The following is a 72,089-nucleotide window of genomic DNA, read 5'->3' on the forward strand; positions in this document are numbered from 1 at the left end:
GACTTACCTCCTGGCATCTAAACCAATTCTATGCACAAAGGTTTATGACCCCTCCTGCCGGTGGGTTCGTAGGTGGGTTGTTGGGGGTGGGGGGGGGGGTGCATAATAATGCTTTGGTGACTTTCCTGCTGTCTACCTGCCTGATCCTGACATGTCTGAGGTTTTATGGAGGGTATACAAGGCATAGAACAGCCAACTCACCCTCATCCCAACCAAGCCAATATCTGGCTACTTTAGGACCATTTCCTGCCTGGTCACAATTTTGAGGTCAATGGGAATAGGTCAAGAAATTTGTATGCTTGGCAGATAAGTCACACAGATTGTTTGGCAGCTTGCTGAGGCAGGAATTCCTCCCCACTGAGAGATGGAAGTCCTGCCTTCAGCTGATTAATGAAATGAAAATCGCTTATTGTCAAAAGTAGGCTTCAAATGAAGTTACTGTGAAAAGCTCCCTGTAGCCTAAAATGGCTGCTGAGGTGCTGACATTGGTGGGCAAGGTGCCCCACCATCTGAAAAGTCCTGCCGGTGCTTACACAATTTATCCTCTAATACTTCCCAATCTAGCTATCATCAGTGATATGGACATGCAAGTCCCGTAACAGTGAAACCACTCACAACCTCAGGGGAAAGGCCTCAGGATGCACAGTAAAGAGAAGAGAAGTAGTGCTGAGAAAACTGAAGAGGACAAACAACAGCAGAACAAAGAACAGGGTAGGAGAAGCAGGAATCATATGGAGATCAAAAACAAAGATGAGTGGCATTATACCAAAGGGCATGTGTGTTAATGCAAGCACTGTAACAAATAAGGTTGATGTGCTGCAAGCAGATGATGACATTGGAGCAATGATATAGTGGCTACATAAGAACATAAGAACTAGAAGCAGGAGTAGGCCATCTGGCCCATCCAGCATGCTCCACCATTCAATGAGATCATGGCTGATCTTTTCTGGACTCAGCTCCACTTTCCGGCCCGAACACCATAACCCTTAATCCCTTTACTCTTCAAAAAACTATCTATCTCTATCTTAAAAACATTTAATGAAGGAGCCTCGACTGCTTCACTGGGCAAGGAATTCCATAGATTCACAACCCTTTGGGTGAAGAAGTTCCTCCTAAACTCAGTCCTAAATCTACTTCCCCTCATTTTGAGGCTATGGCCCCTAGTTCTGCTTTTACCCGCCAGTGGAAACAACCTGCCCGCATCTATCCTATCTATTCCCTTCATAATTTTATATGTTTCTATAAGATCCCCCCTCATCCTTCTCAATTCCAATGAGTAAAGTCCCAGTCTAATCAACCTCTCCTCGTAATCCAACCCCTTCAGCTCTGGGATTAACATAGTGAATCTCCTCTGCACACACTCCAGCGTCAGTACGCCCTTTCTCGGGGAAGGAGACCAAAACTGAAGACAATACTCCAGGTGTGGCCTTACTAACACCTTATACAGTTGCAGCATAACCTCCCTAGTCTTAAACTCCATCCCTCTAACAATGAAGGACAAAATTCAATTTGCCTTCTTAATCACCTGTTGCACCTGTAAACCAACGTTTTGCGACTCATGCACTAGCACACCCAGGTCTCTTTGCACAGCCACATGTTTTAATATTTTATCATTTAAATAATAATCCCTTTTGCTGTTATTCCTACCAAAATGGATAACCTCACATTTGTCAACATTGTATTCCATCTGCCAGACCCTAGCCCATTCACTTAGCCTATCCAAATCCCTCTGCAGACTTCCAGTATCCTCTGCACTTTTTGCTTCACCACTTATCTTAGTGTCGTCTGCAAACTTGGACACATTGTCCTTGGTCCCCAACTCCAAATCATCTATGTAAATTGTGAACAGTTGTGGGCCCAACACTGATCCCTGAGGGACACCACTAGCTACTGATTGCCAACCAGAGAAACACCCATTAATCCCCACTCTTTGCTTTCTATTAATTAATCAATCCTCTATCCATGCTACTACTTTACCCTTAATGCCATGCATCTTTATCTTATGCAGCAACCTTTTGTGTGGCAACTTGTCAAAGGCTTCCTGGAAATCCAGATATACCACATCCATTGGCTCCCCGTTATCTACCGCACTGGTAATGTCCTCAAAGAATTCCACTAAATTAGTTAGGCACGACCTGCCCTTTATGAACCCATGCTGCGTCTGCCCAATGGGACAATTTCCATCCAGATGCCTCGCTATTTCTTCCTTGATGATAGATTCCAGCATCTTCCCTACTACCGAAGTTAAGCTCACTGGCCTAAAATTACCCGCTTTCTGCCTACCTCCTTTTTTTAAACAGTGGTGTCACGTTTGCTAATTTCCAATCCACCGGGACCACCCCAGAGTCTAGTGAATTTTGGTAAATTATCACTCGTGCATTTGCAATTTCCCTAGCCATCTCTTTTAGCACTCTGGGATGCATTCCATCAGGGCCAGGAGACTTGTCTACCTTTAGCCCCATTAGCTTGCCCATCACTACCTCCTTGGTGATAACAATCCTCTCAAGGTCCTCACCTGTCATAGCCTCATTTCCATCAGTCACTGGCATGTTATTTGTGTCTTCCACTGTGAAGACCGACCCAAAAAACTTGTTCAGTTCCTCAGCTATTTCCTCATCTCCCATTGTTAAATCTCCCTTCTCATCCTCTAAAGGACCAATATTTACCTTAGCCACTCTTTTTTGTTTTATATATTTGTACAAACTTTTACTATCTGTTTTTATATTCTGAGCAAGTTTACTCTCATAATCTATCTTACTCCTCTTTATTGCTTTTTTAGTAGCTTTCTGTTGCCCCATAAAGATTTCCCAGTCCTCTTGTCTCCCACTAATCTTTGCTACTTTGTATGCTTTTTCCTTCAATTTGATACTCTCCCTTATTTCCTTAGATATCCACGGTTGATTTTCCCTCTTTCTACCGTCCTTCCTTTTTGTTGGTCTAAACCTTTGCTGAGCACTGTGAAAAATCGCTTGGAATGTTCTCCACTGTTCCGCAACAGTTTCACCACAAAGTCTTTGCTCGCATTCTACCTTAGCTAGTTCTTCTCTCATCCCATTGTAATCTCCTTTGTTTAAGCACAAGACACTAGTGCTTGATTTTACCTTCTCACCCTCCATCTGTATTTTAAATTCCATCATATTGTGAATACTCCTTCCGAGAGGATCCCTAACTATGAGATCCTGAATCAATCCTGTCTCATTACATAGGACGAGATCTAGGATCTACGAGATCTTGTTCCCTCGTAGGTTCCATTACATACTGTTCTTGGAAACTATCGCGGATACATTCTATAAACTCCTCCTCAAGGCTGCCTTGACCGACCTGGTTAAACCAATCGACATGTAGATTAAAATCCCCCATGATAACTTCTGTACCATTTCTACATGCATCAGTTATTTCTTTGTTTCTTGCCTGCCCCACCATAATGTTACTATTTGGTGGCCTATAGATTACTCCTATCAGTGACTTTTTCGCCTTACTATTCCTGAGTTCCACCCAAATGGATTCAACCTTATCCTCCATAGCACCGATGTCATCCCTTACTATTGCCCGATGTCATCCTTAAATAACAGAGCTACACCACCTCCCTTACCATCCACTCTGTCCTTCCGAATAGTTTGATACCCTCGGATATTTATCTCCCAGTCGTGACCATCCTTTAACCATGTTTCAATAATGGCCACTAAATCATAGTCATTCACGATGATTTGCGCCATCAACTCATTTACCTTATTCCGAATACTACGAGCATTCAGGTAAAGTACACTTATGTTGGCTTTTTTTACCTCTGTTCTGAATCTTAAGACCTCGATCAGTAACCTCTCCTAAGTTATATTTCCTCTTAACCTTTCTCCTAATTTTCCTTGTCGTTGAACCCATATCTTCATGAAACAACCTGCCGTGTCGCTTACCATTAATGTTTTCACTTCCCGTTTTATACCTTTTAGTATTCCTGGTCCTATTCACTGAGCTCCCCTCAGTTACTGTACCTTGTACTGTCGCCCTTTTTGATTTTTGACTGTGGCTTCTCTGCCTTACACTTTCCCCCTTACTGCCATTTGTTTCTGTCCCTGTTTTACTACCTTCCAACTTCATGCATCGGTTCCCATCCCCTGCCACATTAGTTTAAACTTTTCCCAACAGCTCTAGCAAACACCCCACCCCTAGGACATTGGTTCCAGTCCTGCCCAGGTGCAGACCATCCAGTTTGTACTGGTCCCACCTCCCCCAGAACCGGTTCCAATGCCCCACAAATTTGAATCCCTCCCTCTTGCACCATCTCTCGAGCCACGCATTCATCCTATCTATCCTGACATTCCTACTCTGACTAGCTCGTGGCACTGGTAGCAATCCTGAGATTACTACCTTTGAGGTCCTACTTTTTAGTTTAACTCCTAACTCCCTGAATTCAGCTTGTAGGACCTCATCCCATTTTTTACCTATATCGTTGGTGCCTATGTGCACCACGACAGCTGGCTGTTCACCTTCCTCCCCCAGAATGGCCTGCAGCCGCTCCGAGACCCTTGCACCAGGGAGGCAACATACCATCCTGGAGTCTCGATTGCGTCTGCAGAACCACCTGTCTATTCCCCTTACAATTGAGTCACCTATCACTATAGCCCTGCCATTCCTCTTCCTGCCCAGCTGCGCAGCAGAGCCAGCCACGATGCCATGAACCTGGCTGCTGCTGCCTTCCCCTGGTGAGCCATCTCCCTCAACAGTATCCAAAGTGGTATATCTGTTTTGCAGGGAGATGACCGCAGAGGACACCTGCACTGCCTTCCTACTCTTGCTCTATCTTTTGGTCACCCATTTTCTATCTCCCTCAGTACCTTTCACCTGCGGTGTGACCAACTCGCTAAACATGCTATCCATGACGTCCTCAGCATCGCAGATGCTCCAAAGTGAGTCCACCTGCAGCTCCAGAGCCGTCAAGTGGTCTAACAGGAGCTGCAACTGGACACACTTCTTGCACATGAAGGAGCCAGGGACAGTGGACGTGTCCCTGAGCTCCCACATCGCACACGAGGAGCATGACGCGGGTCTGAGATCTCCTGCCATGTCTTAAACCTTCGGTTAACTTCAACAATTACAATTTCCCCAATAAATAAACAAACAACGAAGAAAAAAATAAAATATATACCAATGAAAAGAAAAAGAAAACAGAAACACTACTTACCAGTCACTTACCAGGGATAAAAAGCACCTCCTCCTCCCCCAAGCTTCGAATTCCCACTTAGATTCAAATTCCCAAACTCACTCTTAGCTGTGTCTCACTCTGGCTCTGTCTTCTCTGGCTCACTGAGAGAACTCACTGGGAGTGAGTTTACAAGTTGCTCTTTTTAAATTGTCCTGAATTGACTCCCCTCCCCCACCTGCTTTTAGATCAAGGTAGGTTTAAGTGACTGACACTTAACTGCCAACCAGTTATGTGAGTGGGTGGGGCAGCCCTTGTTAACCTACACTGCACAATTCTAGCTTAATTTAAATTAATTTAAACTCCTGAAATTTAAAAGGATCTGCCTTACTGATTTGATTCAATTCCCACCTAGATTCAAATTCCCAAACTCACTCTTAGCTGTGTCTCACCCTGGCTGTGTCTTCTCTGGCTCACTGGGAGAACTACAATGGAATGTTGGCTTAAACATGGACAGTAAAAGGAACTAAACATTCTGGCCTGCAATGTATTCAGGAGGAACGAGGAATAAAGCAAGCAGGAGGAGTGGTGGAGGTACTGATCAATTATAATGTTACAGTTCTGCACAGGATACACTAGAGGTTCAAATAGTTAAGGAACAGGAAAGGAAGTATTACATTTCTGACTGCTTACTGTAGACCCCCAAATATTGAAAAGGGGTTAAAGGAATAAATCTGTTGGCAAATGTCACAGAAATGTAAAGTTAACAGTGCAGTAACTGTACCCTAACATGGACTAAAAAAAAGTAAAGGGTAAAAGAGTGGAACCAGTAGAGTGCAGACTCATCCAGCTGGATGACAGTGGCGAAGAGTTGGAGGGAGACGGTATGGTCAACCGTGTCAAAGGCTGCAGACATCTCAAACCTGGAGGAGTGAAGTTTTACTTCTCTTATTGTCCTGTTGGGTGTCATTTGTAAATTTGGTAAGAGCTGTTTCAGTACTGTGGAGTTCAAATCTGTTTAGAGGGATATAAACATGACGTTCTGGGAAAGATGGGCACAGACCTGAGAGGTGACCATATGTTCAAGGATTTTAAGGACATAGAACATAGAACATTACAGCGTAGTACAGGCCCTTCGGCCCTCAATGTCGCGCCAACCTGTGAAACCACTCTAAAGCCCATCTACACTATTCCCTTATCGTCCATATGTTTATCCAATGATCATTGGCGAGTCCACTACTGTTGCAGGCAGGGCATTCCACACCCTTTCTACTCTCTGAGTAAAGTACCTACCTCTGACATCTGTCTTATATCTATCTCCCCTCAATTTAAAGCTGTGTCCCCTCATGCTAGACATCACCATCCGAGGAAAAAGGCTCTCACAGTCCACCATATCCAATCCTCTGATCATCTTGTATGCCTCAATTAAGTCACCTCTTAACCGTCTTCTCTCTAACGAAAACAGCCTCAAGTCCCTCAGCCTTTCCTCATAAGATCTTCCCTCCATACTAGGCAACATTCTGGTAAATCTCCTCTGCACCCTTTCCAATGCTTCCACATCCTTCCTATAATGCGGCGACCAGAATTGCACGCAATACTCCAAATGCGGCCGCACCAGAGTTTTGTACAGCTGCAACATGTACATAGGGATCTATGTACATGGACACCGAGATCTCTCTGCTCAACCACACTGCCAAGAATCTTACCATCAGCCCAGTACTCTGTCTTCCTGTTATTCCTTCCAAAATAAATCACCTCACACTTTTCTGCATTAAACTCCATTTGCCACCTCTCAGCCCAGCGCTGCAGCTTATCTATGTCCCTCTGTAACTTGTAACATCCTTCTGCACTGTCCACAACTCCACCGACTTTCGTGTCATCTGCAAATTTACTCACCCATCCTTCTACGTCCTCCTCCAGGTCATTTATAAAAATGCCAAACAGCAGTGGCCCCAAAACAGATCCTTGTGGTACACCACTAGTAACTGGACTCCAGTCTGAACACTCCCCATCAACCACCACCCTTTGTCTTCTTCCAGCTAGCCAATTTCTGATCCAAACTGCTAAATCTCCCTGAATCCCATGCTTCCCTATTTTCTGCAGTAGCCTACCGTGGGGAACCTTATCAAACTGAAATCCATAAACACCACATCAACTGCTTTACCCTCATCCACCTGTTTGGTCACCTTCTCAAAGAACTCAATAAGGTTTGTGAGGCACGACCTACCCTTCACGAAACCGTGTTGACGATGTCTAATCAAATTATTCCTTTCCAGATGATTATACATCCTATCTCTTTTAAACCTTTCCAAGATTTTGCCCACAACAGAAGTAAGGCTCACTGGTCTATAGTTACTGGGGTTGTCTCTACTCCCCTTCTTGGACAAGGGGACAACATTTGCTATCCTCCAGTCTTCTTGCACTATTCCTGTTGACAAAGATGACTTAAAGATCAAAGGCTCAGCAATCTCCTCCCTAGCTTCCCAGAGAATCCTAGGATAACTTTCATCCGGCCCAGGGGACTTATCTATTTTCACCCTTTCCAGAATTGTTAACACCTCCTCTTTATGAACCTCAAGCCCTTCTATTCTCGTAGCCTGAACCTCAGTATTCTCCTCGACAACATTGTCTTTTTCCTGTGTGAATACTGACGAAAAATATTCATTTAGCACCTCTCCTATCTCCTCGGACTCCAAACACAACTTCCCACTACATCCTTGATTGGCCCTACTCTTACCCTAGTCATTCTTTTATTCCTGACATATCTATAGAAAGCTTTAGGGTTATCCTTGATCCTACCTGCCAAAGACTTCTCATGTCCCCTCCTGGCTCTTCTTAGCTCTCTCTTTAGGTCCTTCCTAGCTCACTTGTAACTCTCGAGCGTCCTTACTGTACCTTCATGTCTCATCTTTACATAAGCCTCCTTCTTCCTCTTGACAAGTGTTTCGACTGCCTTAGTAAACCATGGTTCCCTTGCTCGACCACTTCCTCCCTGCCTGACAGGTACATACTTATCAAGGACACGCAGTAGCTGTTCCTTGAACAAGCTCCACATTTCCATTGTGCCCATCCCCTGCAGTTTTCCTCTCCATCTGATATATCCTAAGTCTTGCCTCATCGCATCATAATTGCCTTTCCCCCAGGTATAACTCTTGCCCTGCGGTATATACTTATCCCTTTCTATCACTAAAGTAAACGTAATCGAATTGTGGTCACTATCACCAAAGTGCTCACCTATCTCAAAATCTAACACCTGTCCTGGTTCATTACCCAGTACCAAATCCAATACAGCCTCGCCTCTCGTTGGCCTATCTACATACTGTGTCAGGAAACCCTCCTGCACACATTGGACAAAAACGGACCCGTCTAAAGTACTCGAACTATAGCGTTTCCAGTCAATATTTGAAAAGTTAAAGTCCCCCATAACAACTACCCTGATGCATTCGCTCCTATCCAGAATCATCTTTGCAACCCTTTCCTCTACATCTCTGGAGCTTTTTGGAGGCCTATAGAAAACCCCTAACAGGGTGACCTCTCCTTTCCTGTTTCTAACCTCAGCCCAAACTACCTCAATCGACGAGTCCTCATCAAACGTCCTTTCTGCTACCTTAATACTGTCCTTGACTAACAATGCCACCCCTCCCCCTCTTTTACCACCTTCACTGAGCTTACTGAAATATCTAAACCCCGGTACCTGCAACAACCATTCCTGTCCCTGCTCTATCCATGTCTCCGAAATGGCCACAACATCAAAGTCCCAGGTACCAACCCATGCCGCAAGTTCACCCACCTTATTCCGGATGCTCCTGGCATTGAAGAAGACACACTTTAAACCACCTTCCTGCCTGCCGGTACACTCCTGCAACTTTAAAACCTTACTCATGACCTCACTACTGTCAACCTCCTGTACACTGGAGCTACAATTCAGGTTCCCAAGCCCCTGCTGAACTAGTTTAAACCCTCCCGAAGAGCATTAGCAAATTTCCCCCCCAGTATATGGTACCCCTCTGGTCCAGGTGTAGATCATCCCGTTTGTAGAGATCCCACCGACCCCAGAATGAGCCCCAATTATCCAGAAATCTGAAACCCTCCCTCCTGTACCATCCCTGTAGCCACGCGTTCAACTCCTCTCTTTCCCTATTCCTCGTCTCGCTATCATGTGGCATGGGTAACAACCCAGAGATAATAACTGTTTGTCCTAGATCTAAGTTTCCACCCTAGCTCCCTGAATTCCTGCCTTGCATCCCTATCCCTTTTCCTACCTATGTCGTTGGTACCTATGTGGACCATGACTTGGGGCTGCTCCCCCTCCCCCTTAAGGATCCCGAAAACACGATCCGAGACATCACGCACCCTGGCACCTGGGAGGCAACACACCAACCGCGAGTCTCTCTCGTTCCCACAGAATCTCCTATCTATCCCCCTAACTATGGAGTCTCCAATGACTAATGCTCTACTCCTCTCCCCCCTTCCCTTCTGAGCAACAGGGACAGACTCTGTGCCAGAGACCTGCAGCCCATGGCTTACCCCTGGTAAGTCACCCCCACAACAGTATCCAAAGTGGTATACTTGTTACTAAGGGGAATGGCCACAGGGGATCCCTGTACTGACTGCTTCCTTCCAGCCCCTCTCACCATCACCCATCTATCTTTATTCTTCGGAGTAACTACATCCCTGAAGCTTCTATCTATGACCACCTCTTCCTCCTGAATGATCCGAAGTTCATCCAGCTCCAGCTCCAGTTCCCTAACGCGATTTCTGAGGAGCTGGAGATGGGTGCATTTCCCACAGATGAAATCAGCAGGGACACTATCGGCGTCCCTCACCTCAAATATTCTGCAGGAGGAACATTGCACTACCTTCCCTGCCATCCCCTCTAGATAAAAAAAAAGAAAGAGCTTACCTGTTATTCACTCACAGGAGGAAAGGAATGTTGAGAATGGAGTGGGAGTTTACAAAGATGGAGGGGTCAAGGGTTCTTTCTGAGAATTTCATTTGCAGCAAATTTGAATGAGAGGGAGACAGAATTTGAAGAGAGAAAACTTTTAACAGTATCATTTAGTACAGAAGACAGAAAGGGAAGTTGCGTGGTCAGCAGTCACCATGCAACCTGGTACTACTGCTTTCTGAGCATTCATACCCCACTATGTCTCTTCTTTTCACCAGGAGTGGAACCTTGTATACAATCTCTCGAATGTGCAGCCATTCTTAAAATATCACAGCACATATTCAGTTTTCAAATGGCCACCCAGAACTTCTTGTCGCCACAGTGCACCTGCCCTTTAGAAAACTGCCTTTAAGCAGCATTCACCACTATCGACATCATGTACTGATGCATGTGCCAATGGACAGTGGGAGGAGCTCTAGCTGCATACAGCAATCATGTAAAACTGCAGGCAACACTTAACGTGCTACTTGCATTGCAATGAACGAGTGTTGGTTAATCGTGTGCCTCAATTCTCAGGTCTGTTTTTGGGGGTGAGCCAATTTCTTGCCCAATATATCTAGCAGATTTGATAATGGCATTGTTTTAATAAGCAATTGTGGAGATTAACAACCTATAGATTCTTATCAATGGCCCAAGAAATGACTAATAGGAGCTAATGTTGATCATAATGCCCTTGCAAAATGATGCTGTTGTTCTTTTTTTTTTACAAAATATGAGTTTAAAACATGTGACCTGTTGGAAACTATGTACATATATTGTGTAGTATGTTAAAATGTGTTTCAAAAATGTATGAACATTACCTTGTTATCATCACCTTAATTTTATGCATTAGTTTTTTTTACATCTTCCAAGCAGGTTAATATGTTCACAAATAAATTAATGCAATTTAGTGATGTGGATAGAGGGTGAGAATGAAATGAAAATGCGTTGAAGCTTGAACTTTGCAGTTTATGGTCACTTCAAATCTGAAAAGGTTATTGGCAATTACTTGAGGAGATAATAGTGTCACAGATGTGACTTGATGCGGTAATGAGGCTTCAATAGGTTAACAGGCAGCCTTTGTATAACAAAGCATTTGAGCCACTTCACAGAACACCTCTGAAATACATTATTAAACCACCATACTATTGCATTGTATGTATTGTACAGATTTAAGAGCAGGAATTTTAGATATAGTTTGTGGAAGATGAAGTAAAATATCTTTAGGAATTGTAAGTTTGTGGGCATTATGCATCTCCTTCTGGAATGTGCCTTTTGATATGCACAATGAGGTAATGACGTATTTCCTTTTCATTCAATTTGTTCTTCTGCAATTCTTGCAGTTGTTGTTATAACTAGAGTCTTGCCTGGCCCAAATATTATCATTTCCTTCTATTTAAATTTTACTAAATTGTTCACTAGCAATCAGATCTGTCATGATATGCAGGCACACACACATAATGATATACAGACAAGCAGCTAATGGACAAAGAGAACAGGACATGACCAATAAGCAGGCATGACACTCAGGATTGAGGCACTCACACTCCGCCTCTTTCCACTGATAAACATCTAGAGAGTTAGTTAACGGTGTTGTTACAATCTCACACCTCCACCACGTGGCTAAGAGCTAGTCTGGTTCAGTCAGACAGAGTAACCACACTGAAGTTAGCAGAGAGTCAAACTCACAGAGAAGTGTGTTAACTGTGCTATTAGTTCAATAAACCTGATTGAACTAACTTCAAGGTCTGGACTATCTTTCTGATGTAAGCTGCATCCTGTTGCAGCCAGTGTTAGACCAGTATACCTAACACGACAAGACCCACATCCTGTGGCTAGCAGCGTCCTTTCCTGGGATCAAGGACTCTGGGACATTCTGACCCAAGAGATGCCAGTTAATCAGGGCAGAGTTTGGAATATGGTATGCTTCTCACCCTGCATCCTCTAGCCGCTTGAATCTCACCTTGGGGGAGGGCATTAACTTCCAACCGCAGATTCATTCCAGCACAAAGGGAGGTCACTCTGCCTCCTTGCCGGCTCTCTGGAGAACAATCCAGTCTATCCTTTTCCCACAGAATGTTAAGTCCCTATCTGGAGTACCGTGTAACATATTGATCATCATTGTCGGGATTCTCCGTCCGGCTGCACCAGGTTACTGGTGCGGAGCGCCCATGGGATTCTACATCTCGCCAGCTGGCCAATGGGGTTTCCCATTGTGGATAGCCCCACGCAGTCGAGAAATCCCCTGGCTGCCGGAGCAACGGAGAATCCCGGCAGCAGAGAATCCTGCCCCTTATTTAAGGAAGGATATCAATGCGTTGGAAGCAGATCAGAGAAGGCGTACCAGATTAATACATGGAAAGTGTGGGTTGATTTATGAGGAAAGTGTTAGGAAACTGGACCAGGCCCCAACATTTGTTAGGATACCGGATGAGAACCTCAAACAATTTTTTTGTTTGTTAATTGCAAGGAAAGGATATTTCACCCCAGGAGCGATGACTCTGACCACTAGGTATCTTGTATGTTAAAGCAAACTTTAATCTAAACACAGAATTAACTGCATTAACATTAAAGAAATAGCTTTACAATTATAGTTAAACAAATTCTTAAATTAAAGGAAGAATCTGAATTTGCTATCTACATCTGCCACTAATTCTAATGACGCAACACAATATTTTTAGAGAGTTCCTTTCAAGAACTGATCCAGTACACGTCTATCTTGTCAGACTCTAATCCTATGGCAAACTGCTATGAACTTAAAATATTCTCGCAGACGATAAAACAGCAGATATACCTGGCTCCTCCCATTATTTACATCATCTGTAACCCACCAAGTTCCATGACCTGCTTAGCTGGAACTAAACACCACTCCCTCATAAGCTATCTACACGCCAAGGAATCCCCAGCAATGAAAATACAATTCCATTAGCTGTTAGCAAGTAAATGGTTGGAATAAATCATCATCACACCTTTTAAGACTCTTTAATTACAGCTTTAGTAGACATGGATTGGATTGGATTGGATTTGTTTATTGTCACGTGTACCGAGGTACTGTGAAAAATATTTTTCTGCGAGCAGCTCAACAGATCATTAAGTACATGAAAAAAAAAGGAAATAAAAGAAAATACATAATAGGGCAACACAAGGTGCACAATGTAAAAGATTAGAATGATTATAAGATAAATAAAAAGAGGATCAGTTAGGGAGAGCTTGCAGAGAGTCGCCTCGCTCTGGCGCCATCTTGCTTTTTTCCCTGTATGTTGCCTGTATGTATATTAAATCAGGGTTTTTAATAGCATTATTGTCACTAATATGAAATATTAAACATATCAATTTCTATATTCATTACAAAGGTGTGGACAGGCCATCCACGGGAGTTTAAGAAGAGTAAAAGTGACTTGATTGAAATATGTAAGATCCAAGGGGGAAGAGGCACATTGTAACATCCCCATTTCTTTTTCAATATAGCATTCCCCTTCCTACGAAATATTTTACAACACATGTCCATGTTTTGTTGACATTACATGAGTGCATAGAACTGATATGTCTATGAGTTTCCATCGTGTAAAGGTAATCTGCTGGAATGCCCAGATCTTGTGATTGTAACCTTGCCTGGAGCTTTCTTTAATTTCTTAGTGATCTATAGGATTTTCATTATTGGATGTTGTTCCTGATTACATCTGGGATCCTGTCCTAGATACAAGAGGACTGTACGGTGGTCAAGGAGGTGGCATGGATCTGACGTGTTCTTGATCATGCCTCAAAATTGTGCCTTTGTGGCTAATGACATCATAGGACCTTGATTCTGAACAAATTCTTGTCACCTCATCAGGTTGCAATGTGCCTTTTGTAGAATCCTGGAGGTGTAAACTTGGCAATTCAGTACCTGTAATTTTATCATGCATGTTGGTCATCTTCTCTTGTAGTTTGAAAAGTTTTTCTCCAGTTACTGAAAGAGTAGAATGGGTAATAACGGGTAAATTGGTACACACTGGTCTGCCAAATGTGAGCTATGCCAGCGATGGAATAGTTATACTTAATGGCGTTGCTCTCCAATTTAACATTGCAATAGATATTGCTGGGTAAGTCTACATTTGATATTTAGGGATTTCACTGTGCATATCATTCATTCAGCTAGGCTATTAGATCTAGGGTATTGAGGAGAAGAAGCTGTGTGATCTATATTCCACTTCTCATACATATCCTGAAATGGTTTAACAATAGATTACCAACCACTGCCTGTAACAATCTCTCAAGACACACCAAATAAACTGAAAATAGCACTTAGAGTGTGTGCAACAATTGTTCTTGACATAGTGTGCAATTGTCAAATAATGGGGTACTTGGTAAAGTAATCGACGCTGGCAATGAAATCAGCATCATGGACATGAAAGAGTTCAGCTGCAATTTTGGATGAAGGATGGGTAGGAACTTCAGACAGAATCATGAGTACTTTGTGCTGAATTGGCATATGCTCTTGACATACCTCACACTTCTTGTTGACAACTTCAATGTCATTGTTCATACTCGGCCAATGGAGTGTCTCTCTTGTGAACGTTCTTGTTCAATCTGTATCATTTACTTATAAATCCACTTGACCAAAGGTTCATTGCATTTAACACTCAATTTCACCTCTCAATTCTCCCAGAGAAGCAGTCTCCATTCAACTTTCCCCAGCTTAATTAAATCGATTACACGCACAGAGATGCACAATCTTCTTTACATAATAACACCATATTCCCCCAAAATATTTTTCAAAAACATGCACTCACACAATATCATTCCTTCAATACATGTTGCTTGTATCAATAAGTGCAGATTATGTTCATGTTCTTCCCACAGCAGTTATATCATCTGTGATACAGGTGCATCCTGGCAGTGTGCATGTAATGCTGTCCCTGTGAGGTTGAAAGAGAGATCTTGGTTAACTGATAACGCAAAAGGAAATTATTGAAAACAATATCATCTGAATGCGATACAAATTACAGTAAGCTCTTGGAACTTCCGCTTGAAGAATATTGATCAGTAACCATGCTTAGCATCAAGCTTAAGAAGAATTTTGCACCTGTAAATCTTGAATCTCATATGGATTATTTTGTAAGGACAATGGGCGAGATTCTCCGACCCCCGAGCGGGTCGGAGAATGGCCATTGGCCGCCGTGAATTCCGCCCCTGCTACCCGCCGAAGTCTCCGAAGGGAGAAAAGTAGGCGGGGCGTCAATGGCGTCGCACACCTCAGAGAATGGCACGGGTGGGCGCAAGGCAATGGATTTTGGGGCTGCTGATATTCTCCCGTCCGGATGGGCCGAAGTCCCGCCAACGTGATGACGGGTCACGTCGGCGTAAATCAAACCACCTTTCAATCGGCGTCAACCAGTGCTCAAGGTTCACGCCGACCAGCGTGGAGGTGGGTGACGGCCTGGGGGGTTGGCCGCTGGAGAGGCGATGGCATGGCCGCAGTCTGAATGTGTGGGGGAGAGGTGTGTGTAGGGTTTTGTGTGTGTGTGTGTGCGGCGGGGGGGGTGGTTAGAGTGGGCTGGGCTCTGGGGGAGTGCCGGGAGGGGGGGTGAGTGCCGGGGAGGAGGATGGGGTCCGTGCCGGTTGGAGGATGGGGTCCGTGCCGAGGAGGGGGATGGGGTCCGTGCCGGGGATGGGGATGGGGTCCGTGCCGAGGAGGGGGATGGGGTCCGTGCCGGGGATGGGGATGGGGTCCGTGCCGGGGAGGAGGATGGGGTCCGTGCCGGGGAGGGGGATGGGGTCCGTGCCGGGGATGGGGATGGGGTCCATGCCGGGGAGGAGGATGGTGTCCGTGCCGGGGAGGGGGATGGGGTCCGTGCCGGGGAGGAGGATGGTGTCCGTGCCGGGGAGGGGGATGGGGTCCGTGCCGGGGAGGAGGATGGTGTCCGTGCCGGGGAGGGGGATGGGGTCCGTGCCGGGGAGGAGGATGGGGTCCGTGCCGGGGAGGGGGATGGGGTCCGTGCCGGGGAGGAGGATGGGGTCCGTGCCGGGGAGGGGATGGGGTCCGTGCCGGGGAGGGGGATGGGGTCCGTGCCGGGGAGGGGGATGGGGTCCGTGCCGGGGAGGAGGATGGTGTCCGTGCCGGGGAGGGGGACGGGGTCCGTGCCGGGGAGGGGGATGGGGTCCATGCCGGGGAGGAGGATGGTGTCCGTGCCGGGGAGGGGGATGGGGTCCGTGCCGGGGAGGAGGATGGTGTCCGTGCCGGGGAGGGGGATGGGGTCCGTGCCGGGGAGGAGGATGGGGTCCGTGCCGGGGAGGGGGATGGGGTCCGTGCCGGGGAGGAGGATGGGGTCCGTGCCGGGGAGGGGATGGGGTCCGTTCCGGGGAGGGGGATGGGGTCCGTGCCGGGGAGGGGGATGGGGTCCGTGCCGGGAAGGAGGATGGGGTCCGTGCCGGGGAGGGGGATGGGGTCCGTGCCGGGGAGGGGGATGGGGTCAGTGCCGGGGATGAGGATGGGGTCCGTGCCGGGGAGGGACGTGGGGGGGGGGGCAAGTGAGTTGGTCCACCTGGCCAGGTGCCAGCCTTCAACAGTCGGACCCATGCGGTCCATACCACCTGGCTGGGGGGAGGAGGGGGTATGGGCAATGATGACATGCCATCGTTCCCCCCCCCCCCCACCCCAGGCCGTAATGTTTTCCGATCAGCCAGCGATGTTGGCCGCCGTGGCGGCAGCCGCTAATGTCCATGTTGCCCTGGATGAGGAGGAGGAGGAGGAGGAGCGTGCCAGAGAGGCGGTGCAGGCTGCCGCAGAGGGGCAGGCGGCAGCCGACCAGGCTGGAGGGACACCTGACCGACAGGACGAGGAGGGGAGGAGGACGTCGCGGCCCCACGGCAACGGAGGCACCCGAGGGCACCCCGTGTGTACCGGCCCCGGCAGTCATACCAGGACCTCACGGACCGAGACTGCAGGAGGAGACTCCGGATGAGCCAGGAAACCGTGGCACACATCTGCCACCTGCTGGCGCACCTGTCACCGCGTGGCACTGGCGGGGGACACCCTCTTCCCGTGTCCGTCAAGGTTACGGTGGCCCTGAACCTTTATGCAACGGGGTCATTCCAGGCACCGAGTGGGGACCTGTCCGGCATATCGCAGACATCGGTGCACCGGTGCATCCGGGCAGTGACAGACGCCCTATATGCCATGGCGCACCGCTACATCCGCCTCCCTGTGGACCGGGCCAGCCAAGATGCCCGGGCCGTGGGCTTCTCTGCCGTGGCCGGGTTCCCCATGGTCCAGGGCGCGATTGATGGGATGCACGTCGCCGTGCGGCCACCTGCAGATAACAGGGCCGTGCTCACCAATAGGAAGGGGACCTATTCGATGAACATACAGGTGGTCTGCGACCACCGCATGATGATCCTGCACGTCTGCGCCCGTTACCCGGGCAGTGTACACGACTCATATGTGTTGTCGCGGTCATACATCACCGGCATGTACGAGGGACGCCATCCACGGCTGAGGGGCTGGTTGCTGGGCGACAGGGGCTACCCATTGCGATCGTGGCTGATGACGCCTATACGGAGGCCACGCAATGAGGCGGAGAACCGCTACAATGATGCCCATGTAGCGACAAGGGGAGTGATAGAGAGGTGCTTTGGCGTGCTGAAGATGCGTTTCAGGTGCCTGGACCTCTTTGGGGGTGCCCTCCAGTATCGGTCAGATAGGGTCGGCCGCATCATTGTGGTGTGCTGCGTCCTGCACAATGTAGCCCAGCAGAGAGGCGATGTGCCGCAGGCAGAGGAGGGCGGAGTGGAGGAGCAGCAGGAAGAGACGCAGTCCTCCCCAGATGAGGGGGATGGGGGAAATGGTCAGGGCAGACGGGCTAGACACGGGCGGGTGGCTGTCCACCGTTACCCGCTGGGCCAGCGGGCACGGGACAGGCTGATAGCCGCCTGCTTCACTGACTAGATGGGCGTGGGAATCGGGTAGTATGGCCACAGACCACACACCATGGCAACAGCCGACCACCCCCTCCATCCACCCACCCAGCACCCTCACCCCCCTCCCCAACCCCACCCACCCCACCCGCATGCACACCACCTCCCCATTGCCGATCCACCTGCGGCACAACAGCCGGGCTCACACAGTTGCCGGTGGACGCGTGTCTATTGCAGGCCATGGAGGATGATGACAACCCGCCCTGCGATGAGCTCCTGGCTCCACATCGTTGGACTATGTCTGACCCATGGCCACAGTATCACCATCCACCCGGACCATCCCTGCATGCGGCTGTGACACTGCAGCGCACGGTCCCGTCCTCTGCCCGGGGGGATGTTGATGGCGGCCCAGGGGGAAGGGGGAAGACTCACCTGGGGCTGAGGTAAGACCACCCCTCACGCACACACTTGCGCTCAACATACATGACACCCCCGCACGCTTTGGACAAAGCACAAAGGCAGCTTCTGTAGGTGTAACATTGACTTTAATAACGAAAGGAGTTCATGCACGTGCCCTAGCCCCTAAAACTCATCTGTGCCCTGCACCTGTGCCAACTTACTCAGTGTCTAATTGTTTGGCCTTACGGACCCTATGACTACGTCTACGTGGTTCCCCAGACGTACAGCAGAACTGGAGGTGGACTCCTGTGATTCCTGCCCTCTGACACTGGATCCCTTTGGCGGCCGTTTCCTGGGGCTTCCTGGCCTAGATGGGCCAGGCTACGGCCCGGGCGACTGGGATGGCGAGCTGCCAGCCTGTCCTGCCCATTGCCCACCCGATGCACCTGGGACGGAAGGGGGGGAGTCCGAGGTGTCGCGGTGTTCCGGGACCTCCCCTACAGGGGGACCCGGGACGGACCACAGCACCTCCTCTTCCCTCGGGGTGCCCGATGGCCCCCAGGCCTCTCCATGGGTGGGGGTGCGAACGGACTGGCCATCCGACGACCCCCCGACATCTGGCGCTGCCAGTCCTGGAGGCCCGTGCTGGTATCGACAGGAGTCTGCAGGTTTGCAGCCGTGGAGCTCAGGGGATTGGCAAACCCTTCTGTGACTGTGCGACGCCGGCTCGCACATGGGCAATGGCGCCGATGCCCTCAGCGATGGCCTGCAGAGACTGGGCCATGGACTGCAGAGACTGGGCCATGGCCTGCTGAGACTGGGCCATGGCGTTGAGCACCTCTGCCATCTGCCGCTGGCGCTGGCTCATGGCCTCCTGTGAGAGGGCAGCCATGTCCTGGGCCACAGACGCCGCCTGCACGGAAAGCCCCAGGCCTCGCAAACCGTTCCCCATGTCTGACACCGTCGCACCCATTCCCTCCACCATGGACGCCACCCGTGCGGTGTCGGCTTGGGTGGCACGCATGACCGGCACCACTCCCAGCTCCTGGACGCGGGTGGACTCCTCCACCTGCGACTGCAGCCGCCGCAAGCCGGCCGTCACCCTCTTCGCTCGTCTCTGGTTCAGTGGTTGCATCGGACCTATGGGTGGGTGTTGTAACTCCAGGAACCCGGGATTCATCTGGGCGGCAGATGTTCGCTTGGGCTGGGCTGCACTCTGACCGCCCGGCCCCTCTGCTGCTCCTACCTCCACCTGCTGTACCGGGACGGCTGTGTTGTGCGCACCAGTGAGTGTACCAGACGCCTCATCACTAAAGTGCCCAACCGAGGTAAGCGTCTCTGCGATGGTGGAGGGTGTTGGTGACAGCAGAGACATTGTGTCGTGCGCATCGTCCCACTCTGAGTCCATGGCACTTTGGGGCGGCAGATCGTCTCCGCCCATCCAATCTGTGTCACTGTCCTGTATTTCAGTTTCCTGGGTAGTGGTGTCCTGGGTAGAGGTGTCCTGGGTAGTGGTGTCCTGGGTAGTGGTGTCCTGGGTAGTGGTTTCGTGGCTCGGCTGTGACGGGGGCCTGTGGCTGCCCCTCTCATCGCTGTGTGGCACACGCCTGCGTCGTGGCACCCGCACAAGACGGGGACGTCGTCTCCCTGTTGCTCCAGGTCTCTCCATCTCCAGTGGTCTCCGAGGGACATCGTGCGGGCGTCGCATGCCAGAGGGTCTGGGTCTCTCCATCTCCAGTGGTCTCCGAGGGGCATCCTGAGGGCGTCGCATGCCAGAGGATCCGGGTCTCTCCGTCCCCCGTGGTCTCCGAGGGGCATCCTGCGGGCTTCGCATGCCAGAGGGTCCGGGTCTCTCCGTTCCCCGTGGTCTCCGAGGGGCATCCTGCGGGCGTCGCATGCCAGAGGGTCCGGGTCTCTCCGTCCCCCATGGTCTCTAAGGGGCATCATGCGGGCGGTCTGCATCTGCGGGGATGGGTGCCTCGACGTTTGCTCCTGCGATACACAATGAAGCATGCACCGTTAGACACGCAGGCAGTGATCAGGTGATATGGGGGAGGGGGATATAGGGGAGAGGGGATATGGAGGAGGGGGATATGGGGGAGGGGGGATATGGGGGAGGGGGGATATGGGGACGGGCTGTCGGTGGCTCACTTGCTGGTGGGCCCCCGACCTCTGCATCAGCAACCTCCCGGTCCTTAGGTCAGCCAGCCAGTTCCAGGGCTCTTCCCTCATGTTCGGTCAGTGGCCTCTCATCAGCGGGGCCTCCTCCAGTCCTCACATGCTCCCTGGTGTTGTGTGCGCGTTTCTCCTGTCGGGGGGGGGGGGGGGGCGGTGGCAGGGGTAAAAGGTGTTAGACAGGTATATGAATGCACGCCATTGGTTGCGCGTGTTAAGGTTAGGGCTGGATTCACTTGGGGAAATGGGGGAAGGCGGATATGGGGGAGGGCAGGAGATGGGGGTTATGGGGGAGGGTGGATATGGGGGATATGGGGGAGGGGGGATATGGGGAATATGGGGGAGGGGGGATATGGGGGAGGGGGATATGGGGGATATGGGGAGGGGGGATATGCGGGAGGTGGGGTATGGGGGATATGGGGGAGGGGGTATGGGGGATATGGGGATAGGGGGATATGGGGGAGTGGGGATATGGGGGGGATATGGGGGATATGGGGGAGGGGGGATATGGGGGAGGGGGGATATGGGGGATATGGGGAGGGGGGATATGGGGGATATGGGGGATATGGATATCGGGCAGGGGGGGAGGCTCACCCTGGCTGCTCTGACGAGGTCGCTCACCTTCTTGTGGCACTGGGTGCCTGTCCGTGGTGTCAGGGCCACAGCGGTGACGGCCTCTGCCATCTCCCTCCACAGACGCCGGCTGTGGCGTGGAGCAACTCTGCGGCCGTGCCCGGGATACAGGGCCTCCCTCCTCTGCTCCACTGCGTCCAGGAGCACCTCAATGTCACGAGACTGGAACCTCGGGGCTGAGCGGCGGGCGGCAATCCGGTTGGGTGTTCTGGTCGGGTGTGGGGAGCAGCGCGTCCATAATGAGCCGGAAGGGCTCGAGCGGTAGTGGTAATGGTCAGCAAAAGAGTACGCTTCCAGGTGGAGAAGGTGGTGGCAGATCAGGGGGGTAGATATGTGATTGTGACGGGGGCACTGGAGGGGAGGTTAGTGGTGCTGTTAAGGGTATACGACCCCAATTGGGATGATGTGGGATTCGCAAAGAATGTGCGGGATTCTCCTCCACCCGGCGGGGCGGGGGGTCCCGGCGGGACGGAGTGGCGTGAACCGGTGTCGGGCTGCCCCAAAGGTGCGGAATCCTCCACGCCTTCAGGGGCTAGGCCCGCCCCAGAGTGATTTGCGCCCCGCCGGCCGGCGGGAAAGGGGCTTGGCACCACGCCAACCAGCGCCGAAGGGTCTCATACACGCCGCACGGCGTGAACCACGTGAGCCAGCGCGGATAGCGTCACGCCACTGCAAGCCCATTCCGGGCCGGAGACTTTGCGACATTTTTGGCGGCGTGATGCAGGTGGGATTTGCGCCGTTTTTGCCGCCGGTCGGCGGACTTTGCGCCGATAACGGAGAATTTTGCCCAATGTTTCAAAGCTATGTTTAAACATTGTGGAGTGAGGCATATTCTCAATCCCATCCTTCAGGACACATGTGATTCTGCTATGATATTTGCAGTGCTCTTATATTCTTCGAATGGTTCCATCTTTCTCCATTTTATCTAACTCAACCTTCAACTTGTCTTGGAGGTGGATGCTACACTTACGTGGTGGATCAATTGATGGACTTGCATTTTCCTGCAAGTGTAATATTGCAGCTCCCTTGACACTGCTAATTGTGTCAAAACATTCTGGATTCTTGATGTTCGAGTCATGAACTGGCATTAAAGGAATCGTTTCTGAGATAGATCTGTCTTGTGAAGTCTGACTGATTCCATTTATTTTTATTAGTGTGAGGTCATGACATGGCAAGTGACTTGTATCACTCTGCCTTTACTTTCCATGATGTGGAGCATCATTGGCACAGTGGAGGATTGCTTATACTTGCAATCCAGGTTATGGATCCTGCACATTGAATTTAATTCATTGTCGAATGCTGCAAGTTTTACAGGGCAGCACGGTAGCACAAGTGGATAGCACTGTGGCTTCACAGCGCCAGAGTCCCAGGTTTGATTCCCCGCTGGATCATTGGCTGTGCGGAGTCTGCACGTTCTCCCCGTGTCTGCGTGGGTTTCCTCCGGGTGCTCCGGTTTCCTCCCACAGTCCAAAGACGTGCAGTTTAGGTGGATTGGCCATGCTAAATTGCCCTTAGTGACCAAAAAGGTTAGGATGGGTTATTGGGTTACGGGGATAGAGTGGAAGTGAGGTCTTAAGTGTGTCGATGGGCTGAATGGCCTCCTTCTGCACTGCATGTTCTATGTTCTAGTAGGTTTCACCATGGCTTTCCCCATCTGTGGATGCACATAATTTAGAATTCACTGAGGAAGTAAGTTAGCACTTGTGCATGGGTCAGTCTTGGCCAATAATGAAGAAATGTAAATGTTGCCACAGTCCCAGAGGACCGTGTGTGCTCTCCACTTTGAGAGCTGACTGGTGGTGATTTAACCTGAGGGTCACCACAGCTCAGATAAGGGAAAAGGTTGAGAAGATAGGATCTTCATGAATAACCTGAGTCGTTATGGGAATTGAACTCATGATTTTGGCATCACTTTGCATCAAGAACCAGCTGAGCTAATTGACTCCCTCAAGCATCTTTGATGCTTTACATTTTAGGCTTGTCCAGTAGTTCTTTCAGAAACGCTTCCATGGCAGTGGATGCAACCACCAAATTAACAATTCTGTATGTTAATTCCACATTTGAAAAGCAACAATACATATACCCTTTCTCTGCATCTGCTGATGAAGTGGTCTATGGATTCTGTAGGTTATTGTTGAAATTACATGAACTTGAGTTGATGATTTTGGAAGTTTAACCTAATTCTGAACTAGCGTTCCAATGTAGTCCATGGCTGGGATTCTCCGAGCCTGTGGCGGGTCGGAGAATCGCCGGTGACACGGGAAATTCCCGCCACGCTGCTCCGACATCGGGACATGATTCTCCGGTGATCGGAGAATCGGCACCAATCGACGTGGCAGAGGGCGGGGGCTGCTGAAAGAGGCCCCTGCGGCGATTCCCCGCAGTCGACCAGCCGAATTCTCGTCGAGTTGGCGAGTCCCGCCGGCGTGGTTCCAACCTGGTACCACCTGGCGGGAGCTCGGATCCGCGGCCGTGGTGGCCGTCCTGGAAGGGGGGCAGGGTGATCTGACTCCGGGGGGCCTCCACGGCATCCAGGCCCGCGATCGGAGGCTACCGATCGGCGGTCGCCACAATCTGGAGGGGGCCTACCTCCTTCAGCGGGGGCCCGCTGTCGGTCTCCGCCAGGTTGCTCGGCGCCAGCGCGGAGACAGCCACCATGCGCATGCACCTGCGTGGAGACGGCCGTCGCACGCATGCGCGGACCCGCGCCCGCCATGCAGGGCTGCCTTTCAGGGCTGGAGCAGTGCTGGCCCCCTGAGGACCGCTGAATCACTGGGCCAGAAGGCCCGTTGTCGCCGGTGTACACCACTCCAGTGTTTACGTCGGCGTCAACATTTGGCCGATATTTCGGAGAATCCCGGCCCGTATGTTTTGGAGGTCCTTTAATTCTCTATTAAGTCTCACATGTTCAGCCTGTGTAGATATTCATTCCCAATTGTTAGGCAAATGTTTATGACTTGTGTGTATGGTTTGGTCACACACGAATCAAGAAACTGTAGCTCTCTATGCTATCTAACCATTTGAATTCAGATAATAGGTCAGTTGCATTCCAATTCAAACTCGAGAATTTTGTGGACATTTTGACAATTCCCCTTTGACCTTACTTCTTCTGTAATCCCTGGGATAAGTGTCACTGTAGCTGCTTTCATGTGTTTTTCTGAAGCTTCGCCCACAAACATGTAATTGCATCTCTTCCATACCGCAACACCTCAAGGGTAGTGTCCAGAGTCGATGAGACCGATGAGTCTTATAGCCTCTGGACACTACCCTTGAGGTGCTGCGGTATGGAAGAGATGCAATTACATGTTTGTGGCAGAGAGGGGCTTTCTAAACACTAACTAAACTTGTGTGTTTGTAAGTTCTAATGATATTGGCCCAAATAGACGCTATTCTGCACCAGAGTAAATCCAAAACCTATTAATAATCTGGGGCCTCCTGTTAACCTCTGATGGGGCCTGGAAATTTGCTAATTGATTTATATAAGAATCACATTCAGCTATGCTTGTGGCTAAATTAGGAACTTCATGTTAGTTCAACACTTTTACATAGTCATTGATATCATGGAGCAGAATATCTGTTATGGTGGGCGGCATATGGCGCAGTGGATAGCACTGAGACAGTGGCGCTGAGAACCCGGGTTCGAATCCCGGCTCTGGGTCACTGTCCGTGTGGAGTTTGCACATTCTCCCCAGGCCTGCGTGGGTTTTGCCCCCACAACTCAAAGATGTGCAGGTTACGTGGATTGGCCACATTAAATTGCCCCTTAATTGGTAAAAGAATAATTGGGTACTCTAAATTTATTTTAAAAATAAAGAATATCGGCTATGAAAGCGCAAGATTATTTCTGCTGTTGATGTTGTGAAAATGTATCACTTTCTATTAATAACATAAATAATTTGAATTTGCGAGCCTACCTCGGGTATATCAACATTGTGTGTTGAAGGCAGGTTCAACTTCTGGATTAAGGTCTATTGAAGTGGCTGCAAACTTTCATCCAAACTCTTTAAACTGGTCTCGCATGTAAACAAGTTTAACACATGTTCATGATGTTCTTGCTCATAAAAAAGCAATTAAAGAGTCTTTTCCTAAATTCTCAGTGTTTACACCAAAGTTTTATTAATGCCAATTAGAGCTTGCACCTGGAATCTTGTCGAGGTGATGGCGGTCTCGGTTGCAAGCTGGAAAGCTGGCCAGAGCATAGTGTCATCTCTTTTTGGAAGCCTACTGCATTTTGTTCCATTCAGGAATTTTGCGGGTCCAAGGCAGGCCTTCCCCCAGTACCAAGGACCCTGGGGTCTGAAATCCCTTAATGGCAAGAGCTGCCAGCCAATAAGAGGAAAGTAGCTGTATTGGATGGCAGTGTTTCTGTGGAGGTGGTGGCTGCTGTCTGACCGACACCTACACGAGGCCCAGCGTAATAATTGGATCCGAGACCACAGTGATGGTGAGAAGGGGTTCATGACGTGGGGATGTGGGGGATGACGGGGAATTGGACTCAGCTGCAAGTGTATGGATCTGGCTTTCAGCCCCTCACCCCTGCTTAACGCTGGCTTCCTTGATCAGGCAATGAATGTCTTCGAAAAAGGGAGCCCCCCTGGAAGACCGTGAGCAATCCCACGCAGGTTTGATGCTCTGCTCCCCTCATGGGGAGCTTACCTGCTACTGGGTTAATAACAGTTACAGTGGGAAGAGGCTCTCAAGTGCTTATTCCTGCCATTACCTTAAATGGGGTGGAGGTGGGAAGGTGTTAGGTTCCCATCTGCTACCTTCCTGCCTGATAACATGCCCCTTCGTCACGAAACCCACCATGCATGATTACACTCATCATTACAGCTGAAGAAAGTTGGAATGTTGTATGAAGTGAGCTGCAAGAAGCAAATACAGCACAATGGGACAATGGAGAAGATAAACAGGCTGACAGCTTCAAAGAAAAGCTGCTAACAAATTTCAATAAAAAGAGCCAAATAAGCTGACAACTCAAAAAGCTCTGTGGAATTGGTCTAGCTTTGCATAAAACCAAGAAACAGCTTCAATGAATTGAAGTGGTTTAAAAACAGTTTTACTATATTGAATCTCCACGGCTCCTGAAAATTTCACACAGGTGCAAGATCTTCAAGCACCATAACAATTTTTTAGCAATTTTCAGATTAATCCGTGTCTGCATGGCTCTCATCCTCACAACCCAAAGATGTGCAGGGTAGGTGAATTGGCTATTCTAAATTGCCCCTTAATGGAAAAATAATGAATTGGATGCTTTAAATTACATTTTTTTAAAACATTCATTATTGGGATGTCGGCGTTGCTGGCTAAGCCAGCATTTATTACCCATCCCGAATTGCCCTAGAGAATGTGATGGTGTGCTGCCTTTTTGAATTGCTGCAGTTCATGTGGTGTAGGTACATTAACATGCTGTTAGGGAAGGAGTTCCACGATTTAGACCCAGGGACAGTGAAGGAACAGCAATATATTTCCAAGGCAGGGCGATGTGTGTCTGGGAAGGAAACAAGGTGGTGGGGCTCCCAGGTGTCTGCTGCCCTTGACCTTCTAGATGGTAGTGTTTGTGGGTTTGGAAGGTGCTGTCCAAGGAGGCTTGATGAGTTGCTGCAGTGCATCTTGCAGATGGTATTTGACCCATAGCCTTGTATGTCCTGGGATCGCAGGTGCACATCTAAATACTCCTTAAATGTTATGAGGGTCTCTGCCTCCACAACCCTTTCAGGCAGTGAATTCCAAACACCCACCACACTCTGGGTAAAAAAACTATACCTCACATTCCCTCTAAACCTCCTGCCCCTTACCTTAAATCTATGCCCCCTGGTCATTGACCCATCCACCAAGAGGAAACGTTTGTTCTTGTCTGCTCCATCTATGCCCCTCATAATTTTATACATGTCAATCATGTCCCGTCTCAGCTCCAAGGAAAACAAACCAAGTCTATCCAATCTCTCTTCATAACTAAGACTCTCCAACCAAGGCAACATCCAGGTAAATCTCCTCTGAACCCTTTCCAGTGGTGTCACATCCCTCCTATAATGTGGATTCCAGAACTGCACACAATACACCAGCTGTGGCCTAACCAACGTTATGCAGTCCAGAATAATCTCCCTTCTCTTAAACTCTATGCTTCGGCTAATAAAGGCAAGGATACCATAGGCTTTCTTAACTACTATATGCACCTGCTTTGCTACCTTAAGGGACCGGTGTATATCCCTCTGATCCTCGATACGTCCCGGGTCCTGCCGTTTATCATGTATTCCCGTCACCTAGTTTGTCCTGCCCAAATGCATCACCTCACATTTATCTGGATTGAATTCTATTTGCCAATGATCACCCCGTCTATATCCTTCTGTATCGAAGACTATCCTCCTCCCTATTTCCACCCCACCAATTTTCGTATCATTCGCAAAGTTACTGATCAACCCTCCTACATTCATATCTAAATCATTTATATAAACCACAAATAGCAAGGGCCCCAACACTGATCCCTGCGGGATCCCACTGGACACAAGCATCCAGTCAGAAATACACTCCTCAACCATCAGCCTCTGCTTCCTGCCACTCAGCCAATTCTGGGTCCAATTTGCCAAAATTCTTACCTTTGCTATCAATCTCCCATGTGGGACCTTATCAAAAGCCTTTCTGAAGTCCAAGTAGACTATGCCAAATGCATTTCCCTCACCTACACATCTCATCACCTCTTCGAAAAGTTCAATCAAGTCGGTCAGACATGACCTCCCCTTAACAAAACCATGCTGACTGTTCTTGATTAACCCCTGCCTCGCCAAATGCAGATTAATTCCGTCTCTCAGAATTGCTTCCAATAATTTCCCCACCACTGAGGTTAGACTGACTGGCCTGCTTTATCCCTTCCTCCCTTCTTGAATAATGGTATCACATTGGCTATCCTCCAATCCTCTGGCACCTCTCCTGTTGCCAGTGAGGAATTGAAAATTTTTGCCAGAGGCCCCTGCTATCTTCTCCCTTGCCTCACTCAGAGGCCTGGGATACACTTCATCTTGTCCTTCAGATTTGTCTACCTTTAAGCCTGCTAGACCACTCAGAACCTCCTCTCTGTCTTAGATGATGTCCAACTTCTTGAGTATTGTTGGAGCTGCACTCATCCAAGCAAGTGGGGAGCATTCTATCATTTTCCTGACTGTGCCTTGTAGGTGATGGGACAGTTTTGGGGATTTAGGAGGTGAGCCTCTTGCCACAGGATTCCTAGTCACTGATTTGCTCTTGTTGCCATGGTATTTGTATGACTAGTCCAGTTCAGTTTTGGGTCAATGGTAACCCCCAGATGTTTAATGCAAATAAATCCGTAATGTCTTGGCAATGTGAATTTAAAATGAGGATAATTTTTGTAATTCAAACAGAGAGAAAAAAAAAATCACAATATACTGTTAAGTGATTTAAAAAGTGGACTGACATTAACACTGGTGTGGAATATGTAATTTTCAGGTTCTTTTAAATATTTTAGCTTTCATATGTTATTACCACAATACTTGAGGACAAACTGTTCTATTAATTCTATCCTTATTGCTCGACCACAATACAGTGAATGACAGACAAATCCAGCCCATATAACAGAAATCATTTGAGGTCACTATTTACGACTGTTTCTCTCTTTGTTTTCAACCTATCCAACAAAGGGTGGGATTTTCTGATTTGGACTCAGCGAGAAAATCGGAGTGCATCCTGCCAGTGATGGGAGCGAGAAACGTAGCCATGTATTCAGCCTCTGTAAGAAAAATGCTTTTTTCACGAGTTTCATCCCATGCCCTTGGTGGCTTGCCTCTGATTCGCTCGCCCAGCTACAACTTAATCACTGCAACCAATGGGACACACCATTCAAACAACTCCTCAGCAGTGTTCCAATGTGGCATTCACTGCTGAGCTACCTCACAGTTGATCCAAAGCAGGCAGATGAAAGGACATCCCAGGAATTTGGCACTCGAAGGGATGCCGGTGCCGAGGACTATGCTGAGTCCCAGTACGATGATGTACTCCTGGGTTTGGTCAGCCCACAGCTGCTGATGCTACCAAGGCACAGTTGTGAGTATCAGGCAGGAATGACAGCATACCTCCTGAGACTGCAATGCCGACTGGACGAGACCCATCGTCTTCTGTCCGAAGAGATGCTCCGTCACTCCGAAGTAGCAAGGCCAATACTTAAAGGGTGATTTCTGCAGTGGAGACCTTGGTGCAGGACATGTACTCCATGGAGGGAGTTGTCCACTCCATGGCTGAGGGCATAAGCTCTGTAGCCATCTAAGATGGTCACCTGCAAAGGACCATGGGAATTATGGCCAACCCAGGACTCAGACAGATACAGAGCCTATGTGTATCTGAAACACAGGTAACCAGGCCTGATTGAAAACCCCGCTCGTTTGCATTTTAATGGCCCATTTTCCCAGGACAATAGAGCTCCAATCAAGAAACCGATACAGCCACAGACTGATCGGCGCCACTCCCCTTACTCAGAAAGCCCAACTGCCAAGGTCAATGACCGCTAGGGACCCGCCCAGCTACCAAGGCACCCGCCCCTTTATTGGCTGAAATCGAAGACAGTGATCAGAGCCCTGTCAAACTATTGAGTCCAAGGTTAAGGACCGCCCCAAAGAACGCGAAATCCCAGAGGGATTAAAGAGAGCACAGCCATGTGTTCTGTCTCTTTTGGATCCGGCCTGTGCCAACCCAATCGTAGCAGGAACAGCCAGCTAAGTTCAAAACCAACGATCGCTACCTGATGGATGAGCCCAGCAGAGACAGAGCCGCTTTCTTCGAACCAGCCAAGTGAAATCCAGATAAAGGCCTTATCCATTTGCACAGTGCCAGTCGCCCTGAAGTTAAGTGTAGGTTATTGTAGCTGATAGGTGTAGTTTAACTCGTAGTAGATATTGTGTTTGCATGTCGATGTAACTCTTGTGTATGTAAATAAACCATCTTTTGGACTAACTAAATTGTTGTGTTGTCATTTGATCGATATAAGGGAAGGCTTGTGGTTCATGATTATTATTAATAGAGCAACAGCTCTGTGGCGCAGGGCATCATTTGCCTGGCACAGGCAAGCTTTAGTGCCAGAGAACTGTGGGCTTCTGGCTTTCACTCAAGCTGCCCCCCTAACAAATGGAGAAGCTCAGGGGGCCCTGAGCACTCTAAGGGAAGAGGATGGATAGGTGCGTAGCCTGGGGCTTTCCAGTCCGGAGACCCTAGGGTTGCCCAGCCCATCTGAAACCCGCCCCATCCGCCACCTTGCTGTGAGTGACACACCTCCAGCCCCACACACCAAGAAGGATAGAACTACAACACCCGTGCAGCCCAAAAGCAGACCTGGAGTCTCAAGGCCCCGGCCGTCCAGAAGATGCTGCCAAGATCATCTCAAGGCGTCGAGATCAGCAGACCACCTCATCCCCAACTGTGGATCCTGGGGATAAACCTAGATCGGGTGGGAGGATGAGGAAGGGAAAACAAAGTGGGCATGGGTGAACGTAGGCACTCGTTGAGATAAGCCATCTGTGTAAGAACAAGCTTGTCTTAAAAGTCATGTTGTTCACCCATAAAGTACCTCCCTGCTCTCATGCTATTGTGGCATCTGCCAATCCTCACACAAAGTCAGCACAACCTCCTGCTCTGAGAGGATGGCAGCGCAATGGTTCTACCACCTCGCATACTGATGCTGCAGTAATGTTGCCAGCATCGTAGCATCGCCCCCTACCACCCCCCCCCCCCCCCCCCCCCCACACACACACCCTACCAACTTCCACACTGGGTAGGCTCATGCCCCCCCTTTTTCCCCCCTCTCTCAGAGCAATGCTCAGGCCTCTTATGCTTGCCGGTATTTATTAGTACTGAGGATGGTGAAAGCATGTGAGAGTCTGCCCACTTTGTCAGCAGGTGGAGAAACACACCGGCACTCTTGACCTTGGAGGAGGAAGTAGCAGCTGAGATGTGTCATTCAGCCTCTCAGCCCCCCCAGATTACCCTGTTCAGTGGCAGGTTGCACTTGGGTATCTTTCAGGCAGGAGTGAGACAGTTGCAGAGAGTCAGAGCAGCATTGTTCTGGCCTCACTGTAGGTCATCATCATTGTTCTGCAGCGTCCAGTCATATCACTTTTATGCTCTGCCCATGAAAGGTCTGACCATCACAAAGAGCCACAGGCAGGACATAAGTGAAACGCTGTCAGACCACATTGGAGAAGTCTTGTTGCCCGAGCCCTGGTTATCCCCAAACTGAGAGGCAATGAGGATGTCCCGAGCCCTGTGCCCCATTTTGACCATGGCCAATGCCTGAGGTCTTCCCTGTGGGTTGCCCTCGCCACCCTCCTCCATCTCCTCCTCATCCGAGGAGATGTGTCGGTTCTCCATGTCTGCCTCATCCAGCTGCTCACCCCGTTGTAGTGCCAGGTTTTGCAGAGTGCAGCACACCATTAGTGTCTCCTCTGAAGCTCATTCTTCTCTAGCTCTGCATCCATTAGATCAGCGAGCCCTGCCTCCCCTTCCTCTGCAGGGCACTGGTCCTGACCACATGCAGCCACCCGTTGATGTCACTGCTGTTGCTCTGCAGCAATCAATAGCACTTCCAGGTTGACTGGCTCCATGATTTTCTCAATCCCAAAACTGAAAGGAAGAGAACATAAATGTGAGCGATGAAGAATCCTGACATTGCCCTAACTCACAGCCCTCTCACAATTTGGGACACCCACTCGTGCACATCCCTTGATGTGAGCACCTTTCCAATGAGCCTCACTTCCTCCTCTCTCCCACATTGGCAATTCCCCACATTGCTCCTGGCTAATCCGCCTGACAGAACGCCTTGATGCTTGAAAGCCTCAGCGGGCTGCAAGACTAACCACACCCCCGCCCCAAAAGGGGGAGGACTGACACCAATTGAGTGCATTCTAACCACAAGGGGGAATGTGACTCTGCCAGCCATCATGTCCTGAATGGGGTGATTGATGAGCGCTGTTACCCCATCGCTTTGCACTGGGGGCAACATCGGTGTCACCTCTCTGTTGTGGAGAAGTGAGTGTAAGCCTTGGAGTTCAATGCTTGGGGGCTCAACTTCCACGGGTTAATCCCTGGGCACCAATCAGTGGCACACTCATGCAATGCAATACTGACTAAATTGGCATAATTGGCTTGTCAAGGAAGGATCAGGAAACTGGCAACCCTTATGGCAGCCGAGGCACAACTGATTCAAGTTAATTGTAATTTTCAGTTAGTTTCATCCTTAGCTGGCACCCTCATTCTCCTAGTCTTCATGGACTGCTGATTAAAATGAGCCTCCCAATTTGAACAATCAGCCATTTATAATTTAATCCCTGATAGCCTGGTTTCCATACCTTTGTATTTCCAGATAGCCCATGCCCTCTGGCTGCACTTTGCACTTGAAGGTCAGGGTTCACAAGACTATATTCATCCTCTACCCCTCTGTGAGGGTCTTCTGCCCTCATGTAGCGAGTAACCACCCCTTTTTAGAGCCCCTACTCTGTCCATACAGCCTGGTATTTCCCAGGACTCCACCCAGGGACCTCACTGTCGCTCCACTTGTGTAACCCTCTTACTTTACCATAAGGGAAATTCCTCAATAGAGATATTACCACAAGCACAGCAAGAGGGGCCCACCCCTGCCACCAGACCCTTTGAGACCTAAAGGCCCAATACAATGATGCACTGCTAAGGCCTTCCAGAGAGTTTATAATCTATAATCTTTTATCAGTGTCACAAATAGGTTTACTGTGAAAATCCCTTAGTTGCCACACTCCGGCACCTGTTCCGGTACATGGAGGGAGAATTCAACTAACAAGCACATCTTTCGGGACTTATGGGAGGAAACCGGAGCACCCGGAGGAAAAACACGCAGACACGGGGTGAACATACAAGACTCTGCACAGACAGTGACCCAAGCTGGGAGTTGAACCCAGGTCATTGCCGCCTTGAGCAACTATGCTAAACGTGCTGCCCACCTGAAGAGGAACCTGGGCAGTGCGTTCATCTTGATCGTCTGTACCCTCCTCGCCAGGGAGAGTGGGAGTGTATCTCATCCCTGTAGCTCCTTTTTTACTTCCTCCGCCGGACTGATCAGGTTCCACTTGTGGATCCATGTCCAGTCATGGGCAATCTGGATCCCCAGGTAGCGGAATTTGCTTTGGGTTAGTTTGAATGGTAGTCCTTCCAGCTCTGTCCCTTCCCCTCTCGGGTTCACATGGCATCCCTATCTTGTGTCTCTGCGCAGCTGCAAATATTCAGAACTGGTGGTGTTTGTCCGTACGCTAGCCTTTGGGTGTTGTACAGGAATTTCACCCATAATGTGAATCCTGTCCACAGCCCAAACTGCTGTCGTATCTCTATGAGGTACTTCTACTCGATTCTGCCAAAGGCCTTCTCTGCATCCAGGGAGACAATCACCTCTAGTTTTCTCTCCCCGGATAGGGGTCTTTATCATGTTCAACAGTCGTCTGATGTTCACTGTCAGCTATCTATCCTTAGCAAAGCCCGTCTGGTCCTCTGCGACCACCTCTGGTACGCAGTTCTCCAGCTGTGAGCATTTTTGCATCTACATTGAGCAGTGAAATGATCCGCATTCCATTGGGTCAGCGATATGGTGGCGTGTGTTAGCTTTGGAGGCAGGGTGCCCTTCGGTAGTGAGTCTTACGACATATTCTGCAAGTGTGGGCTAGTGCCCTCACAAATCTTTTGTATAAGTCCGCCGGGGACACGTTGGGTCCCAGCGCCTTCCCCGCCTGCATGGAGTTGGTGCTATCCATGACTTCTCCCAAGTCCTAGCATTGCTCCCATCTCCCTCTACCTATTGTCTCCAACAACTGAAATGTCCAGTTCAACGAGAGACTATTTCATTGCAGGGTGCCCGTCAAGGGCCTTGGAGGTGTATAACCCCCGGTTGAAGACCTCGAACACTTCTTTCGTTCGGCTACCAGTCCACTTCTGCTATCTTAGCTACCCTATTTCCCTCGTGGTTGTCTGCTTTCTCAGCTGATGAGGCAGCAGGAGGTTAGCCTTGTCTCCGTGTTCGTAGAAGATCCCCCTTGTCTAGTGGAGTTGGTTGCACTGTTTGCCTGGTGGATAACAGGCTAAAGTCCATTGTAGCTTTTTCCTGTCCACCAGAAACTCTATACTTGGGGCCTCGGAGTGTCTTCAGTCGATCTCCAGAATGGAGTTGATCAGTTTCTGCCTAGCCGCCCTCTCTTCCCTGCTCTGCATGCTCCTCTAATCATAGCCTTCAGTGCTTCCCAGAACGTGGAGTGTGAGACCTCCACGTTCCGGTTGTTCATAATATACTCGTCTATGGCAGAAGACCTTCTGGTAGAAGACCATGACAGCCAAAAAGGTCATGTCCTACCTTCATGGGGCCCATTTGGCACGGCCTGTCTCCAACTTCACATCCAGGCAGTGTGAAGCAGGGTAGGAGATTACAATCACGGAGTACTCCGCTCTTACTGCAAAGAAGCTGATGTGGGTATACATCTTCTATACTTGTGTGAAAAAAGAGAATTGCGTCTCATCTGGGTGCATGAATCACCATGGATCCACAGCCCCCATCTGTTCCAAAAATGTTCCCAGTTCCCTAGCCCTGCCTGCCATTTTCCAAATTCTGGAATTTGACTTGTCTGTCAGTGGGTCTTGTACACAGCCACATGGGTGGGCCCCTGCACTCTGGGGTTTCCCTTTGTTCAGGGAAGTGGCTACTTGCGGTGACATCTTGATCCATGTTTCTGAGAGTGACCTGCTGAATCCAGTCTAGAGTCCTTCTCCTCCCAGTCGTTTTGTTCCCCCCTTCATGCTGCTCCCCTAACACCCTGTCTCCCCCCTCCCGTAACCCTTCTTGTGTTTATCCCTCTGCTTTCCTCCCCCCTTGGTGCTGTGCCCCCACCCCTGCCAGATGCTTTCTCCCTGGTGGGGGATGCATCGCGGCCCCCTCTCTCTCATACCTCCTGGCACTAGTTTTCTCACTAGTGTTGTGGCCCCTCTCCTGGGGTCGATCTGACACCCTACAATGCCAGCTCTGCTGGTGTCCCTTCTATCTCCTTCTCACCTTCTCCTGCCCCCACATTGTCCATTGATTCTTTCCTTCCTCCTTTGTGTCGCCTTTATCGCTGTCTCCCTTGCTGTCTGCCTAAACTGATCTTTTGAATGAACCCGTCCACTTCTGCAGGGGCAGTAAAGTAGTGTACCTTGTCCTGGTATGTTACCCAGACCCTGGCTGGGTACAGCATTCTGAATTTAATTTTGTTTTTGTACAGGGCCAATTTTGCATTATTAAGTTCTGCCCTGAGCTTTGCCAAGCCCGCCCAATATCCTGGTAGATTCTGATTTTGTGTTCCTCCCAACAGCAAGTCTGTCTGGCCCAGCGAAGGATCCTTTCCCGGTCCTGGTATTTGTGCAGCTTGGCAATGACCGCTCTCGGCTGCTCTCCTGCCTTGGGCTTTAGTCGAAGCGACTTATGGGACCTGTCGATCTCAGGGGGCTCTCCCTACTAGTTTACCCACCCTTTGTCAGGCCCACTATTCTGATGTTCTGCCGCCACGACCAACATCTTAATTTTGGCCTCCAGGGCGACAATTTGGTCACTCTGGTTTGTCAAAGCTTTCTCTAGCTCCTTTATTGTACTTCCCCGGGCCTCCAATCTCTTTTCCATACTGTCGAGGGCCACCTGCATGATCGCCAGCGACTCTGCCATTGCCACCTTGACTGCCAGCTTTATTTCGGCCTCAATCTCATCCTTCATCTCCTTCAGTTCCCTGGTGAGGAACGTCTTCCATCCATCACCTGGTGGGGGTGGGGGAAGCGAGGGGGGCGGGGGGGGGGGGGGGGGTGGGGGGGGGGGGGGCTCACTTTTCAGGTCACCAGTCACCCTCTCTCGGGGGGGTGGCCAGGGACCCTTCACCTCATGGGTTTGCTGATCTCCTAGCTCGTCACTCCTGTCCCTTGCCACAGTTTCTGGTGTGCCTGCGGCCTCTTGAGTTGATGTTTCCTGGCATTCTTGCAGTATTTCATGTTGTTTAGGGTGAGGGGATCGTTTAGCCCGATTTTGTGGTTTAAATTTGGCTAAAGGTGCCTATTATCTCTTCTTTCAGAGGAGACCTGATGTACGACTATTCAGCACATCCCCCTCACCGGAAGTAATGACATTTACTAAAGATGCCTATATTCACCTTGCTATGAGTATAGATAGTATGACAGAATTTCCCCACTCACAGCTTTCAAATTTAGATGCCTGAGCATTGTGATGTTTCCAATTTGCAAAAGGATTCTTTCTGAACACTGCATGGAGAATCGTTACAGCCAATGTCGGTTCAGCAGCAATCCTCCACTTTGTCACTTTTCCATCGATTACAGTTCAAGTATCAGAAATAAACATGAGAGCTTGTAAGAGTTTTATAACATGACAAATATAACTGAATTACATTAGAAATAAAATGCAAGAACGTGCCGACAACTCATTGGTTAGAAATATAAAGGGCGGAATTCACCGTTCCCTGACGCCGATATCGTAATCACCGATTGGGTGGAGAATCCCTTCCGATGTTCAAATCAAGTTTGACGCCGCTTTTGTATCCTCACCCCCTCTGAAATGGCATCATCATGTTGTGCGCCGCATGCCATTGGAATGGCATTGGCATGTCACCCAAAGGTCACCCTGATGCTCAGCGTCCAAAGGGCCGAGTTCCCGACCGCGCGGAATACGTGTGGTCTCAACGATCGGTAACCTGGGGTGGGATTCTCCGACCCCCCGCCGGGTCGGAGAATCGCCGGTGGCGGGCGTGAATCCCGCCCCCGCCGGTTGCCGAATTCTCCGGCACCGGATATTCGGCGGGGGTAGGAATCGTGCCGCGCCGGTTGGCGGGCCCCCCCCCCGGCGATTCTCCGGCCCGCGATGGGCCGAAGTCCCGCTGCTGGAATGCCTGTCCCGCCGGCGAGATTCAAACCACCTCTCTTACCGGCGGGACAAGGCGGCGCGGGCGGGCTCCGGTGTCCTGGGGGGGGCACGGGGCGATCTGGCCCCGGAGGGTGCCCCCACGGTGGCCTGGCCCGCGATCGGGGCCCACCGATCCACGGGCGGGCCTGTGCCATGGGGGCACTCTTTTCCTTCCGCCTTCACCATGGTCTCCACTATGGCGGAGGCGGAAGAGACCCCCTCCACTGTGCATGCGCGGGGATGCTGTGAGCGGCCGCACATGCGCCGCACAGCAAAGTCAGTTTCGCGCCAGCTGGCGGGGCACCAAAGGCCTTTCCCGCCAGCTGGCGGGGCGGAAATCAGTCCGGCGTGGGCCTAGCCCCTCAAGGTTAGGGCTCGGCCCCTCAAGATGTGGAGGATTCGGCACCTTTGGGGCAGCGCGATGCCGGACTGATTTGCGCCGTTTTTGGCGCCGGTCGGCGGACATCGCGCCGATTGCGGAGAATCCCACCCCTGATGTGGAAGCTGTGGACTGTGTACAGGGCCGGCACAGTTGAGCGGGAGCCGTGCTACTGGGCGGGGGGGGGCTTTCGCGTGGGCTGGGGCAACTAGTTGGGGTGGCCAGGCGTAGGCGCACTATTTGGCAGGTTGGATCTGCGCATGGCCAGCGCCATGTTTTGCGGCGCGACCTCTGCACGTCGTCGCCATGTGCACATGCGACCACAGATCCAGCCATTCTACACCCATTTATATCGTGGGAGTCAGGAGTTATTTTGGCGCAGCTGCGAGCCCCTCACCGGTTGCAAAGTCGGCGAGGGTTCAGCGCCGATTTTACCGTTGTAAAATGCCACAGTTCCCACGCCGGCCTCGGCACATAGCCTCCAAAACAGTGAGTCCAGCCCAATACATTTCAATTAAATATGTTAGTTTAGACTTCTTTACAGATGTTGATGGATCTGTATTCCAGTATGTCTTCCCAACTGTCCCTGCTTTTTCTCAATTTCCAGGATTAGACATATTTTGTCCTTTGAACCATTTCCTAAGTCATTTGATGACATTTTCACAATAAATTCAGAGTACCAATTTATGTTTCCAATCAAGGGGCAATTTTAGTGTGGCCAATCCACCTACCCTGCACATCTTTGTGTTGTGGGGGGTGAGACCCACACAGACAATGGGAGAATGCGCAAACTCCCCACGACAGTGACCCAGGCCAGGATTGAACCCGGGTCCTTGGCACCATGAGGCAGCAGTGCTAACCACTTCACCGCCGTGCCACCCAACATTTTTCACTCTTCACATATCAGTTTGAAACAAGAAATCATCATATGATGCTGAGGTACTCATACTTAAACTGAATAAAATCGACAGAACTATCCAGGATAGTCAGGTATCTATCTTTTCCAAAATAAGTTTGAATTCTTTGTGCTGGTAAACCAAGGTCATCTCTGAAAATAATCACGTATGTTGGCTGTAGAGGGGAATATAAATGGGACCTCCCATCTGGTAAGAACCACTTGAGTATAAACTACAAAAACAATATGTTCAAGAGCTGTGTTGGAAGAATAAAACCAGCCTTGCAGCAGCATTTTAATTTTTCTCATTCGGACTCAGTTTTCTACTGTACTATGGGTCTGTCCTAGGTCCCTCCAGGAAAAAAACAGTTTATCCCCTTTTAAATGCTGTGTTAGTGGATAGTGATCTTCAGTTTCTTTGGGAGGCAGTGTCCACTGTGGTTCAAACTGAGGAGTGTTTCCAGTCCCATATGAGGCCGCCCTGCCCTCCGATCGGCCCACCCCCGACCGTTGCAGCCGCGGACTGTGTCCGCAGCCGCCACACGAGTATCCCGAATGGCAGGACCAAGATAGATCTACACCATCAGGATTTCAGCCAGTGAGTGATGAAGAATAGCAGGTAGGGGATACGCGGCGGTCTCCGAGTACGCCGCTCTTCGGGGGCTGGAAAATTGAGGAACCGGCGTTGGTCCTGATTCCATGCGCGGAAATGGATACTCCGCCCCGGTGCTGGACGCGATTTCCTCCATTGCTGGCCTCTTGTGCATTCCAAATCATTGTTCCATGGCTGTGCTTCCTGTTGCGTAAGCCTCAATCTCAGCAATACCCTGCCGACAGCTCTCTGCCCCTTTACCTCACTTTCCTCCTAAAAAACACTCCTTAAAACCTATTTGACCAAGCTGTTCATCATCTAATTGAATAGCTCATTTGTGGATTGGTGTCCTACATTGTTTTATAATGCTCCAGTAAAGTGCCTTGTGCTGTTTCATTCTGTTAATGGAGCTATATGAATATAAGCTGTTTTTGTTGTTGATCTAAAATGGATCAAAATTAATCACTTTTCTTAAGACTATAGGGCCAATTTTCATTTCAGGCAGACATTCGGTAGGTGGAGTAATGGCAACCGGGATGAACTAGAGACTCCAACAACTTCCAACATTGAGCCTCAATCTAATTTGATTGGTGAGCTACCTACACATTTCCAAAATCGGCAGGCAGGTTGCCAATTGAGGTGTTGGGGGAGGGGTAGAAATGTGATGATAGTTCCTCCAAGGAGGTGAGCCAGCAGTGTAGCCATCTAAAATGGCCACCTGCAAATGACCATGGGAATTGTGGTCAACATGGAAACAGACAAGTACACAACCTCTGTGTATTGTGCAAAGAAGCCAGACCTGACCGAAACTTGCACCCATTAAAAGTCAATCACCATTTCCCCCAGGACAATAGAGTTTGAATCAAGGAACTACAACAGGAACAGACTAACCGGCACCACTTCCCCTCATTTGGAAAGGCCTACGTGCCTGGAACAATGACAGCTAAGACCCGCCCAGCCACCAAGGTATTTGGCCAGGATCAATGAGGGTGATCGAAACCTATCAATCCATTGGAGCTGGAGTTAGGACCGTCCAAAAGGACGAGAAGAGAAAAAGGATAAGAAGCCCTGCGCACTAGGGATCGGCCTCTTTTGGACCGGCCTGTGTGCGACCAATTGCAGAATATCAACCAGCCAAGTTCAAGGACCCGCGATCGCTACCTGAAGGACGAGCCCAGCCAAGACGAACCTGAAGACTGCCAATCGACCCACGTGGACACAGATAAAGGCCTTATCTCCCACCCAGAGCCGGTCACCCTGAAGTTAAGTAAAGGTCATCTTAGTTATTAGGTCTAGTTTAGTGCGTAGCCACGTGAATCATTGAATAGAGAAGCAAGTGTATTTGTTAATAAACTGCCTTTTGGACTAATATACTGGTTGTGTGGTCATTCGGTCAATATAAGAAACAGCTTGTGGTTCACATAGAAATAAAGAAGTCAACATTTATTGGCGACTCTGCTGGGACCTCGATTAGAAGTGACTTTGTTACTCTGAGAGAGAATCCACAACTTTGAATTGAATTGGAGAAAAGAAAAACAAACCACAAGAGTAAGTTTCATATCGAACAAATAACCGCTTTTCGGAAGTGTGCACTAACTGCATGCGTAACTAACAGGGAAGGGTAAGGTAAACTCGTCAGACTTGCATGCAAATCTAGAGGGATTGTGAACCGGAATATAGCCGTAAGCCGTACTTGTTGTTCGATCGACTCCTTATTCCCCCTGTTGCAAATTACAAGTAGAGAAGAGTTGGCAGCGCAAATGTCAGAGAAAATGATGAATTCACAGCAGCAACCCGAAGTCGCAATAGTCGACAAATCAGAGCAGTGCCCCATATGGGAGGATGTATTGAGAAAGTATTTAAAGGGGAAAGGATGGCCCCTTTGGTCGCATTTTTGTGCAAATACTGAGTCAGGTCCAGGAAAGATAGGACAAACTTGGCGGGAGAATTTATGTGAAGTCTATAAGAAAAACGCAGTGAAGTTCAGAAAGCCAATGGCAATAGTGTGCTGCTCGGCACAGTTGCGAGGCACCGAGTAGGTCGTTGAGACGCTCCGCAGTCAGTTAGTAGAGAAGGAAGACCAGAATGAGGGAAACAGTAAGGAAAGCAAGAAAATGATTGAGGAACTCCGGGGAAGTTAGCCGCTAAAGACAGGGAAATCGCCGATGTTAAACGCCCCACCAGTCTTGCATAGTACACCTTAGCAGCTTCCAAACCGAGTACGACAAGGCCTATCAAGACACACAGTGTGCAGTCTTGGTAAGAGAGGAGACTGAACACCAGGTCACTCAGTTAACAAAATAATGCGCCGATTTACAGGCAGCTTTAAGAGCGCTCCACCAGTCCACTAAAGAACAAAGGCAGAGCGCCATTGACCACGTTAAATGCCAGCGAAAGATAGATAAGCTCCAGTCGTTACTTTCCGTTCAGAATGGTATTATGTGTACCTTCGGGACAGACGAGACAGATGAAGAAGAGATGGCAGATTGGGAAGAGTTAAATGAAAGCACGTACATGTATGTAAAGAGAACGGAGAGTCAAAAACAACTGCCATGCATCCCAAAAAGAAAGGCACCGGCAGCACCAGCTGCACAGGTCGCACCAAACCCCACAGCTGCCCCGACACACATGAATCCGGTCACCACAGAAAGAAGGATAAGAGATCAGGCAGGTTCAGATATCACCTACACCACCCCACTTTCGGTAACCCAGTAAAGGAACGCCTGCACTAAAATTACTCCATTTCAGCCCACCGCAGATCCACATCGCTTCTTTGAGGAGGTGCGCCAACAAAAGTTTATGTATGGATTAGATGAGAGGGAGGAAGTAAAATTGATCATAATGAGTCTCATTATTAGATATTAGACGGTATTGGATACAACAAAGGGGATCCGGTAGAGGATCTAAACAAATGCAGGCAAAAGAAAGGGGAACCGGTCGCCTCTGGATACATTTCAAGGCAGTATATGGAAACTTAAACTGCACTCACTTAGATGAGGAAGAAACCACTAAATGGTCCCGTACTTTACTTTCGCATGCCACTGAGGCAGGTAAAAAGGCTTGCGCAAATTATGACCCGGCAGATACCACACACAATGAGATTTGGGTACTCAAACGCCTATCTAGGGCATGGGAACAGTCCCTTCAGGATCAGATGGATCAGGACGGTGTAGAAGCCACAATGTACCCAGTCAGAACTAGCCAGGAACCCGCATGGACAAATGAGGGCAGAAGAGAGGAACACTACCTCCGAGAACAGCACCCCAGAGCACAAGGCCCAATTCACGCACCACGAGGTTCATGTTACACTTGTGGACAAGTAGGACATTTCACCTGCGATTGCAGACAGAACCCCCCACACAATCAACGACCCCAAAAGCCCAACCCCCCACCCAGAAACAATAGACCAGACCACGATCGCCAGCCACGACAGCTGGAAGGCAAAGTTCACCTCACGCATACTGTAAATGCCCACTCAGACAACCTCGCTTATAGCTCCTTGGATTGATGGTGTCCAGAGTCTCCAAAATGGGTCTGTGACACGCGCTGGGATAATGTTGGGTGACCGGTAGTCACAGGCACAGTCCGGGGACATGCAGTTGATTTTCTCTGGGACACAGGAGGGTCCTGAACCACACTAAACTCAAACCTGCTCCAAAAAACACCGTGGCCAACCACAGACACCATCACACTCAGTGGATTCACAGGCCACATGCAAGAGGGATACATCACAGCCCCCATACCCCTCCAGATAGGAAATGTAACCACTAAACACCCTATTGTTTTAGTCACCCTACCCCCAACCGCAGAACTTATCCTAAGGCATAGATTTCATGAACTCTCACAACCTCTCCTTTGACCACGTAATCAAGTGTGTCTGGCAGATGTCAAAACAGCCCGAGCCCCCGCGACGCTCTCAGTAGGAGATTACGAAAACTGGATTTGCTCAGTAGGTGACTATTGGTTTAACCCTTCGACAATTAGCACAGGCACCACCATTAAACAGATACTAGCCACACACAAATGTGCTTCTTCCCAGCACAAGCACGATTGTGGGCAGATTCCTGGCACAGTTATGATTTCAGGTCCCGACCCCAAACCGCAGAAACAGTATGGATTTCCACAGCAGGCTGAGAGCGAAATTTTAAAAGTCATTAACAGTCTGTTAAAACAAGGGGTGATTTGACCTGTAGCTTCCACTAATAATGCTCCAATTTGGCCTGTAAAGAAACCAGACGGTTCATGGCGACTCACAATTGACTACCGCGAATTAAATAAAGTTACTCCTTTAATAGCCCCACCGTTGCCACGAGTCCTGCGACCATGCTTAAGCAGGGAGTGCAAGCAAAGTATTTCACCGTGTTGGATGTTACCAATAGTTTTTGGTCCATTCCCCTAGATCGAGCTTGTCAATATAAATTCGCGTTCACTTTTCAAGGCCAACAGTACACATGGACGTGTCTTCCCCAAGGATTCCATAACTCCCCTTTCATTTTCCACAGACAGCTAGCTGCTGGTCTCTCTAAATTCTCCCGCCCCAAATGCCTCATTCAGTATGTAGACGACCTGCTCCTGCAAACCGATACCGAATAAGACCATGTGGCTCTGTTAGCCGAATTACTAACCCTGCTCCAGTCCATCGGATGTAAGGTAAACCCCAAAAAAGCACAGATACTGAGGGAAAGGGTACTCTACTTAGGGACCATTGTCACCCATGGTAAACGCGAGATTGAACAGAAGCGAATTGACTCCATTGTGAAATTGCCCATGCCCCGTAATGTAAGTGCACTACGTTCATTCCTAGGTTTAGTGGGATACTGTAGGAATTACATAGATGGTTTTGCCCCACTCTCAGAGCTTCTGAAAAAGAACACCCCATGGAATTGACTTCCACACCACACAGACACCATAGATGATTTAAAACGCTCCCTAGGCACAGCTCCCGCTTTACAAGTCCCTGACCCTGACTCACCCTATGCCATAGAAGTAGCATCCACCGACCGAACCCTATCAGCAGTGCTCCTATAGGAACGCCATGACCGATTAGGACCGATAGCCTATGCTTCTAGAGTTTTAGACCCCGTAGAACAAGGATTTTCTGCTTGTGAGTGATACTTGCTTGCAGTCTTTTGGGCAGTTCAGTATTTTGCCTATATTACAGGCCTCAACCCAGTCACAATCTTGACCGAGCACACCCCCACTCAACTTTTGTTAGACGCAGACTAAAAGATGGTTCAGTTAGCCAGATCAGAGCAGCTCGCTGGACACTCTTACTACAAGGCAGGAATATCTCTGTGAAACGCACCAAGACCCACACATTTTTGGCAATTTGCAATACGCAGGGTCCCCACATGAATGCCAGATAATATCAGCCAACCCCCACACAGGACCCTTGGTTCCCAAGTCACTACAACCACGTGTAAGCTGTGAGACACAAAGTTCCCAAGACACAGGGGACACAGTAAAAATCTATGTAGATGGCTCCTCCACTGTTGAGGATGGTGTAAGAATCACTGGATGCGGGGTTTATATGGAGGATTCACAGGGACGCCCACTAGAAGAGGTCTCTTTAAAATTGCCCAACCACTTAGGTTCGCAAGCAGCAGAACTCGCCATAGCTTATGTAGTTAATCACCCGGACACTTTTCCAACGCCTGCGGACATACTCTCAGACAGCTTATATGTCTGCAACAGTTTCACAGAATTCCTCCCCTTATGGGAATCTTGAGGCTTTGTATCCCCCGACGGAAAACCCCTACCCTCTGCCCCTTTACTGAAACACATTCTCAAAGAAGCCACCGGCCGCACATACGGCATCATTAAAGTTAAGAGCGATCACCGCACCTCCCCACCCGGCAATTGCAAGGCCAACGCCTTCGCTAAAGCAGGATCACGCAATGGTCACTTCTGGCAACCACCCGAAGGCGACCAGATGCATTCAATCCAGGTTTCCCAAACCAATATTGAAGATTTATCCCAAGACCAGAAAGCTGACGACTTCCTTAAACAAGTACTGAACGGCACCTACCCAGCCCCCTTTGATAAATGGAAGGACACACTCACAATACAGGATGGAGTAGTTTTAAAGGACAGAATTTATGTGGACCCCACCCAAGACAGAAACCAGTTAATCTACCAATTCCATGACGGACACGGACATCAGGGAATCGACACCACCATTGCCCATTTAAGACCTTTGTGTTGGTGGCCTGAATTGAAAAGCGATGCCACACATTATGTTGAGAATTGCCTCATTTGCGCTCAGAACAATCCAGAACATTATGCAAAGGGACAATTAAGACACACTTGACCTGTAGAAGGCCCCTGGACAAATCTGCAAATCGATTATATTAGTCCCCTCCTCCCTGCAGAAATGGTTTCAAGCATGTACTGGTTATTATCAATACATTTATAAAATGGGTCGAAGCATTCCCCACATGTTCGAACACAGCAAAGGCCACCGCTAAAACTTTGACCCAACAGATATTTACGCGCTGGGGTCTTCCACGCATCATTGAGTCAGATCAAGGTTCCCACTTCACCGGCAGGGTAATGCAAAATGTTATGACTATTTTCGGCATCAAACAGAAATTCCACACAGCATACCACCCCCAATCCAGCGGTATATTGGAGCGCATGAATCGCACTTTAAAAACGACTATTAGGAAAACGGTACAGCAGAACAAAACCACTTGGGACACAGTACTACCCTTCGCTTTCATGTTTACCAGGAACACAGTTTCCAGTTCCACAGGGACACCCTTATGACAGGGAGACCCATGAAAGGTATTGAATATTTATTAGGGCTCGATTTGGCAAATCCCGCAGTAACTGCTCTCACCCATGAAAAAGCAGTTCAACAGGTCACAGAGAACATTAATGCAGCACAGCTGGCTGCTGCTGTCCAACTAAGCGCTAGAAAGAAGCAGAGTAAAGCCAACTTCGACAAAAAGGTTCAGCCCGTAGAGTACACAGTCGGCCAGCAAGTTATGATCTCGTTGTACAACCCCAGTTCCTTCCTATCCCCTAAATTCGCAGGCCCCTACTCCATTGCAGACAAAGTAAGCCCCTCCGTGTACAAAAACGCGTACCCTAACGGTAAGACTGGTTGGTTCCACATCAACCAACTCAAAGTCTATGGATCACAACATAGCCATGCCCACCACTTAACATTGGCAATGGGAGAGGTTGACGCTCTGCCCACTGACTATTCAGGCTGAAGCCCACTCCTACCCACCCCCCCTCATGACGACACCTATATCTCGACTCAGTCCATACTCACAGGTTCCAACCTCACACTTGACTCTGATGAGAGCCTCCCAGAATTGACTGACATCCCTGACAACTGGCGTGATCTCTCCGCCATCAGCTACCCTAGCCCCCGGAACGACGTCTTGAATCTCTTTGATCCCTTCCATGACTGTCCCCACCTACTGACTGATCCTCTGCCCACCCCCAGCAACACTGCTTCCACTTCCAGTTCACCAGTTCCCGACCATCCTCCATCACGTCACTACCCCGCAACTCCTCTTTGGCACCGCGCCAATTCCTGCAAGTTGGTAAGACATGACGAATCGAAACGCTCAAAATCTACAGACTCGAGTCTGGCAACCAGGAGAAGAAAGCACTGAGCCCCTCTTGTGCAATGATTTAACAGAACTAATGCACGCAAATATCTAATGTGTCCAGACGATGAGAAACGGACACCAGCTAAGAATTAAGGTGTCCTAATTTCTGATGGAGCTTGGCCGTCTTCTTCTTTCTACCTTATCTTCCTTTTCAGTACATGGTTTTAATTAATGTCGGCTTGATACCCGATTTCTTTATACAGTCATAGTTAATCTTCTCACAGAAACAAAGACGCGGTCTACTGACCAACGGCCGTTGAAGGCACACTTGTTGGATCTCACATGACTAGAAATTCTTTCCGCTCATTTCGGTCACCCAGGTCGGGCGGAACGGCACTAATCCCCACCCTACCTGAGGGCCCCAGAATTATCATGTCAAATCAAGCTTGGGTAGAGGAGTAATGGCAGTAATCCCCGCCCTACCCGGGGATCCCACCCATTCTTATCCCGCAGGGGCCCACACGCACCTCATGTTCCCTTCATGTTCCCTGGAATGGTTTACTACACACTACAATGACCTGGGCAGGTCTTGACTCTTCCTTTCGCTCCACACTCTAAACCCCTGATTTCTTTCACCTTTCTTTAGATCCCTTCAGGTCGCTTCCACATGCTATTTACACTTAAAAACACAATGGTTGTTGATCACTGCTGCTACCTCTGAGCCCCTGGAACGAAACTTTATGAAACTGGCCGCCCTAAAATTCGGTTGGTTAAGCAAAGCCTCCACCTCCCATGGCTGTTAGTAAAGATGGAGACTGGTCGAAGAAAGCATCCGCCTACTCCTAGCATCGACCACACAAGCTGTGAGACACTTGAACGATTGCATTGCAGCACTTGAATTAGTACCTCTCAAAATATTTTTTTAAAACAAACTGGGAAAGTCACACATGGTGACAATCATAAAGGGCAATCAGTGATCCAGGGGGAGAATCCCTCTCCACGACCATATTGGGAGGCGGTCCCTGTTTTCCGATGCTCAACACCCTCAAATGGCGTCATCGAGGAGTACACCGCACGCCGTTGGGACGGCCTCAGGATGTTAGCTGAAGGGCCTCCCCCGGTGGTTCGCCCCCCGATGGGCCGAGTTCCCGACAGCGTGGGATACGTGTGCCCTCAGTTTCCGTTAACCCGGCGTGGCGGCTGCGGACTGTATCCAGCACCGCCACAGTCAAAGGGGAGCTGTACTGCTGGCCTGGGGGGCTTCAATGAGGGCTGGGGGGACTGGTGGGGGGGCGTCCAGGGGGGCACTATCTGGTAGGTCGGGTCCGTGCGTGGCCGGAGCCATGTTGCATGCCCCAACAACTACAGGTTGTTGCCGTGCGCATGTGCAGCGACAGACCTGGCAATTCTCCAGGCGTTTATATTGGGATGGCCGTGTGTTTTACGTGGCACGGCTGCTAGCCCCTCACCGATCGCAGGATCGGTGCTGGGGCCTCGCCGATTTTTTTGGCGTAAAACCAGACACTTCCTCCGGCCATAGCCTCAAAATCGAAGAATCCAGCTCTATATCTTTAGTGGGGTTCTATTACAAACATTTGAAAATATAAAACAGAGTTACAGCGTCTACAAAAGTAAGCCTGTTAACCGTTTGTTATTAAAACATGGATGTTCAAAACTTTTAAAAGAGTAAGAAAGACATACTCACAAAAGTCTCAAGAGATTTGTTTGCAAAACAGGTGGGGAATAGAACAGTGACTGCATCCTCTTTCAGGTAAGAAGAGTGAGTGCTTGCTCTGTCAAATCAGTCTTTTTTTATACATTTTTCTTCCCTTTCTCGAGAATAGCCTGATGGTAAATAGCCCGTATTGGCTATCTTAGAGATGGTTATTCATATTTGTAGGTTTATATTTTTTATAATAGCCTGATGGTAAATAGCCTATAGTGGACCATCTTAAAGATGGCTATTCACAGGTATGGACTTGACACCATTTTGTAAAAGAGGTAATTTACAGGATATGTTAGCTTTGTGTTTATGGTGCTGGTGCCAATACATCTTGAAATATGGCAATCTAATGGGTTGGAGCAACATGTTATCTCTTGCTTATGCTTTTACTAATGATGTTACAAAGATTTTTATGCTTATCAATTCAAGATCTTGGAGTAAAGTTTATCCTCTTTGTTACATTTGTTGTTTGGGGTATTTTGAACAATTTAAGTCTTATTCCTAATTCTACTTATCAAATTTACCCAATGGGTATTAGGGATTCTGAAAGACACTTGTATTATATTAGTTTTACTTTACTTGTGACACACACGCTGTGCACCAAAATCAACTCCTGGGCATGAGTTTTGATTCTGCGAAAAGATTTTTTATTTTATCCCGATTCTATGGTCAGTGTGATATTCATCACAATAACATTTAGTTCATATTCTCTCTCCTCATTCTCCCTAACAACATGTATCGCTTTCCACTTTTCATGTGTCTGCCCATTTCATCAGTTTGTTGATATCATTCTGAAATCTAGGGCTCGTTCTCCACCAGCTACTTCCGGAAACGGAAGTCGGGATTTTCCGAGCCTCCGCGCCGCAATCGCGCTCGGCGCGAGGGAGGAGAATGGGGCTTCAGACCCGCAATTGGGTCCGACACCTTCCCGTGGTTCTCCGGGGACCAATCGCGCATGTGCGGTTTAAAGCAGTGATCTCTAGCTTCCAAGCAGGGGTCTCTGTAATGGGAGGTTTCCAGGTGGAGATCTCTGGAATGGAGACTTCCAGGGACGGGTCTCTCCTATGGGGGCATCTTTAGGGCATTCTCTGTTATTCGGGGGTCTCTGGTGGGGGGTCTCTCTTTTGGGGGTGTCTGAGGAGGTCTCTGAAATGGGGTTTTCTGGTAGAGATCTCTCTTGTGGGTGTTTCTGGTGGGGGTCTCAGTAATTGGGTGTTTTGGTGGGGTTTCTCTTACTGGGTGTTTCTGGTGGGGTCTCTGCAATGGGGAGGCCTCTGGTGGGGGTCTCTGGTGGACGGTCAGTGGGGATTTGATCACCCTTGTACAGTGAGGGGGGTGACCCTGAAAATCTCCCAGTGGGGGATGCAATTGCATTACGGGGGGGGGGAGCCTACCTGCCAGACCTCGGCATCGGGCCGACTGCTCAAAATGGCAGCCCAATAGCCAATAGTGGGATTCACAAGGGAGTCCCTCACAATCTCCGTCATCCATAAATTTGCATGGCAAGGAAAGTGAACCGCTTCTAGATTTGTGCTTCCAGCGCAAGCGCAATTCAGTGTCGATTCATCTCCGGCGGGAGAAATAATCTTCCAAATGGAGAATTCCAGCCCTTGTTACCATCTTCCTCTGTTTGCTACATTTCTGAATTTGATTTCCCCTGTAAACTTTGAAATTTTGCCCTGTATATCTGAGTCCAGGTCATTAATTACAAATCAGAGCATTGCCCCTAATTCTGACACTTGGGGAAACTCCACAACAAACTTCTTTTCATCTATTCCATTTCATTAACAGACCAAGCCTGGCCTTTCCGCTTATTGTTCCAGAGAATTATCATGAGATGAGCAGGTAGGTGCACTTTCTTTGCAACCCTCGGCAACAATGGGCAAATGCCCCAGATGGATCCACAAGGTTTTCCTTTCTCAGTTCGGCGAAGACTATTAGGTGCCCATTGATAGATGCAGGGATGTAGATGAGTTCCCTAAATCTTTGTTTTGTTAATATTTGGTGACTTCCAAGCCAATCAATGTTTTGAGCACCGAATAGTGTATTTGCTTGTTTAGGCCAGGTATGCATACAGTGAATGGTGGGCTGAGGCCAATGACTGTGCCAACAGTATGGATATTTTGCTGAAATAAATAGTGGAATCTTCCCCAGCTCTTCATATTGTATTATTATACAATATTGCCCACAGAGCCTTTGCATGTTCTTCAAACTCAGCTCACACTCTCCCTTTAAAAGCTGACTGTATGAGATTGGAAATACTTAGTCGGAAGTGGATGTCAGGCCCTTCTTTCCACATCCAGAACTTGCCATCCCATCCTCATCCACAATGCCTTCATCTCGATACCAAGTGTTCTGTGATGCACCTGGTGAGATGCCTTATCTACAGCTGTCTATGTGCTCCTGTTTATTTTGAACTGTACTTCTGCCTACTATATTACATGTGTCTGAGAAGTTGTTAACATCTTTTCTTGTCCTGGGAGGTCTTTCAGCTGACTGAGTAAAACACACTCCCTTCCGCTTCACATTCCTGCAGTTCCTTTACTCTACAGTGCAAAGTACTGGGCTGGAAGTTTGGCGCAGAAAATATTGCTCTATAAAAGTGATATAATGTTACTTGAAATCAGACCTGTTACTTCACTTTCCAAAAACATTAAGGAATACAGGTAGCTCTCCAAAACTAAGGACATAATACTTCTCCAAAACACTCTTGAAACAAATAAACATTTGAAACTCATTTCTATAATAGAAACTGGACTTCAGGGGCGTCATTCTCCGCCGGCGGGAGTCTCCGTTTTGCCGGCGCCCGGGGGTTTTCCGACGGCGTGGGGCTGCCCCACAATGGGAAACCCCATTGACCGGCCGGTGTTACGGAGACTCCCGCCAGCCGGTCGGGGCAGAAATGTGGCGGGGCGGGTAGGAGAATTTCGCCCCAGCTACTTGGACAAGCATTCTACTGGTCGGTGCAGCTCCAGAAAATCATTGCGAGGAACTCACTACAGTCGCACTGACATTTGCAGCTTGGAAGAAAGGTTTTGCTTTGGTTGCTAGCCACCTGCCGAATCTGGCACAGGTGACACCCTGAGTCACACAATGCAATGTGGTCTCAGGGCTTGGCATAACAAGCACGTGGCAACCTGGACAAATTATTCCATCAGAGTCAAGGCGTTGCTTTCCAACATCGGGAAGCAAATTCGCATTTTCAGCACAATCCTTGTGCTGCTTCCTGATCCAACCCCAACAGCAAGATATCATTAACTCCCAGGCTTATCTGCATGGCCCACATCGGTGTCCTGCCTGAAACTGGGAGGATGTGCTAGCTGATGAGAAGCAACTATCTTTACAAGCATTGGGACAGCAAAGAAGCAGTTACCGATCTTTAAAGACAACTGCAGCTGACCTGCATGATAAAATCATAGGAACATAGGACCTGGGGCAGGGATAGGCCATTTTGCCTTTCGAGCCTTCTCTACCATTCTATAAGATTGTGGCTGAACTGGTTGTGGTCCCAGCTTCACTTTCCCCCTTCAACCCTTTTCTAGCAAAATCTATCTTAACTCAACCTTGAATAAATTCAATGACCCGGCCGCTACTACATTTCCAGGGAAGAGAATTCCACAGACCAATGACCCTCCGAGACAAAAATATTTCTCTACATCTCCATGTTGAAAAGGAGGTCTCTTATTCTTAAACTGTGTCCCCGAGTTCTAGTCTCCCCCCCCAAGAAGAAACATCCTCCCTGTATCTGTCCATTGAGACCCCACAGCACCTTAAAATATTTCAACATGATCGGCTTGCGTTCTTCTAAACGAACCAACTGAGGTTGGAGATGGTGTGGATAGGAGTGATGGGCCAGGAAAAGCGCTGGAGTCACATCGGGATGGTTCCCTGCACATTTACACTTCTGGGGAACTTTCCCACCGGTGGATTGGGAACCTGATCAGTTATCCACTCCATGGAGATGGGCAGCCAATTAAGTCTCCACTTTGCGATGCCTGTATTTTGCCACTGTTGAAACGCCCCCTCCTGCCGCAATAAGTGGGGTGGTTAGCATCAGAATTGGACGGTGAGCATGGTAGCTTCCCAGAAAGTTGTGCTGGTGGGCACACTGCAAACGTGGGCACTCTCTGGACTCCTAAAAGTGCTTTAGGAATTCAAGTGCTTGTTTTTATTGTTCTGCTTGGGACTTCATGGACTTATTGCTGGGACACTTTGTGCACTGATAAAATTTCAGCAGACAAGTGAGTGAATCTGCATGGTCCAAACGGGATATTAAATATCATTAACTTATTGCTTGCCTCATCAAAAACTACTTGCTGAAGTCTTGACCTTGCATCAAGTATTGAAACGACCCACAGGATGACAATTGTTGGCAAATGGGAAATATCATTGGCATTAATGGAAATTGTGGTGATATACATCACTGTAAGTACACAAAGGGTTAATGTACGTACGCTACACCTAGCTAGACACTAGAGGGAACACCAGAGACATGACACACAGGCAGTCAACCAATAGGTCAGTAAGATAGGACACGACCAATGGGCAGTCACGATACACACAGAAGTGACACTACCAGAGGAGGGCATTACACCAATCCATATAAAAGGACACATCACACATGCTCAGTCTCTTTCCAGTGGAGACACTCAGTGAGTACAGACACAGGGTTGATTGAACATCACACCCACCACATGGATTGTAGCAGACTGGTTCGTCAATCTGAGTAGCGATAGCAGGATTAACAGTAGCGTCGAATCCAAGTGGGAGATTTGTTAACAGTTTAATAAACGTGTTAAAGCTATCTCCAAGTCTGATCCTTTCTTTGTCAGAATGCACATCAAGGAAGCAGCTTATGCTACGTCAAGAAAATAACAAAACAGAAATCTGATTCAAGCTTTTTTTTATTGATCACTACATCATTGGCTTTATTACATTTTAAGTTTGCACCAGTGATGGGCAAAAGTATGCACCAGTGTGTGGGCAAGCAGATGGGTGCACTCATAAAATAGGGGATCATGCCATTGGCAGTGTGTCTGCTGCTGGCCTGCCGGCCCTGACCTACTATGATTTTATGAGCAGTGGGGGAGGTGTCAGGTGGTTTTCGCACTTGTGGCTTAATTAAGTGACCAATTAATGCCCCAGCTAAGGGCCTCATTTCACCACCACTCAGAATAGACGGGTGTCAGGAAAGGCCTACGCCCAAAGTACAGCCCAATAAGAATGGAGGGGCAGGTAAGTGCCTCCTCATCCTCTCAACGTTTTCCCTCCCCACTTCCACCCTCCCCCTCTGCCTTCTACAAAATGCCTCCCCGCCCCCTTGCCACGGCCTGCCAAAATTTTCGCACTGAAATCCCAGACTTGCTGAATGTCCAGGTGCGTTGCTGAACACGCCCTCCTTGTCCAAGCTGCAATACTAGCAGTTGTCGTTTTATGTACTCTGGGATAACACAGGCTGCAACTGGATGCAGCTTTAACCAAAAGATACTCCAGACCTTGAAGTTAGTTCAATCTGATTTATTGAACCAGCAGCACAGTTAGCACAGTTCTCTATGAGTTCGACTCTCTGCTAACCTAAGTGTGGTTACTCAGTCTGATTGAACCAGACTAGCTCTTAGCCACGTGCTGGAGGTGTGATACTGTACATACACCCTGACTCACTCTGTAAATGTTCATCAGTGGAAAGAGGCGGAGTGTGAATGCCTCGTGTCTTTTATAGTGAGATACCACCCCTGAGTGTCCTGCCTGCTCATTGGTCATGTCCTGTTCTCTGTGTTCATTAGCTGCCTGTCTGTATATCATTATCTGCATGTCTGCATATCACGACAGCAGTGCCCTCTGCTCCTGGCAGCTTTGCTGGTGTCGCGGGCCTGCCAGTCTCCAATTGTCAGCAGCTCTCTGAGAGGGAACTTCAGCTTCATAACAATTAAAGGCACATGGGCCAAATATTAAAGCCGGGTGAACCAGCCAGCTGTAGACAGTTTTGCATTTACACTGGGGTGTACGGCATCCGCCCTTAGAGTGCAATCAAGCTTGTTAACTCTCCACCGAGAGTCTGCTGAGTATTTTCTTTTTTTCAGATTTCCAGAATCCTCGGTATTTTGTTTTGTCGATGGATCCCTTGTCTGTCTGACCTCATTCTGTGTTTGGTGAATGATACCAGAACAATCAGGTTGCCTACGTATCCTTAACCTGATTTTGGTGTACACTACTTCAATTTGTTCCATCGCTCTGTGTACCTGTGTCCAGCTTGAAGTTGATTTTATTATTGCCAACTATGTCTTCAATCCAATTAGCATTAATGTCCACTGTTCCCATTTCCTACTATGAGAAAAAAAATACATTTCATTTAGACATACTTCCTCTTGATTCTAATCACTTTCTAAGTCAAGCATCATCTTCTTTCGGCATTTGAAGGTTTTGTTTGAAAGACATATATTTGTGAAATATCCATTTTTTTCTATGCTTGTGGCATTTAGCATTTACAGCTGAGCAGCTCTCCCTGGTGTGTGCATGTTATTATATTTGCCAGACTGATTATAATTCCTCCTGTGCTTGAAATTGTGTAGTTTTCAGAGTGCGTGCTTGAGTGCATCTTTGTATAGTGTGGCTTGCGGTGCTGGCATTCTTTAAGAAATGACTATTGCTTGATAGTAAAACATACATTGAACATTCTCATCGGTGTATCATTCCTCTTACTTTCATCGCCCTTTCATCGCCTTGTCAGGTTCAATGATAAGGGAATATTCTCAGCTTTATCATCTGTGCAGTAAATCAGTAAATTTACTTGTACCATTTCAACTCTATCTGCTCCTCGTAATGCGCTGCAAGAACATATTGGATGCTTTTACTTGCACAACCTCACTCACTCTTTGAAAAAAATGTCATTTCAATGAAGGAATATAGTAGACCAATTTGCATTTATGTATACACTTTTTGCAAATTTAGGGTGTCCGTGTCCTAATGGGCTTTATAGTCAATGAAGTGCTGTAATGTAGTGAAATATAACTGTCGATTTCACACAGCAAGATCCAACATACAATAAGGAAATAAATCATCAGATAATCTACTTCATTTCAAACTGGAAAATTAAAACAATCTTTAAAAGAACGTCCATTAAAATATTGGGTCCGATTTTACTGCGGGCTCCAAGACGCTGACATGAGGAACAAATGAGGAAAGCCCACATTTGGTGGCAATGGGATCCATAGATCCATAGAATTTACAGTGCAGAAGGAGACCATTTGGCCCATCGAGTCTGCACCGGCCCTTGGAAAGGGCACCCTACCTAAGCCCACACGACCCTATCCCCACACCTCCACTCTATCCCTGAAACCCCACCTAACCTTTTTTGGACACCAGGGGCAATTCAGTATAGCCAATCCATCTATCCTGCACATCTTTGGATTGTGTGAAGAAACCGGCGCACCCGGAGGAAACCCACACAGTCACGAGGAGAACATGCAGACTCCGCACGGACAGTGACCCAAGCTGGGAATCTAGGGCGTCATTCTCCGACCCCCCAGCGGGTCGGAGAATGGCCGTTGGCCGCCGCGAATCCCGCCCCCGCCGGTTGCCGAAGTCTCCGAAGGGAGAAAAGTCGGCGGGGCGTTAATGGCGCCGCAGATGTCGGAGAATGGCGCGGGTGTGCGCAAGGCAGCCGATTTTGGGCCTGCCGATATTCTCCCTTCCGGATGGGCCGAAGTCCCGTCGACGTGATGACGGGTCACGTCGACGTAAATCAAACCTCCTTTTAATCGGCGTCAACCTGTGCTCCAGGTTCACGCCGACCAGCGTGGAGGTGAGTGACGGCCTGGGGGGTTGGCCGCTGGGCAGGCGATGGCGTGGCCGCAGTCTGAATGTGTGGGGAGAGGTGTGTCTAGGGTTGTGTGTGCGTGTGTGTGTGTGTGGCGGGGGGGGGGGTGGTTAGATTGGGCTGGGCTCCGGGGGAGGGCCGGGAGGGGGGTCAGTGCCGGGGAGGAGGATGGGGAGTCCGTGCCGGGGAGGAGGATGGGGGGGGGGGGGTCCGTGCCGGGGAGGAGGATGGGGGGCCCGTGCCGGGGAGGGGGATGGGGGGTCCGTGCCGGGGAGGAGGATGGGGAGTCCGTGCCGGGGAGGGGGATGGGGGGGGGGGGGGGTCCGTGCCGGGGAGGAGGATGGGGGGCCCGTGCCGGGGAGGGGGATGGGGGGTCCGTGCCGGGGAGGAGGATGGGGTCCGTGCCGGGGAGGAGGATGGGGGTCCGTGCCGGGGAGGGGGATGGGGTCCGTGCCGGGGAGGAGGATGGGGGGCCCATGCCGGGGAGGGGGATGGGGGGGGGGTTCCGTGCCAGGGAGGAGGATGGGGTGCCCGTGCCGGGGAGGAGGATGAGGGGCCCGTGCCGGGGAGGGGGATGGGGGGGGGGCCCGTGCCGGGGAGGAGGATGGGGGGTCCGTGCCGGGGAGGAGGATGGGGGGCCCGTGCCGGGGAGGAGGATGGGGGGCCCGTGCCGGGGAGGGGGATGTGAGGGCAAGTGAGTTGGTCCACCTGGCCAGGTGCCAGCCTCCAACAATTGGACCCATGCGGTCCATGCCACCTGGCTGGGGGGAAGGAGGGGATATGGGCAATGATGACATGTCGTCGTTTCCAGCCCCCCCCCCCCACCAGGCCGTCATGTTTTCCGATCATCCAACGATGTTGCCCACCGTGGTGGCAGCCGCTAATGTCTATGTTGCCCTGGATGAGGAGGAGGAGGAGGAGGAGCGTGCCAGAGAGGCGGCGCAGGCTGCCGCAGAGGGGCATGCGGCAGCCGCCCAGGCTGGAGGGACACCTGACCGACAGGACGAGGAGGGGGAGGAGGACGTCGTGGCCCCACGACAACGGAAGCACCCGAGGGCGCCCCGTGTGTACCGGCCCCGGCAGTCATACCAGGACCTCACGGACCGGGAATGCAGGAGGAGACAACGGATGAGGCGGGAAACCGTGGCACACATCTGCCACCTGCTGGCACACCTGTCACCGCGTGGCACTGGCGGGGGACACCCTCACCCCGTGTCCGTCAAGGTTACGGTGGCCCTGAACTTTTATGCAACGGGGTCATTCCAGGCACCGAGTGGGGACCTGTCCGGCATATCGCAGACATCGGTGCATCGGTGCATCCGGGCAGTGACAGATGCCCTATATGCCATGGCGCACCGCTACATCCGCATCTCTGTGGACCGGGCCAGCCAAGATGCCCGGGCCGTGGGTTTCTTTTCCGTGGCCGGGCTCCCCATGGTCCAGGGCGCGATTGATGGGATGCACGTCGCCGTGCGGCCACCTGCAGATAACAGGCTCGTGTTCACCTATAGGAAGGGGACCTATTCGATGAACGTACAGGTGGTCTGCGACCACCGCATGATGATCCTGCACGTCTGCGCCCGTTACCCAGGCAGTGTACACGACTCATACGTGTTGTCGCGGTCATCCATCACCGGCATGTACGAGGGACGCCATCCCCGGCTGAGGGGCTGGTTGCTGGGCAACAGGGGCTACCCATTGCGATCGTGGCTGATGACGCCTATACGGAGGCCACGCAATGAGGCGGAGAACCGCTACAATGATGCCCATGTAGCGACAAGGGGAGTGATAGAGAGGTGCTTTGGCGTGCTGAAGATGCGTTTCAGGTGCCTGGACCTCTCTGGGGGCGCCCTCCAGTATCGGTCAGATAGGGTTGGCCGCATCATTGTGGTGTGCTGCGTCCTGCACAACATAGCCCAGCAGAGGGGCGATGTGCCGCAGGCAGAGGAGGGCGGAGTGGAGGAGCAGCAGGAAGAGGCGCAGTCCTCCCCAGATGAGGGGGATGGGGGCAATGGTCAGGGCAGACAGGCGGGTGGCTGTCCACCGTTACCGGCTGGCCCAGCGGGCACGGGACAGGCTGATAGCCGCCCACTTCACTGACTAGATGGGCGTCGGAATCGGGTAGTACGGCCATAGACCGCACACCATGGCAACAGCCGACCACCCACACCCCCCACCCATCCACCCACCCGGCACCCTCACCCCCCTCCCCAACCCCACCCACCCCACCCGCATGCACACCATACCCCCCATTGCCGATCCAACTGCGGCACAACAGGCCGGGCTCACACAGTTGCGGGTGGACGCGTGTCTATTGCAGGCCATGGAGGATGATGACAACCCGCCCTGCGATGAGCTCCTGGCTCCACATCGTTGGACTATGTCTGACCCATGGCCACAGTACCACCATCCACCTGGATCATCCCTGCATGTGGCTGTGACACTGCAGCACACGGTCCCGTCCTCTGCCCGGGGGGATGTTGATGGCGGCCCAGGGGGAAGGGGCAGACTCATCTGGGGCTGAGGTAAGACCACCCCTCACACACACACTTGCGCTCAACGTACATGACACCCCCGCACGCTTTGGACAGAGCACAAAGGCAGCTTCTGTAGGTGTAACATTGACTTTAATAACCAAAGGAGTTCATGCACGTGCCCTAGCCCCTAAAACTCATCTGTGCCCTGCACCCGTGCCAACTTACTCAGTGTCTAATTGTTTGGCCTTACGGCCCCTTTGACTACGTCTACGTGGTTCCCCAGACGGTACAGCAGAACTGGAGGTGGACTCCTGTGATTCCTGCCCTCTGACACGGGATCCCTTTGGTGGCCGTTTCCTGGGGCGTCCTGGCCTAGATGGGCCAGGCTGCGGCCTGGGCGACTGGGATGGCGAGCTGCCAGCCTGTCCTGCCCGTTGCCCACCCGATGCACCTGGGACGGAAGGGGGGGGAGTCCGAGGTGTCGCGGTGTTCCCGGACCTCCCCTACAGGGGGACCCGGGACGGACCACACCACCTCCTCCTCCCTCGGGGTGCCCGATGGCCCCCAGGCTTCTACATGGGTGGGGGATGCGAACGGACTGGCCATCCGACGCCCCCCGACATCTGGCGCTGCCAGTCCTGGAGGCCCGTGCTGGTATCGACAGGGGTCTGCAAGTTTGCAGCCATGGAGCCCAGGGGATTGGCAAACCCTGTCTGTGACTGTGCGACGCCGGCTCGCACATGGCCAATGGCGCCGATGCCCTCAGCGATGGCCTGCTGAGACTGGGCCATGGCCTGCAGAGACTGGGCCATGGTGTTGAGCGCCTCTGCCATCTGGCACTGGCACTGGCTCATGGCCTCCTGTGAGAGGGCAGCCATGTCCTGGGCCACAGACGCCGCCTGCACGGAAAGCCCCAGGCTCGCAAACCGTTCCCCATGTCTGACACCGTCGCACCCATTGCCTCCACCGCGGACGCCACCCGTGCGGTGTCGGCCTGGGTGGCACGTATGACCGGCACCACTTCCAGCTCCTGGACGCGGGTGGGCTCTTCCACCTGCGACTGCAGCCGCCGCAAGGCGGCCGTCACCCTCTTCGCTCGGCTCCGGGTCGGTGGTTGCATCGGATCTATGGGTGGGTGTGGTAACTCCAGGAACCCGGGATCCATCTGGGCGGCAGATGTTCGCTTGGGCTGGGCTGCCCTCCGACCGCCCGGCCCCTCTGCTGCTCCTACCTCCACCTGCTGTACCGGGACGGCTGTGTTGTGCGCACCAGTGAGTGTACCAGACGCCTCATCACTAAAGTGCCCAACAGAGGTGAGTGTTTCTGCGATGGTGGAGGGTGTTGGTGACAGCAGTGGCGTTGTGTCGTGCTCTTCGTCCCACTCTGAGTCCATGGCACTTTGGGGTGGGGGTTCGTCTCCACCCACCCACTCTGTGTCACTGTCCGGTATTTCATCTTCCTGGGTAGTGCTGTCCCGGGTAGGGGTGTCCCGGGTAGGGGTGTCCTGGGTAGGGGTGTCCTGGGTAGTGGTGTCCTGGCTCGGCTGTGACGGGGGCCTGTGACTGCCCCTCTCGTCGCTGGGTGGCACACGCCTGCGTTGTCGCACCCGCACGTGACGGGGGCGTCGTCTCCCTGTTGCTCCAGGTCTCTCCGTCTCCTGTGGTGTGCGAGGGGCATCCTGTGGGCGTCGCATGCCGGAGGGTCCGGGTCTCTCCGTCTCTCGTGGTGTGCGAGGGGCATCCTGCGGGCGTCGCATGCCGGAGGGTCCGGTCTCTCCGTCTCCCGTGGCCTCCGAGGGGCATCCTGCGGGCGGTCTGCATCTGCGGGGATGGGTGCCTCGACGTTTGCTCCTGCGATACACAATGAAGCATGCATGGTTAGACACGCCAGGCAGTGATCAGGTGATATGGGGGAGGGGGATATTGGGAGGGGGGATATGGGGACGGGCTGTCGGTGGCTCACTTGCTAGTACGCCCCCGACCTCTTCATCAGCAACCTCCCGGTCCTCAGGTCCGCCAGCCAGTTCCAGGGCCCTTTCCTCGTGTTCGGCCAGTGGCCTCTCATCAGCGGGGCCTCCTCCAGTCCTCACATGCTCCCTGGTGTTGTGTGCGCGTTTCTCCTGTGGCGGGGGGGGGCGGGTGGCAGCGGTAAAAGGCAACAGTGTTAGACAGGTATATGAATGCACGCCATCTGTTGCGCGTGCATTGCAGAGGTTAAGGTTAGGGGATATGGGGGAGGGGGTTCACTTGGGGATAAGGGGGAGGGGGGATATGGGGGATATGGGGACGGGGATATGGGGGATATGGGGAGGGGGATATGGAGGAGGGGGATATGGGGGAGGGGGGATATGGGGGACATAGGGGAGGGGGGATATGGGGGATATGGGGGAGGGGGGATATGGGGAGGGGGATATGGGGGAGGGGGGATATGGGGGATATGGGGGAGGGGGGATATGGGGGAGGGGGGATATGGGGGAGGGGGGATATGGAGGATGGGGGATATGGGGGAGGGGGGATATGGGGGAGGGGGATATGGGGGATATGGGGGAGGGGGGATATGGGGAATATGGGGATGGGGAATATGGGGGAGGGGGGATATGGGGAGGGGGGATATGGGGGATATGGGGGAGGGGGATATGCGGGATATGGGGAGGGGGTTATGGGGGATATGGGGGAGGGGGGATTTGGGGGATATGAGGGAGGGGGGATATTGGGGATATGGGGAGGGGGGATATGGGGGAGGGGGGATATGGGGAGGGGGGATATGGGGGATATGGGGGAGGGGGGATATGGGGGAGGGGGAATATGCGGAGGGGGGATATGGGGAGGGGGGATATGGGGGATATGGGGGAGGGAAGATATGGGGAGGGGGATATTGGGAGGGGGATATGGGGATATGGGGATATGGGAGGGGGGATATGGGGGAGGGGGGATATGGGGGAGGGGGGATATGGGGAGGGGGGATATGGGGGAGGGGGGATATGGGGGATATGGGGGAGGGGGGATATGGGGGAGGGGGAATATGCGGAGGGGGGATATGGGGAGGGGGGATATGGGGGATATGGGGGAGGGAAGATATGGGGAGGGGGATATTGGGAGGGGGATATGGGGATATGGGGATATGGGAGGGGGGATATGGGGGAGGGGGGATATGGGGGAGGGGGGATATGGGGAGGGGGGATATGGGGGAGGGGGGATATGGGGGAGGGGGGATATGGGGAGGGGGGATATGGGGGATATGGAGGAGGGGGGTATGGGGGATATGGGGCAGGGGGATATGGGGGAGGGGGTATATGGGGGATATGGGGGAGGGGGGTATGGGGGATATGGGGAAGCGGGGACATGGGGGATATGGGGGTGGGGGGATATGGGGGATATGGGGAATGGGGGATATGGATATCGGGCAGGGGGGGGGAGGCTCACCCTGCCTGCTCTGACAGGGTCGTTCACCTTCTTGTGGCACTGGGTGCCTGTCCGTGGTGTCAGGGCCGCAGTGGTGACGGCCTCTGCCACCTCCCTCCACAGATGCCGGCTGTGGCATGGGGCAACTCTGCGGCCGTGCCCGGGATACAGGGCCTCCCTCCTCTGCTCCACTGCGTCCAGGAGCGCCTCCACATCCCGTGACTGGAACATCGGGGCTGAGCGGCCGCCAGCCATCCGGTCGGGTGTTCCGGTCGGGCGTTCCGGTCGGGTGGGGGGGAGCAGCGCGTCCTTATGAGCCGTCACGCCGTGCGGCGTGTATGACGCTGCACGGCGTGAACCACGTGAGCAAGCGCGGATCCCGTCACGTCGCTGCTAGCCCATTTCGGGCCGGAGACTGCGCGCCGATTTTTGCGGCGTGACGCAAGTCGGATTTGCGCCGTTTTTTGCGCCGATCTGCGGACTTTGCGCCGATAATGGAGAATTTTGCCCCTAATCTGGGACTCTGGAGTTGTGAAGCAACTGTGCTAACCACTATGCTGCCTTGCTGCCTCAGCTCAGTACGGGTGGAAGTCCCAGTGGGAGAGTTCACCAATGATATGCAAATGCATTTAAACTAGGTTCTTGACCTTCCCTAGCGGATTTCTCATTACACCACGGGCGAAGGGCCTGGACAATAGGAAAATGCGACTTCGCCAGTGAGAATTGCGTTTTCTAAATCTCGCCATATTTTTCACCCTGGACCAGCTCAGCAAATTTCCCAGAGGCAGCCTCCTAATTGGCTGTCTGTGAAACCCCCGCTCAATTGAAGATGGCCACCCTGCTGCTGGCAAAAAGCTGGTGGCTCGACTTATCGATCTCTATTCAGGTTCTTAATTATGTATTTTAGCTGCCCACGTCTGTGGAGCAGTCAGCTGATCAATAAAGATTATTATTATTTATTATTATTATCACCCCTGTTCACCTCTTGCCTGCTGCTGGGAAACATCCCCAGTGACAAAACCGCATCATTGAGATACCCCGACCCAGCTCCCCAATATTTTATTGGTCCAACTCCCACCCCCGGCCCTGTCAATCAGCGATCGGTAAATCATTCACATAACCACTTTGGGAATACATTTCATAAAATTATAAATACTATCCGGCACAGCACATACACCATATGTCTTCTGTCTCTGCTGGCTATCTGTCTAACTCGCTTTTAAAATTATTTATGGAATATTTTCAGCCACCTTTCCGATCCAGCATTCCAGATCCCAACAAATCAAAAAAAGAATCACCTCATATCCCTTTTAGATTTTTTTGCCAATTATTCTTAATCTTTTCCAAGGACAACAGGATTTTTCCAAATTCTTTTCAGAACTGAGGTTCCCTGGTGAAACCCCAGTCAATCTTCTTGATATCCTTTCTTGGGCTTTTACATCTTACCTGAAGTGTGGTGCCCAGAAATGCCCACACTAGCCGAACTGAGTCCTGAGCATTGATTTATAGAGGTCCAGCATGATTTCTCTGTTTTTATGTTCCATGCCTCTACCTATATACCAAAGTTATTCATTTGTGTTTTTATCACCTTATCAATTTGTGTCACCTTCAAGGAATTTTGCCTGGAATTCTGAGCCCGAGTTAGCTGTCAATGGGAACAGTGACCCGGGCGGAAAATATGGCGAGAATTAGGAAATGCAATTCTCACCGGTGGGATCGCATATTCCAATGTTCCAGGTGGTGTAATGAGAAATCAGCCAGGGAAGGTCAAGAATCTTGTTTAAATGCATTAGCATATCATTGACGAACTCTCCCGCTGGGACTTCCACACGCACTGACTATTCATCAGTCACCGGTGCTCTGTCATGCCAGCGCAATTTACAGCAGCTGTGCAAAAAGGGGAACCTGGCGACCTCACTTCCAAAGGGGATATCGGAGGTGAGCCCTCAGGTCGCCATCTCCCTCCTGTGTACCAGTTGCAGAGGGGGCATCAGATAGGATGCAGGGTACACAAATATGTTCAACTCGGAGCTGGCAGGAGAGGGTTCATCCAGGGGGTGGAGTCCCTCGCAGGCCGTCGTGGCTCTTCATGACTGTGAGCCTCTAAGTTTAAAGAGGTCTGGAATCTAGCATGCAAACAATGCTTCCCGTGTCCTCTTTGCTGGGCTTGTGGCAATATAACCGCTGAGAGACTGCCTTTCCAGAGTGGCAGCTGGAAGGTAGATGGGAGGAGGTGAATCCACAGGCTCTACACAGGGGGCACAGGTAGGTCCCTGGGTCTCATTAGATGGGCAGAGTTGAAGGGCAGGGTTGAATGGGCAGAGTGAAGGGACTCTGACAAGGGGTGTTTAACAGCCTCATGAGGCCTGAAGGCTGGCACACCGGTGGGAGGGAAACGAATGCAGTGAGACTGAACCCCGACAATCAGTTGTGCTATTTTACTCAGCATTGCAATACAGGGATTTTCCACTAATTGACAGCCAATTATCAACCCTTTGAATGTCTAATCCCTGTAGCGCACAAAGACTCCATGAGACGAATAGAGTGAAGTCGATGAGGCTTTATTAAGCGTGTCTGTTCCCCAGCAGCTCGATAGTAAACTGGCCTGCGGGGGAAGACTCCGGCTTCTTATACTCCGCCTTCAGGGCGGAGCTTGAGGTCAACGGCCAACCAGGACCCGGGATCTGTCAGCCAATGACATTAGGGCTTCCAGTCCCACATGACCCCCAATACATACTACCACATTCACCCCTTGTCAAAAATGAACCCGGCGGGGTGATGCTTCGTATGGTGGTAAGGGTTTACAGGGCTGGTCCTGGGAGGATAAAACATTCACATGGCAATACAGTATTGGACAATTTCGTCCCGTTGCAACTATTTACAGAGGGTATAGGAAGAAAAGCAAAATGTTCTTGTGAACAGTCCATATTTGTGTTACATCGACGTCACAAGTCGGTCGGGCGGTCTGGTCGTCCGTGTCGATCGCCTCGGCCCCGGCGGTGGTGGTGGTGCTTGTACCAGTGTTGTCGCCTCCAGGAGCCGTACGGTTTCAGCTGTCGGTGCAAAAGGGAGGGGGACCGATCCTCCTGGGAAGGGGGCGGTCGCGGGGTGCGGCGGTGGCAGGAAGGGGGGGGGTTGGGTTGATGGTGTCGGGGGGGGGTGCGTGTTGCCGGCGGGCGCCAGATCCCGCAGGGAGACCGTGTCCTGTCAGCCGTCGGGGTACTCCACGTAGGCGTACTGGGGGTTTGCGTGGAGGAGGTGAACCCTTTCGACCAACGGGTCCGCCTTATGTGCCCGCACATGCTTTCGGAGCAGGATGGGTCCTGGGGCCGCCAGCCAGGTCGGCAGCGACGTTCCAGAGGAGGACCTCCTAGGGAAGACCAGGAGACGCTCGTGAGGCGTTTGATTTGTGCTCGTACATAATAACGACCGGATGGAATGGAGAGCGTCCGGGAGGACCTCCTGCCACCGTGAAACTTGGAGATCCCTGGACCGTAGGGCCAGTAGGATGGCCTTCCAGACCGTGCCGTTCTCCCTTTCTACTTGCCCGTTCCCCCGGGGGTTGTAGCTGGTCGTCCTGCTTGAGGCTATGCCCTTGCTGAGCAGGAACTGGCGCAGCTCGTCACTCATGAAAGAGGACCCCCTGTCGCTGTGGACGTATGCGGGGTAACCGAACAGTGTGAAGATGCTGTTCAGGGCTTTAATGACTGTGGCCGCGGTCATGTCAGAGCAGGGCATGGCAAAAGGGAAGCGGGAGTATTCGTCCACTACATTAAGAAAATATGCGTTGCGGTCGGTGGAGGGGAGGGGCCCTTTGAAATCGAGACTGAGGCGTTCAAAGGGGCGGGAAGCCTTAATCAGGTGCGCTCCATCTGGCCTGAAAAAATGCGGCTTGCATTCCGCGCAGATGTGGCAGTCCCTTGTGACTGTACGGACCTCCTCTAAAGAGTATGGGAGATTGCGGGACTTGATGAAGTGGTAAAACCGAGTGACCTCCGGGTGGCAGAGGTCCTCGTGGAGGGTTTGGAGGCGGTTAATTTGTGCGTTGGCACATGTGCCGCGGGATAGGGCATCGGACGGCTCGTTCAGCTTTCCGGGACGGTACAAGATCTCATAGTTGAAGGTGGAGAGCTCGATCCTCCACCTTAAGATCTTGTCATTTTTAATTTTGCCCCGCTGTGCATTATCGAACATGAAAGCTACCGACCGTTGGTCAGTGAGGAGAGTGAATCTCCTGCCGGCCAGGTAATGCCTCCAATGTCGCACAGCTTCCACTATGGCTTGGGCTTCCTTTTCCACTGAGGAGTGGCAGATTTCTGAGGCGTGGAGGGTTCGGGAGAAAAAGGCCACGGGTCTGCCCGCTTGGTTAAGGGTGGCCGCTAGAGCTACGTCGGAGGCGTCGCTCTCGATCTGGAAGGGGAGGGACTCGTCGATGGCGCGCATCATGGCCTTTGCGATATCCGCTTTGATGCGGCTGAAGGCCTGGCAAGCCTCTGTCGACAGAGGGAAGGTCGTGGTCTGTATTAGGGGGCGGGCCTTGTCTGCGTACTGGGGGACCCACTGGGCGTAGTACGAAAAGAACCCCAAGCAGCGTTTCAGGGCTTTTGGGCAGTGCGGGAGGGGAAATTCCATGAGTGCGCGCATACGTTCGGGGTCGGGGACTATTATCCCATTGCGTACTATGTAGCCCAGAATGGCTAGCCGATTGGTGCTAAAAACGCACTTGTCCTCGTTGTACGTGAGGTTCAAGGCTTTGGCGGTCTGGAGGAATTTCTGGAGGTTGGCGTCGTGGTCCTGCTGATCGTGGCCGCAGATGGTTACATTGTCGAGATACGGGAACGTGGCCCGCAACCCATGTTGATCAACCATTCGGTCCATCTCCCGTTGGAAGACCGAGACCCCATTTGTGATGCCAAAAGGGACCTGTAGGAAATGGTATAATCGCCCGTCTGCCTCGAAGGCTGTGTACTTGCGGTCATTTGGGCGGATGGGGAGCTGATGGTAGGTGGACTTGAGGTCCACGGTGGAGAAGACTTTATATTGGGCAATCCGATTGACTATGTCGGATATGCGGGGGAGAGGGTACGCGTCTAGTTGTGTGTACCTGTTGATGGTCTGGCTGTAGTCAATGACCATCCTTTGTTTCTCCCCTGTCTTCACTACTACCACCTGCGCTCTCCAGGGACTATTGCTGGCCTGGATTATGCCCTCCTTTAGTAGCCGCTGGACTTCGGACCGAATGAAGGTCCGGTCCTGGGCGCTGTACCGTCTGCTCCTAGTGGCGACGGGTTTGCAATCCGGGGTGAGGTTCGCAAACAAGGATGGGGGTTGCACTTTGAGGGTTGCGAGGCCGCAGATAGTGAGTGGGGGTATGGGGCCGCTGAATTTGAACGTAAGGCTCTGTAGATTACATTGGAAATCTAATCCCAGCAAGGTGGGGGCACAGAGTTGGGGAAGGACGTTAAGTTTGTAGTTTTTGAACTCCGTCCCCTGCACCGTAAGGGTAACTATGCAGAATCCCTGGATCTGTACGGAGTGGGATCCTGCAGCTAGGCAAATCTTTTGTGCGCTGGGATAGGTGGTCAAGGAACAGCGTCTTACCGTGTCGGGGTGTATAAAGCTTTCCGTGCTCCCGGAGTCGACTAGGCATGGCGTCTCGTGGCCGTTTATTAGGACCGTTGTCGTCGTCGTCTGGAGTGTCCGGGGCCGAGCCTGATCGAGCGTAATCGAAGCGAGCCGTGGTTGTAGTAGTGGAGTGGGGTCCGTTGTTGCCGTCCAAGATGGCGTCGGGGATGCACAAAATGGCCGCCCCCATACATCGCACGTGGCTGCGGGGTCACAAGATGGCAGTGGGGGTGGACAAAATGGCCGCCCCCATGCGTCGTACAGGTCTGGGGCGGTCCAAGATGGCGGCGCCCCTCCTCCCCTCGTGATGGTCGGGACCCAAAATGGCGGCGTCTGCGGGTCGCACATCGGCACCCCTCCTCCCCTCGTGGTGGTCGGGACCCAAAATGGCGGCGTCTGCGGGTCGCACATGGTGTGCTGGGGGGGCTGGGGAGCGCTAGGACCGCGAACGCTAGGACCGCGCGGAGCTCCCTCACCGTGAGCGCTAGGACCGCGAGCGCTAGGACCGCGCGGAGCTCCCTCACCGGGGACAGCGGTGGTCGGGGCCCAAGTCGGCGGCGCCGGCGGGTCAGGCGTGGGGCCGCGAGTGCAAGGACCGCGCGGAGCTCACTCACCGGGGACAGCGGTGGTCGGGGTCCAAGTAGGAGGCGCCGGCGGGTCAGGCGTGGGGCGCGGGACGAGGGTTAGGGTGGCGTTAGGGACGCGAAAAACTCCCTCCTCTCCGTGGAGAGTGTTGGCCGGGACCCAAAGCGGTAGCGCCGGCGGCTGGTCATACATGGGCTGCGGGGAGGGGGGTTGGGGAGCGTAGGCGGCGTGCAGGGCTCCCAGTTCTCCCGGGACCGCGGTGGTCGGGACCCAGAGCGGCTGCGCCTGCGGGTCGTACATGGCGTGCTGGGGGGGTTGGGGCGCGTAAACTGCTTGCAGGGCTCCCTGTGCTCCCGGGACGGCGGCGACCTCGCGGGACCGGCACACAACCGCATAATGGCCCTTTTTCCCGCAGCTTTTGCAGATGGCTGCGCGGGCCGGACAGCGCTGTCGGGGGTGTTTCGCCTGGCCGCAGAAATAACAGCGGGCGCCCCCGGTGCGACTCGGCGTTTGGACCGCGCAAGCCTGTGGAGTGTCCGGGGGGGGGTAGGGGGTTTGCCGCGACGGGTACGTACGGGGCCCAATGGCCTGCCGCGCGGTCGGGGCCATAGGCGCGGGTATTACGCGCGGCCACGTCTAGGGAGGCTGCTAGGGCCCGTGCCTCTGAGAGCCCTAGCGACTCTTTTTCTAGAAGTCTTTGGCGGATTTGGGAGGATTGCATACCAGCCACAAAAGCGTCGCGCATTAACATGTCCGTGTGTTCGTTTGCGTTCACCGACGGGCAGCTGCAGGCTCGTCCCAAAATCAGCAGCGCGGCGTAGAATTCGTCCATCGATTCTCCGGGAGCTTGCCGTCTCGTCGCGAGCTGGTAGCAAGCGTAGATTTGGTTAACTGGGCGAACGTAGAGACTTCTGAGTGCTGCGAACGCCGTCTGGAAATTGTCGGTGTCTTCAATGAGGGTGAAAATCTCCGTGCTCACCCTTGAGTGCAGGACCTGAAGTTTTTGTTCGTCTGAGACTCGGCCGGTGGTCGTTCTGATGTAGGCCTCGAAGCAAGTCTGCCAGTGTTTGAAGGCTGCTGCCGCGTTCACTGCGTGGGGGCTGATCCTCAGGCATTCTGGAATGATCCTGAGCTCCATAGTCCTTTTTAGGCACGCTTAATAAATTGTAGCGCACAAAGACTCCATGAGACGAATAGAGTGAAGTCGATGAGGCTTTATTAAGCGTGTCTGTTCCCCAGCAGCTCGACAGTAAACTGGCCTGCGGGGGAAGACTCCGGCTTCTTATACTCTGCCTTCAGGGCGGAGCTTGAGGTCAACGGCCAACCAGGACCCGGGATCTGTTAGCCAATGACATTAGGGCTTCCAGTCCCACATGACCCCCAATACATACTACCACAATCCCCAAGGTGATGAAGATGCAAGGCTTGAAAGTGAATTTGCCATCAGTCCCCTGTTCAAGGAATGATGGGGGGGGGCGGGGGGGGGAGCATCTTGGTCCTCCGTGAGGTTAGAATGTAGGTCCATTGAATGCACTCAGCTGCCCTTACTCCTCACCTTAGTAGAGGCACATGGACCGCTGAGGCTCTCAAGGGTCGAAGCGTTTAATTCAGGTGGAGTTGAGAGGGACAACTGGTTATTGTGAGTCAAGGAAGGGAGTGAGGCTCATTGGAACACACACATAGGTGGGTGTGCATGGGCGGATGTCCCAGATCCTGATAAGGCTGATGGTCAGGCACTGTCCAGTATACAAAATGATCAGGGGGTTAGATAGGGTGGACAGTGAGAGCCTTCTCCCGCGGATGGAAATGGCTGGCACGAGGGGACATAGCTTTAAACTGAGGGGTAATAGATATAGGAAAGAGGTCAGAGGTAGGTTCTTTACACAAAGAGTGGTGAGGCCGTGGAATGCCCTACCGGCAACAGTAGTGAACTCGCCAACATTGAGGGCATTTAAAAGTTTATTGGATAAACATATGGATGATAAGGGCATAGTGTAGGTTAGATGGCTTTTGTTTCGGTGCAACATCGTGGGCCGAAGGGCCTGTACTGCGCTGTATCATTCTATCTATGTACTGTCGGGGCTCCTCACTTTGATGTTCTCTTTCCTTCAGTTTTTGATTCTAACGAATCATGCAGCCAGTCGAGTTGGCAATTCTTTTGATTTTGATCGGCCAGCAGCAGTGACATCGACATCCCACTATGTGGGGCCAGAACCAGCGGCCTGCAGAGGAGGGGGAGGCAGGACCCATTGATTTTCCAGGAGCACGGCCACAGATGGCGGAGTTTCGGAGGAGACACTATCGGCACGGGTGTTCTGATGCAGAACATCCCACCTCTCGAAGTCAGAGGTTCAATGCTAGAGAAGACTGCTTCTGACCCAGGGGGACAGTGGATCACCTGTGCCAGGTGGTGCAAGAGTTAGCACCACATGGACTGGGATGTCACCCATTGCCTATGGCCCTGAAGGTGACTGCCGCTCTGGAACGTCTATGCCAGCAGATCGTTTCAGGGCTGCATGGGGGACCTATGCATTATTTCCCAGTCAGCAGCGCACAAGTGCATAAGGGAGGTCACAGATGCGCTATTTGTGAGGCCCATCTGTACATCAATTGGACCATTACCAGGTGAGCCAGGACATCAAGGCCATGGATTTTGCCCGCAAAGCAGGCATGTCCCAGGTGGAAGGTTTATGGACTGCAGCCATGTGGTTCAGTGTTCCCTATGGTGACATGAAGTGCCAACTTTGAACCACAATAATACCATAAAATGGGATTGGAAAACATAGGTGGTTGTTTTTGACCAGTGCAGACGCAATCGGCCAAAGAGGATTTTCTGTACTGTAGGCCTCGATGACTCGATGACACTCCCTCAATGCCCAGTTCATCTGTGACCATCATGCAGGTGTTCGCCCGTTTCCCGGAGAGCATCCATGATAGTTACACCTTGGGACGCTTGCAGATCCAAGGCATTCTTAAGGGAGAACAGCAACTAGATGGATGATTTCCCGGAGACACAGGTTACCCACACTGGAGGTGGCAGAGGCCACAAACAACCACTGGGTTTTGCCACAGTGAGGCTCATGCATCATAGTGGTCTGCTGTGCTCTGCACAACCTGGCACTGCAGTGGGCAGAGCAACTTGATCAGGAGGAGATTGAGGAGCACCATATCTCCTCGGATGAGAAGCATGTCAAGGAGGGCAGTGACAGGCAACCCAGGGTGGAGGAGAAAGAAAGACCTCGGGTGAATGGCTAGGGCCCGCATGGGGCACAGAGCTAGAGATGCCCTCATTGACTGGTTTGGTGATGACCAAGACTAGGGTGTGAAGACCTCTCCCAACATGGGGTCTCACGTCCTCTCACGACTGACCTGCAGCAGATCATCGACATCACCATTTACGGGCAGGCTACTAAAGTGACTGACCGGACGCTGTAGGAGAATGATGATGACTTACAGTGAGGACAGTGATGCACATCAATCCAATCTCACCTATATCGGACTCCTGCCTGGCAGAGCTGAACGCAACCTGCCACTAAATGGGATGATCTAGCAGTCCATAGAGGCAGAATAACATATCTCAGCTGCTACTGCTTCCTCCAAGGTCAGGGATCTCAGTGTGAGTCGCAAAATCTTGATGACGTGGACAGACTCTCACACGTTTCCAGCTGATGGCATCATCATAAACTAGAGAATACTGGCACAAATGAGAGGCCTGAGAGTTGGTCTGGTGGGGGCGAACCTTCCATGGATGGGGAGGCTTGGGTGGTGTGGGACTGGAGGCTTGTGCCAGGCCCAACACGGCATCACTGCATCGTCAATGTGGGTGGGGGGTGGGAGAGACATTGCACTGCCATTCTCACACTGCACAGGGAGGAAGTGCTGAGTTTGCGCAGGGTTTTGTGGAGCTTGGCGCAATGTCAT

The sequence above is a fragment of the Scyliorhinus torazame genome, chromosome 9 (assembly GCF_047496885.1).
Source record: "Scyliorhinus torazame isolate Kashiwa2021f chromosome 9, sScyTor2.1, whole genome shotgun sequence".
Lineage (NCBI taxonomy): Eukaryota > Metazoa > Chordata > Chondrichthyes > Carcharhiniformes > Scyliorhinidae > Scyliorhinus > Scyliorhinus torazame.